Raw genomic sequence first — 72,089 nt, forward strand, 5'->3', positions numbered from 1 at the left:
TTACATTTCCAAGGGGGTGCGAATGTCATCCACAATAAATGGTACCTAGGTATCCTGGTCCTGAACGCATTGTAGCCTACTCAATAATACAAAGAGGCCCTTAAGCCATTGTATAAGATATTGATGGTCTGGTTACTGTATCTACTGTTCTAAGGCCAGGTTACAACAGCACAGAAAGCCCTGTTAACCCATTATAGTAACCTGAAAATGACAGCCAAGGACTTTGAGCAGTAGCATCGCGTGGGTAAAAAATAAAAATATCACTGGGGGAGCCAAGCCAGAAAAAAAAGCCATATTACAACCGGTGTTGTGATAATTGTGTTGTTTGCTCTATAACCTGTTAGGCCTATATATCACGGAGGCAAAGCATATGAACTAAGGCCGAGACATTAAGACAGTGGCAGAATAAATTCATCCACACCTTTGTTTCATCACAAAACTGGAGAGCAACCTCTGTCCGGTGAAGTCCACAAAGCATATTGCATGTAACATGGCCTACAGCAGTGTCAAGCAAGTTAGTGTATCCAAAAGGGATTTGGACTTGTGGTTTTACATACTTCTCTGTACTGGCCAGTGATTATAACAGCGATTCTGATCCAATCATTAATGTATCCGAAATACTAAACTATTGATTCATAACCACGGAGAGCTACCGCAAGATGCAAAGAAAACAGGCGCTGCCTCCATTAATCCAGCATAATTTCAACATGCTTAGTCTAATACAGTGACAACTAAAAGATATCAAAATCAATTTAGTCCAATCAATGTAAGCTAACTATGAGGCTGTCCATGAAACTGATTTATGAGTGCAAAAATGTTGATTCACCCTACTTGTAGAGAAACGCCAATGCCATCCTCTTTCATGTTGCCTAAACGGTCTATGACTGTCATACAGCACACACTGTTTGTTGTCCTAGGCTACCTGGCTAAAATGCTTGCTCGCTAGCCTAACTTCCTTTCATGTGCAACTAGTTAGCTAGTTAACATTAGCCTTCTACATCTAACTACCTGTTGAACTTCCATCCTCTCAAGCCAGGGGCACAATGTATACATTATTGATTGGATCAGAATTGTTGTTATAATCATTGGCCAGTACAGAGAATTATGTAAAACCACAAGTACAAATCCTTTTTAGCTAGCTAGTCACCGGAGGACAACACAAAATGCAACAATTCAAGTTTTTTTTGTCAATGACGTTTGGCTTCTAAAGTGATGCCATTGCTGTGAAGCCAAATCCACAGTGGCTTCCCTTGACACTTTGGTGCGCCAGAACCATTCACAGCACAGCTGAGATGGGCTACACAGACAGACAGGAGGGCGCTGTTTCGTTCACTTGGATGCTTTCTCCGGCGAGATACATTGTCTCTTGCGATTTGAAGGATATTTATGAAAGAGATGAAATAAATTATTTTGTGTGTTTTTTTCCTTGGTAGATTTTTGTGGAAACCAGGCTTCCCTTGGCATCCATGAATACATGCCACTGACAGATATATCCCCCCACCACTCTGTTAGCGGTACAACCACAGCACTATGTCTGGAATGCCTGGACTTCCACGCAGCTCTATTTCTTGTCAGAGGGTCATGCATGCAGCCTGCATCCACTCTCAGGTTTCCTAAGCCATCTCTCCATCTAGCTCTCCCTCTCCAAAGCCATCTCTCACGTCTCTCTCCCTTTCACTTCATGTTTAGCCGTGTCTGCTGCTGTCACTACCCATGCCACAACATGTTGTTTCTGCTGGAGCTCTACCAAAATATTTACCTCTACAGAGCCAAACAGAAATGTATTATTGGACTACGTGGAAATATATTCTACATCAAGTAACAAATGGAAGTTGCAAAATTAGATTTCAAACATAAAAAAATAAAAAATAAAATACACCTTATGGAACTGTGAAGCAACACAAATGTAGGCACAGACGCATACATGTTCACATGGATCTTGTGTTGTAGATATGTGGTAGTAGAGTAGGGGCCTGAGGGCACACACTTAATTAGTTGTGAAATCTGTTTAGAATGCATTATAAAAAAACATTACATAACTGCCTTCATTTTTTTGGACCCCAGGAACAGTAGCTGCTGCCTTGTCAGGAAATAATGGGGATCCTTAATAAATACAAATACAGACCTGCATGCCCCCATTGGATACTAAGGACACTGGACCATAGTCAAGTAGGAAGATAAGGTTCCAGTATACACCATGCATCCTCCATGTCTCAGTAATCTCTCAGGTACCAAACTTACTGTGCATGCTTGTTTTTAACCAGTATTTCATTTATCACAAATCCAGTGGTTTGAAACACTGATCAGGCTCCTTTAGTATCACTAATTGGTTAAGAAACATGAATGAATGAATGAATGAATGAATGTGGCTCAGACGTAGTCCAGTCCACAAGCAGACACTTTACTAACTTATAACTGTTTGTTCAGTTGACATCCATTTGTAGATTGTTTATACATCTTCCATGATGCACCTGAAGCTTTCCAGGAAACTAATACATCTTGTCATGAGAGGTTTGGGGAAACAACAGGGTTTAATGGAGTCAATGACGTTATCAAAGAGTCTGTCACCCCAGAGCAGAGGTAATAGCCAACAATACTATCAAATCAATCCACCGTATAGCAATACGACAATCTATTTATATCCATGAAAGCTTTACATAAAACCAAATCAACTCACAGTAAGGCTAACGATACGTTCATGTATATGACAATTTATAGGCCTAAACATGATCACATGTTGCACGATACTTTGTTGTTCGGCACTTTGTTTTACATCAAGGTCCTATAAATATATCCTATACGGTTGATAAACAGACATGTTCTCTTCCTTCCGTTCTTCCTGTCTCGTATGAGAAGGCTGTGACATGGGGCATTTCCTGGTGTGAGGTGTGGTCCTTTGGGCCCACAATATCTACCATAATAAGAGTCCCCGTTGTGCTTGTGTGTACGGTTATTTCCATTCTACGCTCCATGGCTATACCCATACAACAAAATGTTATACTGTATATTATATAATTCATACAAAATATACAGACATTTTTCACAAAAAAGTCAAGAGGATAATGAAGAATTGTTCTTAGTTTGTTGAGTCCTGACTATCCTGAGGCACAAGGCCATATCTGCTATGTATGTCATGTTAATGTAATCTTCAGCTGACAGATTGAAGTGCCAGCTTGTGGCTACAGTAGAGATCAGACCAGCTGGTCTCTGTCCATTACATGTAATAACTAACATACAGTAAGAAGTTGATGTGGACATTGCTTAACTGTAATTAGTGATAGAAAACGAAGGACTGGATTCCATTTCAGGGGCAAAGTCAGGTCAAGTGCAAACGGCATGGGCAAAACAAAAACCAATCCCCACATGGAATATAAAAACTTTACTCCTAATAGCAAGATTAAAAATAAAAAGGCCAACCAGTGTGTGTGACCGTCGGTGATGCCTCCATCCCACCCTCATGTTTAGCTCACCCAGTCAAACCCGTTTTACTGATTGCTCAGCAAAGCATTGCAGTAGCCTTTGAACACTACTGATTGGCTGGGTCGGGCTGGGCCCCATGCACGTGAGTAGACTCCACCATCTTCCCTCTACCCCTACCTCCTCACAGAATACACGAGTGAGAGAATCCGCTGCCTGTCTCTCTAACAAAACACACTGGGGCCTGAGTCCGACCCACTCAGTTTAGACATCACCAGGCAGCTAGCTACAGCCTGTTGGGCTTGAGACTACTTTAGTAATGGATCTCGAAGGCAATACATGAAACTACTGAACACAAGTTCAGTAGCATTACATTGCCCTAGAACCATGTTTTAATGGCGTCAGACCGAGGCTCTGTTTCTGTCCTCATGCTCTTAAACCTTAGTGCTGCTTTTGATAACGTCGATCACCACATTCTTTTGGAGAGATTGGAAACCCAAATTGGTCACCACGGACAAGTTCTGGCCTGGTTTAGATCTTATCTGTCAGAAAGATATCAGTTTGCCACTGTAGACGGTTTGTCCTCTGACAAACCAACTGTAAATTTCAGTGTTCGTCAAGGCTCCGTTTTAGAACCACTATTGTTTTCACTATATATTGTACCTCTTGGTGATGTCAATCGGAAACATAATGTTAACTTTCACTGCTATGCAGATGACACACAGCTGTACATTTCGATGAAGCATGGTGAAGTCCCAAAATTGCCCTCCCTGGAAGCCTGTGTTTCAGACATAAGGAAGTGGATGGCGGCAAATGTTCTACTTTAAAACTCAGACAAAACAAGGATGCTAGTTCTAGGTCACAAGACAAAGAGATCTTCTGTTGAACCTGACAATTAATCTTGATGGTTGTAGTCATCTCAAATAAAACTGTGAAGGACCTCTGTGTTACTCTGGACCCTGATCTCTCTTTTGACAAACATATCAAGACTGTTTCAAGGACAGCTTTTTTCCATCTACGTAACATTGCAAAAATAAGAAACTTTCTGTCCAAAAATGAATCCATGCTTTTGTCACTTCTAGATTAGACTACTGCAATGCTCTACTTTCCGGCTACCCGGATAAAACACTAAATAAACTTCAGTTAGTGCTAAATAGGGCTGCTAGAATCTTGACTAGAACCAAAAAATGTGATCATATTACTCAAGTGCTGGCCTCTGTACACTGGCTTCCTGTTAAGGCTAGGGCTGATCAAGGTATTACTGCTAACCTACAAAGCATTAAATGGGCTTGCTCCTACCCATCTTTCCGATTTGGTCCTGCCGTACATACCTACATGTACAGTACAGTCACAAGACGCAGGCCTCATTAGGGTCCCTAGAATTTCTAAGCAAACAGCTGGAGGCAGGGCTTTCTCCTATAGAGCTCAATTTTAATGGAACGGTCTGCCGATCCATGTGAGAGACGCAGACTCAGTCTCAACCTTTAAGTCTTTATTGAAGACTCATCTCTTCAGTAGGTCCTATGATTGAGTGTAGTCTGGCCCAAGAGTGTGAAGGTGAAAGGAAAGGCACTGGAGCAATGAACCGCCCTTGCTGTCTCTGCCTGGCTGGTTCCCCTCTCTACATTGGGATTCTCTGCCTCTAACCCTTTTACAGGGGCTGAGTCACTGGCTTACTGGTGCTCTTCCATGGCGTCCCTAGGAGGGGTGCTTCACTTGAGTGGATTGAGTAACTGACGTGATCTTCCTGTCCGGGTTGGTGCCCCCCCCCCAGGGGTCGTGCCCTGGGATAGATCGTCGTGGGCTATACTCAGCCTTGTCTCAGGATCGTAAGTGTGTGGTTGAAGATATCCCTCTAGTGGTGTGGGGCCTGTGCTTTGGCAAAGTGGGAGGGGTTATATCCTGCCTGTTTGGCCCTGTCCTGGTATTATTGGACGTGACCAGTGTCTCCCGACCCCTCCTGTCTCAGCCTCCAGTATTTATGCTACAATAGTTTGTGTGTCGGGGGGGGGGCTAGGGTCAGTCTGTTATATCTGGAGTATTTCTCCAGTCTTATCAGGTGTCCTGTGTGAATTGAAGTATGCTCTCTCTAATTATCTCTCTCTCTCCCTCCGAGACCTGAGCCCTAGGACCATGCCTCAGGACTACCTGGCCTGATGACTCCTTGCTGTCCCCAGTCCACCTGGTCATGCTGCTGCTCTGGCTTAAGAACTGTTCGGCCTACGGCTGTGGAACCATGACCTGTTCACCGGACGTGCGACCTTGTCCCAGACCTGCTGTTTCCCACTCTCTAGATACAGCAAGAGCGGTAGAGACACTCAATGATTGGCTATGAAAAGCCAACTGACATTTACTCCTGAGGTGCTGACCTGTTGCACCCTCTACAACCACTGTGATTATTATTTTTGACCCCACTGGTCATCTATGAACATTTGAACATCTTGGCCATGTTCTGTTATAATCTCCACCTGGCACAGCCAGAAGAGGACTAGCCACCCCTCAAGCCTGGGTCCTCTCTAGGGAGTTTTTCATAGCCACCGTGCTTCTACACCTGCACCTGTTTTAGACTGAGTTTCAATACAGTACTTTGTGACATCAGCTGATGTAAGAAGGGCTTTATAAATGAATGTGATTGATTGATGTTTCTGCTAATTGTAAGATAGAAGTTATGATATGGATATGCAGTAGACTAATTTAATATGGTACTGTTTCTTGTTGCAGTGTTTCCCTCCAACCCCTGTTGACTCTGTCTGAATCTGTCTCAGACATAAAACACACAGCTGTTAGGTCTCTGGTTTTGTTAATGATCTCGCTGTATACAGGATCTGATACATGGGTGTGACCAGAGCTGTCAGCACACCGTGTTCTGTATGGGGTTGTCCAAGGCCTCCCTGTCTGCTGCACACTCACACATAAAATCATGCTCAGATCTAACACTTTAAAATACCATAAAAAAGACCCATACATGCCTGAATATGGACGTCACATGACTATTTATACAAAGTTTCACATTCTCACCCCTAGATGGCAGTAGGGTCTCATTGGAGCCTGATTCCCATTAGGGGCATGGTTAACAGGAGTGTGAGTGGGCTTTCAGGGCCTAAACCAGTTATTGTTAATCCCACTTCAAGTCATCCCACGTTTTACTGTCTAGGATCTTAGTCAACCAACAGTGCTTAACTTATTCTCAAGACACAAGCAAATCTCAACCAGTTTGGTGTCAAAAGCACTAATATTCAGAATACCCAATTTATAGGATCTACAAATAGATATCTACAGTATATCCTTCAAAATAAGTTCACTATTGGACAATAGGAGGCATCATCAGCATCATGAGATGACTTTCTGAAAGAAACCTAGCCACTGCAGCAGATGTACAGTCAGTCTTTACTGTATTTTACCTCCAGTGTTGGCCAGGTCACAGTGGTATCCTCCATTGGTTGTAGAGCAGTTATTCCAGAGGTCTGAGCTGCTAGTGGACCCTGTCGTCCAGGCCTAGAGGATAAACAACACAGAGCTGCTATTAACGAGAACACTGCCTAATAGAAAGCCTTACACATATCAGAGATGTCAATGCTTTAAAACTCTTCTTTTTTTTTACTGTTTTGATTCATTTTCATAAATGAGAACCAATTATTGATAATGAGCTTTACTTACGCTGACAATTGTTGACACAAATAGGAGGACTAGGGCTGCAATGTGCAGGAGGACGATTCCCAGTAGTAGGAGCAGCATCTTGTCAGAAGGAGCTAAATGACAAAAGAAAGAGGCGCAGTCAGTTTCTGAAGGTCTCGCTCCAGTTCTGTGGGACATGGGTGTGTCACTGCAGGATTTTCAATACCCTGCTTTCAACACAGAACAGCGCCTTCTCTGAAACTTGATCTGCACAGTGGAATGGCTATTGGAGAGAGGAGTTCTAAAAGGAGAAAGTGTTTATATCCAGCTGATATTCAACTTGTAATACACATGAAGTAAAGTTTAGCTGAACATTTTGTTCATGTTTAAAATGTAAGTCACTTATGTATGTCCACTAGAAATGAACAAGTGTATACCTACAATATTTTTTGTGTAGCATGGCATTAATCACACCCTTAGTAAGTTTCCCTGCTTTCCTTTATGAGAAAAATAATTTAAAAAGGCAGGTTGTTGTTTCCTCCATGTAGCATGATAAACAAATCAATCTAGGTTAGAACAGGCCACTTTTCACACAGCACCGCAGATCCAGTTGGAACTAAAACATGTTGTAATGACAATTGTAATGAGGAAAGCCCGCTTCGTTTTGGAGTTCCGTTCGTGCCATATATTCCATGCGCATGTGATTATTTAATCTACCGAAAAAGTTCACAGTTGGAAGCAAAGACAACTTACTTAGTGCGACTGCAGAGTGACTATAATTCCACAAAAATCGTTTTCCGACGAAAAGCGCGCAAAGCAAGTTTCCCCGAGTCCAACAACTGTTCCAATTTCTTCTGAATAGATTGATATGAAGGGCAGCGCTGCAGTTATAAAGTATCTCATTATGGAAGAACAACGCCCATCGGTGCGTCGCTACGTCAGGGAGTGCCCCTCTGTGATAGGATTTCCGATACATCGTTTGGAAGTCAAGTACATAATTACACAGCAGGAAAGCAGTCTGGAAGTTACTCACTCACTGTGCTTGGAAGTTATTTCATGACACATTGTTTGCTTGGATACATGGATACCATGAACACATAACGACCTTTTGTCGTCGAGGATAATGTATTATTAATATCTCTCTGGATGGAATTCCTTAGAATAATTTCACCTAAATGTTATGGAACTATCATTTAAATGTATATAGTTCACGCACATGATTAAATTGATAACTCCAGTCAATAATGATATGTGATATATTGAATAGGCTTAAATCAAATCCAAATGTTAACACTGATGAGCTACATAGATATATATTTTTAATGTCAAATATTAGTTATTGTTGGCCTTTGAACTTTATTACAACTTTGATACACCTCATCATTTATCTCATGTTGAAATTGAGAGAGGTCGGGTGGATGTAACCTAGCTTACTGTACAGTACAGTGAGGTATGTTGGAAGTGCTCCAAAGTGATTAAATACTGGGAAATGAGGCACACAAACATTGTTGGTTCCCAGAATGGGAACAAGCCTCTCTCTCGCTGCTAGCCCACAGTGTGGTCCGCTCTGTGATTGACTCACCCCATCACACAGCATGGGTGAAAGTGTGGACGAGTGGGTATGACCCAGCCGTACCGCAGAGCCTGTGAGATGTAGGCCTGCTGGAGAGGAGAGATGGGGCAGGGATAGCCCCAGATCCTATCTTCTGTTTGACATGACTCATTCAACTGGGAGCCCATAGGGCTCTGGTCAAAAGTAGTGCACGATGTAGGAATTAGGTTGCCATTTGAGATACAGGCAGGATCTGGGGTTATCCTCTGTTTGACATGAATCATTCAGCTTGGAGCAGGGAGTGTGTTCTAACCTCCGTAGGCATGGATTCTACTCCTCTGTGTACAGGGAAGGTTACAGGTGCAGATACTGATAACAGGGTAATAAAGTAATGGGTGTTGCAATGATCGGAATTCAGAGAGCCTCATTTTGGTGTGAAGAGCAGTGGGGAGTCAAAACAAAACTTTAGCAGCCTTATTCCTGTACACAGATTACACTCAATTCCCTGGACTGGAGATTCTCCATTCAGGAGGAGATTCTCCATTCAGCAGGAGTAGAAACCGGACTAAAACCTCTCTCTAAAACAACCAGTAGCACACTACAGCACTGAGACCTACTGGATGCTGCTTCACCCTGAGTGACAGGCTGAATTCTGCAGTCATGTGAAATACATATTCTAGAAATTCTACCGTGTAAGGGTCTTTGTGGTCCAGATTAGACTGATAAAATATACACACTTCAGCACTCAATGGTCAGTCATTAGGCCTATAAGGAAGACGACACCACACAGTGTTTTAGCCCTGAATACAGAGTGTGTGTTGGGTGGACGTCATACATATAGCATGTGACAGACAGACACGTAATACACACTCAGTAGGTTTGTAGAGCAGCTCTACACACACACACACACACACACACACACACACACACACACACACACACACACACACACACACACACACACACACACACACACACACAGTGATATGGAGACATCATACTGCCCCAGAGGAGCCAAGGAGTGGTAGTCTGGTCCCAGATCAGTTTATTCAGCATATCAATGCCTTGCCAAACAGCACACATATCTGGGACCAGGATAATAGAATAGCTCACTACTGCCTGAAATGAAAAGCTGCTTAGCGCACCCTTCTAGCCCCATATATGCTAATGTTTGTAAAAGACTGACAAGAGTTAGTGTGTGGGTGGGTGGATGTGCCAACCGCTTGGGAGTGTTACATTACCCCATTTGTTTAACAGAGGCCCAGAGCCAACCCAGCTGGGAGACAGTTAACAAGTCAGGAGCTGATCAAAGTCTAGCATTGCGTCTCTGTCACAAACTAGCTCACAGTGATTGATCTACAGGTAACTGCCAAAATAAAGGAAACACCAACATAAAGTTTCTTAATAGGGCGTTGGGCCAGAACTTCTTCAATGCACCTTGGCATATAGTGCGTTATTGACGGACATTGAAGCAGTAGGTTCCAGACTTACAGTTGGTTATTGATGGACAGTGAAGCAGTGGGGTTCCAGACTTACAGTGGGTTATTGATGGACAGTGAAGCAGTAGGTTCCAGACCTAGAGAGGGTTATTGATGGACAGTGAAGCAGTAGGTTCCAGGTAGGATTCCTTCCTTGGAGGTCAGGAGTAAGGGACAAATGGTAACTACTGAGAACGTTGCTACTGATCAGGCGAGGGTTAGGTTGCTTGTTAGGTTACTCCCTACGTCCTGGGATGGCATCAGAGTGTGAAGTGCTCCTCTCTGTTGGACCTTAATAGTTAGTTAAACAGCTTCCGTCCCACCATCACCGTACCACCACCTCCCCTGGCCCCAATCTGCCCCTCTCCTCCGTCTCTCTGAAACAGCCCAGATGAGTCACAATGGACCGCTAAGGCCTGCCCAGCTATTTAAAGAGATAGAGATGCAGTCTCTCTCAAACGTACACCCACTTACAGGAAAAGTTCTAGGCACATGGTGTGTGTTAGGGTACAATGGCACACAGAAGAATCTGTGGCACATTTTGTGAGTATTTGTGTGTGTGTTTGAGGGTGTTGGGTGAATATTGTGTGGTCTGAGAAACATAATGTGTTGAATCTACTAGTTTAAAATCTCTGAGCTCTAGTCTGGAGGTCTCGTTGTCAGGTTTACATTACCTCCTGGTAGTCCTGTCATCAGGCTAACATTACCTCCTGGTAGTCTGATCATCAAGTTTACGTTACCTCCAGGTAGTCTGGTCATCAGGTTTACATTACATCCAGGTAGTCTGTTCATCAGGTTTACATTGCCTCCGGTGTGGTCATCGAGTTTACATTACCTCCTGGTAGTCTGGTCATCAGGTTTACATTACCTACTGGTAGTCTGGTCATCAGGTTTACATTACCTCCAGGTAGTCTGGTCATCAGGTTTACATTACCTCCAGGTAGTCTGGTCATCAGGTTTACATTACCTCCTCAGACAAACAAAGCACGAGGTGATAGTACTCATTTCATTTCATGCATTTAAAAAAAAATACATTTGTACTGGTCCCCCGTGGGAATCGAACCCACAACACTGGTGTTGCACACACCATGCTGGCGTTGCAAACACCATGCTCTACCAACTGAGCCACAGGGAAGACTTTTGACCAGTGTAGTCTACTATATAGGGAATAGAGTGCCATTTCGGACACAGCCACTGAAATATGCTCATTTGTGACTCGGTTTTATATGAAAATACCATTGACCTACAGAATCATTATCCTGTAAATTATATCAACACCCTGGAGGTGAGGGTTGTGGCATAAAGCTATGTCTTTCTATTAGGATACAGTGGTAACTATAGCAACTCTAGAGAGATGAGGTGTTTGTGCTTCTTATGAAGATAATCTGATAATCTGAGATCAGAATCAGTTTGCGGTGGTGTGAGGAACTGCTGTGCTCTCCTCGCCTGACTGTCTATTTTCTCCTTCTTCCCGCTTTTCCTCATCTTCCTCTAACTACCACACTTCCTGTTGTCTCCTTAGAGACAGAAATCTAAATAAACAACAGTGAATTAAAAGAAATGCAGAGCAGAATTCTCGAATCATCCCACGCTATGATTCAGCAGGAAAGAGCACAGTCTGCTAACTCTGTTCCCCGTCACCCCTTCACCCCACCCACCAACAACAGATCAATCATATAGATCGTCCAGGCATTCCTCTCAATTTCACTGTGTAATCTTCAGACTCAAGGCTCCATGAGTTGGCCATCTCTCTTTAACCCAGTGTGATTCAAAATGTTGCTAAAGACCCCTGAAAGTCAGTTTGCAGTTACACATCTTATCATACCACTTTGTTTGATGAAACTGAGTAATGTGGGGTATTTACCACCACAGAACGAAGCTGGCACTAAGACCGCTCTCAACCAACTCTATAAGGCCATAAGCAAAGAAGAAAATGCTCACCCAGAAGCGGCGCTCCTAGTGGCTGGGGACTTTAATGCAGGCAAACTTAAATCAGTTTTACCAAATTTTTACCAGCATGTCACATGTACAACCAGAGAATAAAAATCCTAGGCCACCTCTACTCCACACACAGAGATGCATACAAAGCTCTCCCCACCTTCCATTTGGCAAATCTGACCATAATTCTATCCTCCTGATTCCTGCTTACAAGCAAAAACTAAAGCAGGAAGTATCAGTGACTCGCTCAATAAGGAACTGGTCAGATGACGCGGATGCTACACTACAGGACTGTTTGGCTTGCACAGACTGGAATATGTTCCGGGATTCATCCAATGGCACTGAGGAGTACACCACCTCAGTCATTGGCTTCATCCCCACAGTGACTGTACGTACATATCCCAAAAAGAAGCCATGGAGTACAGGCAACATCCGCATCGAGCTAAAGGCCAGAGCTGCTGCTTTCAAGGAGTCGGAGACTAATCTGGACGCTTATAAGAAATCCCGCTATGACCTCAGACGAACCATCAAACAAGCAAAGCGTCAATACAGAATTAAGATTGAATCCTACCACACCAGCTCTGATGCTCATCGGATGTGGCAGGGCTTGAAAACTTTTACGGATTACAAAGGGAAATCCAGATGAGGGCTGCCCAGTGATGCGAGCCTACCAGATGAGCTAAATGCCTTTTATGCTCGCTTCGAGGCAAGCAAAACCGAAGCATGCACGAGAGCACTAGCTGTTCTGGATGACTGTGTGATAACACTCTCGGTAGCCGATGTGAACAAAACCTTTATTAAATAAATCAACATTCACTAAGCCGCTGGGCCTGACGGATTACCAAGACATGTACTTAAAGCATGCACTGACCATCTGTCAAGTGTCCTCACTGACATTTTCAACCTCTCCCTGACCAAGTCTGTAATACCTACATGTTTCAAGCAGACCACCATAGTCCCTGTGCCCAAGGAAGCGAAGGTAACCTGCCTAAATGATTACCGCCCAGTGGCTCTCATGTCGGTAGCCATGAAGTGCATTGAAAGGCTGGTCATGGCTCAAATCAACAGCACCCTCCCGGAAACCCTAGACCCACTCCAATTCGTATACCGAAGCAACAGATCCACAGATGACGCAATCTCAATCTTACTCCACACTGCCCTTTCTCACCTGGACAAAAGGAACGCCTATGTGCGAATGCTGTTCATTGAATACAGCTCAGCGTTCAACACCATAGTACCCAAGCAGCTCATCACTAAGATAAGTACTCTGGGACTAAACACCTCCCTCTGCAACTGGATCCTGGACTTCCTGACTGGCTGCCTCCAAGTGGTAAGAGTAGGCAACAACACGTCTACCACACTGATCCTTAACACTGGGGCCCCTCAGGGGTGATTACTTAATCCCTCCTGTATTCCCCGTGGCCAAACACGACTCCAACACCATCATTAAGTTTGCTGACGACACAACAGTGGTAGGCCTGAACACCGACAACGATGAGACGGCCTATAGGGTGGAGGTCAGAGAACTGGCAGTGTAGTGCCAGGACAACAACCTCTCCCTCAATGTGAGCAAGACTAAGGAGCTGATCATGGACAACAGGAAAAGGCGGGCCGAATAGGCTCCCATTACCATCGACGGGGCTGTAGTGGAGCGAGAGTTTCAAGTTCTTTGGTGTCCACATCACCAACGAACTATGATGGTCCTAACATACCAAGACAGTCATGAAGGTGGCAGGAAAAAACCTTTTCCCCCTCAGGAGACTGAAAAGATTTGGCATGGGTCCCCAGATCCTAAAAAGGTTCTACAGTTTCACCATTGAGAGCATCCTGACCGGTTGCATCACCGCCTTGTAAGGCAACTGCTCAGCATCTGATCGTAAGGTGCTACAGAGGGTAGGGTGAACGGCCCAGTACATCACTGGGGCCAAGCTTCCTGCCATCCAGGACCTATATAATAGGCGGTGTCAGAGGAAAGTCCATAAAATTGTCAGAGACTCTAGTCACCCAAGTAATAGACTGGTTTCTCTGCTACCACACGACAAGCGGTACTGGAGCACCAAGTCCAGGACCAAAAGGCTTCTCAACAGCTTCTACCCCCAAGCCACAAGACTGCTGAACAATTAATACAATCGCCACCGGACAATTTACATTGACACCCCCCTTACTTTTGTACGATACACTGCTGCTACTCGCTTTTTATTATCTATGCATAGTCACTTCACCCCCACCTACATGTACAAATCACCTCAACTAACCTGTACTCCAGCACACTGACTCGGTACCGTTGCCCCCTGTATCTAGCCTCGTTATTGTTATTCTTATTGTGTTACATTTTATTTTTACATTTTATTTTAGTCTACTTTGTAAATATTTTCTTAACTCTTCTTGAACTACACTGTTGGTTAAGGGCATGTGACAAATACAGTTTGATTTGATTAGTAATGCATTAGGCGTAAATAATTGCGCTAATGTCAGTTATGATAGGAAACCATTCATAGAAATACATCTTATCTTGGCTGCCTCAAGCTTCCTCTCTCTTCACTCTAACGGTCAGGATTGCACAACCGCAGTAACTGATGTTGGGCCGCTTTCTTTCTTCTCATTACCAAAAGAGAAAGCTGATATTTCTCCACGAGAACTAGGATTAATACGAAACTATCAAAAATAAATGTATTACATAATCCCCAGGACAGAGATACATTTCAACTCTTCCTATTATTTCATGAAACAAGTCATGCTAAATACTTATTAGGGTTCGACTTCTCACCATCGCACAGTTATGGTAGTAACAATCCACTACTACTCTATTCTCACCATCACACTCCTTCCCCTTCTCATTGTCATAATGTACACTAGCCTAGTATTAGTGGTGAGACGAATATCTGACTAGACAGAGAAGAAGAGATTGGCCAGGGAACAAGTCCCCTGACAAGACAGAGAAGAAGAGATTGGCCAGGGACCAAGTGCCCTGACAATATAGAGAAGAAGATATTGGCCAGAGACGAAGTCCCCTGAGAAAACAATTGTTTCCATGGATGTTAGGGTTCACTGTTAGGGTTCACTTTTAGGGTTCACTGTTAAAAGACCAGTCTGTTGTTTAGCATGACGTGGAAACTGGACACAGCTAGTTTGTGCTGGCATCCTCCCGCAGGCCTTTGTACCAGCTGTGGCAGATTTGGTGCTATTTGGACCTGGTAGTACTATGGGATCAGAGATGAGCTAATCTCAGTTACTCACAACTAAAATGTTGTGTAATTTGTCTGTCCAGAAGAGTTTGGAGATGGTTTTATGTTACACTCATTGAATATTGTGCATCACTGTCATAATGTTGTGATATGACACTGATATGACAATGTTGTGATATAGAACACCACCTTGGATTTGTTTGTGAAATAAGCTGGTAACATTATCATAACCAGAATCATACTTGGATTCATTCAGAGGTATTGCCCTATGATGTCATGTAATATCATTGCATTTTCTAGTATGTTTTTCAACTGACTGATCTATACACATAGATTTGATTAAAATAGTGTCATTGCCTAAGGAAAATTCCTTGAATGTGGACAGTAAGGAGTGTAAATGAAAGTGAAAAATGTATAGTAATGCATTAATATCGATAGAGTTCAATAATATCAACAAGTAAATTGTTTAGTTTAACTAGACTCACATATGGAAAATCTAATTTCAGAAAAAAACCTATAAATAATAATTATATACAGTGGCTTGCGAAAGTATTCACCCCCCTTTGTTCATATATTTTTGCCTTACTACCTGGAATTAAAAAATAGTTTTGGGGGGGTTTGTATAATTTGAATTACACAATATGATTACCAATTTGAAGATGCAAAATTATACTTTTTTTGTGAAACCAACAAAAAATAAGACAAAAAAGCAGAAAACTTGAGCGTGCATAACTATTCAACCCCACAAAGTCAATACTTTATAGAAGCACCTTTTGCAGCAATTACAGCTGCAAGTCTCTTGGGGTATGTCTCTATAAGCTTGGCACATCTAGCATCTAACATCTCCGTCCCAGTCTCAAATCTCTGGAAGACAGAAACAAGTTTCCCTCAAGAATTTCCCTGTATTTAGCACCATCCATCATTCCTTCAATTCTGACCAGTTTCCCAGTCCCTGCTGATGAAAAACATCCCCACAGCATGATGCTGCCACCACCACCATGCTTCACTGTGAGGATGGAATTCTCGGGGTGATGAGAGGTGTTGGGTTTGCGGCAGACATAGCGTTTTCCTTGATGGCTAAAATGCTACATTTTAGTCTCATCTGACCAGAGTACCTTCTTCCATATGTTTGGGGAGTCTCCCACATGCCTTTTGGCGAACACCAAATGTGTTTTCTTATTTTTTTGTTTAAGCAATGGCTTTTTTTCTGGCCACACTTCCATAACGCCCAGGTCTGTGGAGTGTACGGCTTAAAGTGGTCCTATGGACAGATACTCCAATCTCCGCTGTTGAGCTTTGCAGCTCCTTCAGGGTGATCTTTGGTATCTTTGTTGCCTCTGATTAATGCCCTCCTTGCCTGGTTCGTTAGTTTTGGTGGGCCTCCCTCTCTTGGCAGGTTTGTTGTGGTGCCATATTCTTTCCATTTTTTGATAATAGATTTAATGTTGCTCCATGGGATGTAAAAAGTTTCTGATATTTTTTTAGAACCCAACCCTGATCTGTACTTCTCCACAACTTTGTCCCTGACCTGTTTGGAGAGCTCCTTGGTCTTCAAATCAAATCAAATCAAATTTTATTGGTCACATACACATGGTTAGCAGATGTTAATGCGAGTTTAGCGAAATGCTTGTGCTTCTAGTTCTGATGGTGCAGTAATATCTAACAAGTAATCTAACAATTTCACAACAACTACCTTATACATACAAGTGTAAAGGAATGAATAAGAATATGTACATATAAATATATGGATGAGTGATGGCCGAACGGCACAGGCAAGATGCAGTAGATGGTATAGTGTACAGTATATGCATATGAGTAATGTAGGGTATGTAAACATTATATAAAGTGGCATTGTTTAAAGTGACTAGTGATACATTTATTACATCAGATTTTGTATTATTAAAGTGGCTAGAGATTGAGTCAGTATGTTGGCAGCAGCCACTCAATGTTAGTGATGGCTGTTTAACAGTCTGATGGCCTTGAGATAGAAGCTGTTTTTCAGTCTCTCGGTCCCAGCTTTGATGCACCTGTACTGACCTAGCCTTCTGAATGACATCGGGGGGAACAGGCAGTGGCTCGGGTGGTTGTGTCCTTGATGATCTTTTTGGCCTTCCTGTGACATCGGGTGCTGTAGGTGTCCTGGAGGGCAGGTAGTCTGGTGTGCCTTACGGTTGTGGGCGGAGCAGTTGCCGTGCCAGGCAGTGACACAGCCCGACAGGTTGCTCTCGATTGTGCATCTGTAAAAGTTTGTGAGTGTTTTTGGTGACAAGCCAAATTTCTTCAGCCTCCTGAGGTTGAAGAATTGCTTTTCTGCCTTCTTCACCACGCTGTCTGTGTGGGTGGACCATTTCAGTTTGTCCATGATGTGTACGCCGAGGAACTTAAAATGTTCCACCTTTTCCACTACTGACCCGTCGATGTGGATAGGGGGATGCTCACTCTGCTGTTTCCTGAAGTCCACAATCATCCCCTTTGTTTTGTTGACATTGAGTGAGAGGTTATTTTCCTGATACCACACTCCAATGGCCGTCACCACCTCCCTGTAGGCCTTCTCGTCATTGTTGGCAATCAAGCCTACTACTGTAGTGTAGTCTGCAAATTTGATGATTGAGTTAGAGGCGTGCATGGCCAGGCAGTCATGGGTGAACAGGGAGTACAGGAGAGGGCTGAGAACGCACCCTTGTGGGGCCCCAGTGTTGAGGATCAGCGTGGTGGAGATGTTGTTTCCTAACCTCACCACCTGGGGGGCGGCCCGCCAGAAAGTCCAGGACCCAGTTGCACAGGGCGGGGTCGAGACCCAGGGTCTCGAGCTTAATTACGAGTTTGGAAGGTACAATGGTGTTAAATGCTGAGCTGTAATCCATGAATAGCATTCCTACATAGGTATTCCTCTTGTCCAGATGGGTTAGGGCAGTGTTCAGTGCGATTGCGACTGTGTCGTCTGTGGACCTATTGGGGTGGTAAACAAATTGGAGTGGGTCTAGGGTTTCAGGTAGGGTGGAGGTGATGTGATCCTTGACTAGTCTCTCAAAGAACTTCATAATGATGGAAGTGAGTGCTATGGGGCGATAGTCATTTAGCTCAGTTACCTTAGCTTTCTTGGGAACAGGAAAAATGGTCGCCCTCTTGAAACATGTGGGAACTGCAGACTGGGATAAGGATTGATTGAATATGTCCGTAAACACACCTGCCGGCTTAACTGCACATGCACTGAGGACACGGCTAGGGATGCCGTCTGGGCCGACAGCGTTGCGAGGGTTAACACGTTTAAATGTTTTACTCACGTAGGCTGCGGTGAAGGAGAGCTCGCAGGTTTTGGTAGCGGGCTGTGTCAGTGGCACTGTTTTGTCCTCAAAGCGAGCAAAGAAGTTGTTCAGTTTGTCTGGGAGCAAGACATCGGTGTCCGCGACTGGGCTGGTTTTCTTTTTGTAATCCGTGATTGACTGTTGACCCTGCCACATACATCTCGTGTCTGAGCCATTGAATTGAGACTCTACAGACCTGAGCACGGGCGTTTCCTGTTTTAGTTTCTGTCTATAGGCTGGGAGCAACAAAATGGAGTCGTGGTCAGATTTGCCGAAAGGAGAGCGAGGGAGGTGTCACGTCCTGACCATAGAAAGCTGTTATTTTCTATGGTAGAGTAGGTCAGGGCGTGACAGGGGGGTTTTCTAGTTTCGTTTTTCTATGTTATGTTCTAGTTTTGTATTTCTATGTTGAGTTTTGTTTGGGATGATCTCCATTTAGAGGCAGCTGGTCATCGTTGTCTCTAATTGGAGATCTTTCTTAAGTAGGTGTTTTTCCCACCTGGGTTTGTGGGAGATTGAGTGTGAGTAAGTATATGTTGTAACTCTTTGTCACAGTTTGTTGTTTTTGTTCTTTCAGTTTATTTGTATGTATTGCATAGTTTCACAGTTGAATAAAAAAAATGTGGAACGATACACATGCTGCGCTTTGGTCCGCTCCTTCATCCTACAACAACCGTGACATGAGGGCTTTGTATGCGTCGCAGAAGTTAGAGTAGCAATGATCCAGAATTTTGCCAGTCCGCGTTGCGCATTCGATATGCTGATAAAATTTAGGGAGCCTTATTTTCAGATTAGCCTTGTTAAAATCTCCAGCTACAATAAATGCAGCATCAGGATATGTGGTTTCCAGTTTACATAGAGTCGAATTAAGTTCTTTCAGGGCGGTCGAGGTGTCTGCTTTGGGTGGGATATACACGGCTGTGATTATAATCAAAGATAATTCTCTTTGTAGATAATGCGGTCGGCATTTGATTGTAAGGAATTCTATGTCAGGTGAACAAATGGACTTGAGTTCCTGTATGTTGTTATTATCACACCACGACTCGATAATAATAAGGCATACACCCCCGCCTTTCTTCTTACCAGAGAGATGTTTGTTTCTGTCATCGCGATGCGTGAAGAAACTCTGGAAGGCAAACCTTGCTCGAATTTCATCTACCTTGTTGTCAAGAGACTGGACTTTGGCAAATAGTATACTCGGGAGTGGTGAGCGATGTGCCCTTCTACTGAGCCTGACCAGAAGACCGCTCTGTCTGCCCCATCTGCGATACCATTGTTTTTGGTCGCCTACTGGGATCCGATCCATTTTCCTGGGTGGTGGTCCAAACAGAGGATCCACTTCGAGAAAGTCGTATTCCTGGTCTAATGTTGGTAAGTTAACGTTACTCTTATATCCAATAGTTCTTCCCGGCTGTACATGGTGTCGCTTGCTTGGTGGTGCCCCTTGCTTTGTGGAGTTGCAGACTCTGAGGCCTTTCAGAACAGGTGTATATATACAGAGATCATGTGACATATCATGTGACACTTAGATTGCACACAGTTGGACTTTATTGAACTAATTATGTGACTTCTAAAGGTGATTGGTTGCACCAGATCTTATTTAGGGGCTTCATAGCAAAGGGGTTGAAGTGCCTGTTGTCATTCAACGAGAGAAGACTCGACCTCATACACATTTTTTCACATGCGAAATACTACACCAATCATACTAATCAGATACAAAATTGCCCGACTTAGATCTCCTAGGCAAAGAGGTCAAAATTAGTGACAGATTTCTTAAGTTATCTTTGATTAATTGTGACTATATTGAGTTCTTATTGAGGTATTTTTTTATGCGAGAACACTCGTTTGGTTCGTCAGCCTATGTAAAGCGTCTGTGTGTAGCTGGTGAGATGAGTCAGGCGCAGGACAGCAGATATGAGTAATGAAAGCAATTTTACTCAAATATATCACAATACATGTCGTATGAATTTCATTTATTTATTTCACCTTTATTTAACCAGGTAGGCAAGTTGAGAACAAGTTCTCATTTACAATTGCGACCTGGCCAAGATAGAGCAAGCAGTTTGACACATACAACACAGAGTTAGACATGGAGTAAAACAAACATACAGTCAATAATATAGTAGAAAAATAAGTATAAATATATAAGTATAAATACAAGGCCACAAATAAGGACCGCAATACAACAAACAATTACTCACAAACAAACATGGGGGAGCAGAGGGTTAAATAATGAACAAGTAATTGGGGAATTGAAACCAGGTGTGTAAGACAAAGACAAAACAAATGGAAAATGAAAAGTGGATCGACGATGGCTAGAAGGCCGGTGACGTCGACCGCCGAATGCCGCCCGAACAAGGAGAGGGACCGACTTCGGCGGAAGTCGTGACAGCCTATCTGAAGCATGCTGACGCCTTCCCCCGGACAGGGGCTGTGTGGGGGGGTAAACACCCACTGGAGGTTGGGAACGCTAGAGCCCAGTGTGTGTGTGTGTGTGTGTGTGTGTGTGTGTGTGTGTGTGTGTGTGTGTGTGTGTGTGTGTGTGTGTGTGTGTGTGTGTGTGTGAGAGAGTGAATGAGTGAGTATGAGTGTGTGTGTCAAACGGGCAGCTCTGTACACACACTGGATAACATAAACTAAAGATATGAAACGCAGCACACCTGAAACATTTAACACAAAAACAAGCTTGTGCATGCACTCACACACACACACACACACACACACACACACACACACACACACACACCCCCCACACACACACACACACACACACAGCCAGTGGTGTAAAGAACTTAAGTAAAATTACTTGAAAGTACTACTTAAGTTGTTGTTGGGGTATCTGTACTTTACAATTTATATTTTTTACAACTTTTATTTTTAGTTCATTATCATTCCTAAAGAAAATAATGTACTTTTTACTCCGTACATTTCCCCTGACTCCCAAAACTACTCGTTACATTTTGAATTCTTAGCAGGACAGGGAAATTGTCTAATTCACACACTTATCAAGAGAACATCCCTGGTCATCTCTACTGCCTCTGATCTAGCGGACTCACTTAACACATGCTTGTAAATTATGTCTGAGTGTTGGAGTGTGCCCCTGGCTATTCATAAATAAAAAATTAAAAAATAAAATGGTGCGGTCTGCTTTGCTTAATATAATGACTTTTAAGTGATTTATACTTTTACTTTTACTACTTAAAACCATATAAAATATTTAAAACCAAATACTTTTAGAGTTTTACTCAAGTAGGATTTTACTAAGTGACTTTCACTTTTTCTTGAGTCATTTTCTATTAAGTTATCTTTATTTTTACTCAAGTATGACCATTGGGTACTTTTTCCACCACTGCACACACACACACACACACACACACACACACACACACACACACACACACACACACACACACACACACACACACACACACACACACACACACACACACACACACACACACACACACACACACACACACACACACACACACACACACACTTAAAACAACAGGAATTTCTTCAGCGATAACTCTTTGTTTATCTCTTCATAGGTCATCCCACTTGAAGGTATTTCCGTAGTGAAACTCTGCTTTAGTTTTGGTGGTGCTGATTGTGATGTTGTCATACTTCGCTTTAACATGGAGTGAAAGAAGTAGGATTTATGTGGAGTCACAAACAGATTTTCCCATCTGGTAAGCCTCACAGCTTAGACCCAGGCCTGCTTACCAGATCTTTCATTGGACAACAGGATGTTAAGCCCTCCCTGTCTATTGGCTCTGACCTCAGAGATGGATGTCTAGAAAATACATAATGGAAGACACAACAGATATTTGGATATGAAAAAGGAAGAAGGATGGAAGGATGGAGAAAGAAAAAGAGATGTGTGGGACCCAACTCAAATCTCAAGAAAATTAGGAAAAGGAATGATTTAGTGAGTGTTGCTGTTATAAAAGCCTCCACTCTTCTAGGAAAGCTTTCCACTAGATGTTAGAACATTGCTGCAGGGACTTGCTTCCATTCAGCCACAAGAACACTAGTGAGGTCAGGCACTGATGTTGGGTGATTAAGCCTGGCTCCCAGTCTGCGTTCCAATTCATCCCAAAGGTGTTTGATGGGGTTGAGGTCAGGGCTCTGTGCAGTCAAGTTCTTCCACACCGATCTCGACAAATCACTTGTATGGACCTCACTTTGTGCACGGGGGCATTGTCATGCTGAAATAGGAAAGTGCCTTCCCAAACTGTTGCCACAATTTTGGAAGCACAGAATCATCTAGAATGTCATTGTATGCTGTAGTGTTAAGATTTCCCTTCACTGGAACTAAGGGGCCTAGCCCGAAACTTGAAAAACAGCCCCAGACCATTAGTCCTCTTCCACCAAGCTTTACAGTTGGCACTATGCATTCGGGCAGGTAGCGTTCTCCTGGCATCCGCTAACCTCAGATTCATCTGTTGGAATGCCAGATGGTGAAGCGTGATTCATCACAGCAGAGAATGCCTTTCCACTTTCCTAGAGTCCAATGGCGGCGTGATTTACACCACTACAGCCAATGCTTGGCCTTGCGCATGGTGAACTGAAGCTTGTATGCGGCTGCTCAGCCATGGAAACCCATTTCATAAAAGCTCCCGACGAACAGTTATTGTGCTGATGTTGCTTCCAGAGTCAGTTTGGAACTCGGTAGTGAGTGTTGCAACCGAGGACAGACAATTTTTACACGCTACGTGCTTCAGCACTCGGCGGTCCTGTTCTGTGAGCTTGTGTGGCGTACCACTTCACGGCTGTCGTTGTTGCCCCTAGACGTTTTCACTTCATAATAACAGCATTTACAGTTGATTGGAGCAGCTCTAGCAGGGCATACATTTGACGAACTGACTTGTTGGAAAGAATGCCTTTTATGACTGTGCCATGTTGAAAGTCACTGAGATCTTCAGTTAGGCAATTCTACTGCCATTGCTTGTATATGGAGATTACATGGCTGTGTGCTGAATTTTATACACCTGTCAGCAAGGGGTGTTGCTGAAATAGTCAAATCCACTAATTTAAAGGGGTGTCCACATACTTATGAATAAATAGTGTATATCAGAAATAAATGACAAGTCCTTGTGTCAGCATTGATAGTGTCAAGTTTAACTGACAGTAAGTGCATTCATGGGAAGATAGCTGGGTGGGACAACCACATATCAGAGTCATAGTAAGTATATTTTTATTTAATAAAGAGATTAGCAGCAAAGTCAGTGTTAGTAGGAAAAGACAAGATCAATAAACATTCCAAAACTTGAAAAACAAAATTGATGAACATCAATAAAATATATATTTTTTGGAATGTTTACTTAAGAGTATAATACATTGGCGGATCCCTCCTGATGACCTGGATGGAATTATTGATCTTTCCTTAACCTGTAGGTAGTCCCACCCAGTTGCCCACTCCAAAATGGTGAAAGTCTCCAATGGCGCTGCCCATGCTAAATCAAGCTCTTGGCCATTAGAGTCCTCTATCATTCTCTATGGCCGAGCCAAGCCCTCCTGAGCGATACTGCTCTCATTCCTCAGTGTAGGAAGAACCAGGCCAGAGCACTATAGCTCAGATGGGCTTGCCTGGAATCACTCTAGAAAGGACAATGTGAAAAGCAGAGCCAGAACAGTACAGTTCAGGTCAGTACAATAGTGTAGAAACAATAGTGTATATGAATTAACCCAATCCTTATGTGGTGCTCATTCCTATGGGATCCAGGACTTTTCCTTGGCTGTGTGCAATGCTCTTGACCAGGAAAGCCTCTGGGCCTTAGTTAGTGTATACAGTATTGTGTCATGGCCAAAGTGAAGCTCACCACTCTTAGTGTATACAGTGCTGTGTGATCGCTTTAGGTGTATCCCACCACCCTTAGTTATACTATGTGAAAGCTTTAGGTGTATCCCACCAGGTGTGGGGTGCTGGGGAAGCTCTTCCTCATGCCCATGCACTTCTCCTGATCCAGGAACAGGGAGTTAGCCTTGATGGACAGGTCATGCTCCAGGGCAGCCTTGGTCTTGACCAACATCTGCAGGGTGTTTTCTGCCTCCATCAGCCTCTCACGCAGCTTGAGGATGGTGTCCTCTATCTCCTTCACTTCTCCCACCAGTCTGGAGATTGGGATGGAAACAGGGACGGGGAACAGGGACAGAGACAAGGACAGACAAGACAGTCAGATTGAAGAAGTGGTAAATAGAGGAGAAGGGAGGGTAAGTGTAAAACTTACTGGCTATAAAACCCAGGGTAAGTGTAAAACATACTGGCTATAAAATACCTAGACATGCCCGAGCCCTACCTGTGGTGTGGGTTGTCCCTGCAGAGCTCCACGTTAGGCCAACGTGCTCTCTCATCCAGCCTGGTCTGGGCCACCATCAGGGGGCACTCCTTGTCCCTCAGGGTCTGGAAGATCTCCTGGAGGGTCTGCAAAGAGAAACAGGAGAAAGGGATGTTGAGATGATCCAGGGAGTAAGGAAACAGAGGAATTTGTGTTGTTTAGGAGGAGAGCAGTTCTAGCAGTTGATATGGTTGTATTTTTATTTATTTAAGCTTTATTTAACTAGGCAAGCCAGTTAAAAACAAATTCTAATTTGCAATGATGGCCTAGTCTGGCCAAACCCGGACGACGCTGGGCCAATTTTGCGCCTCCCTATGGGACTCCCAATCATGGCCGGTTGTGATAGAGCTTGGATTCGAAACAGGGTGTCTGTAGTGACGCCTCTAGCACTGAGACTCAGTGCCTTAGACCGGTGCGCCACTCGGGAGCCCCCAGTGTAATCTGGTTATAATCTGGTTGCAATTTGGTTGTAATCTGGTTGTAATCAGGTTATAATCTGGTTGTAATCTGGTTGTAATCTGGTTGTATGCTCTGGATGTCTTTGCAACCAGTTTTTCTCGCTGGGTAAGGGTTTGAGGTAAAGAGTTCTAGGAAACTCAAATAAACTTGTTGATTTGTTGATTTACACCACACGATCAGGTGATGTGACATTTCTAGTCACCATGGATAAAAGCAAAATCAACCCCAACTAACTTTAAATCAAATCAGAAGAACACTGTACTGTATACAATACCCTCCTCCTTCTCATCCCACCATCACATTATCATGTAATCTCATTCCCATGAATCACTCCACCACTCCTCAGAACCATCCCTGTCTGACTGACTGGCTGGCTGACTGGCTTTATTATAGACTGAGTGCCTCACATCATAGCTGATGTCAATGAATAAGACCAGAGAACTGCTGAGGTGGATAGAGCCCAGCAACCTCCAATTAGCCATTTAACAACAATGGGCTCCAGTGTCCAATACTCCACTACCCAGGGTATGTTTCAGTGGAAAGTGCTGAACACAGGCAATGCAGAGATATCTATTTTTGGTGTCCATCTTTTGACAAGACTATTAGCTTAGCAGTAAACAGAGTTTGGTAAGTTACTTTGCATGCCTGGCTTCCATAACAAGATGACAGTGCATATAAGGCCTAGACCAGTGGAGAGGGTGATCATTCCACAACACTTACATGGTCTTCGTCTGCATGTCTCTGCCCATTAAACACTGATTGTTAGCCTCAAGTAAAAGGGCATGAAATGAGTTTACCTTTTCTCCTCATTCATTAAACAGCAAAAGCAATTTGATAATAATAAACATTTGTTCTCTATTGTCATAAAAGATGTCACAAAAATGTAATAAACTCTTCAATAGTTTGAGACAAATCATAGACAGCAGCCAAAACTCAGCAATAATCAACTATGGTATGCAGGCAGTTTAGGATGCCTTCCTTACTACCCCCTGGACCTGATGTTGAAGAACAATGATGTATAACAAGAAACAACCAAACTGCATCTCAATGAGTTGAATGGAACTGAATAGAAAAGGAACTAAAACATGAGAGATGAACCTGATGGTCATTGGTCTAGGGAACCATTAGTCACCTTAGCCAGGTGTGTCTGCAGTCTGTTCTTGGCGTTGGTGGTCTCTGACATACAGTTGGTGAAGGCCACGTTGACCGTGTTGAACTGGTTCCACATCTCGTTGGACGTGGCGTTCAGCAGGATCTCGATCTCGTCACGCAGCTTGTGGGACACCGATAACTGGCACTGGGAGTGAAGGATGTTGTCGTCTGTGAACTTTGACCACGAGTCGGGCAGGGAGAGGCTGGTCAAGAAGGAGAAGAATTACAATAAGGCCACAGTGGTGAGGACTGGAAGGTCCTATGCCAGGAGACACACAGGCGTAGTGGTTACATTTGGGATTGGGCGCTTTATATTCTGAGAACATTTAACACACCTCTGTCGATAGATAGATATCCTATTCCATCCACAAAGCTGTAAAACATTAATATCTAAACTTGTGAATGGGTAGGGCCTCTGACTCTAGAAGGCTTCAGTCTCTCAACCCCTCTGCCCAAAACTAGTGTGTGGGTACTACTCACAAAGGGTCAAGTCTCTCGACCCCTCTGCCCTAAACTAGTGGTTGGGTACTACTCACGAAGGGTCCAGTCTCTCGATCCCTCTGTAGTAGCTGATCCCATCTGACGCATTCCTGAGATGGTGACACTTCTTATCTATCCTCTGAGCTGTCACCTTTCGCTGATGTCTCTCTCCAGCTCATGCTGAACTGCTCAGTTTGACCTGAGAGAAGTATAGATGTAGGCTCTTAATTTCACCTAAATTGTCATAGTAAAATAATCCTGCAGCAAAAGGATTTGAATGTTTAGGGTTCTAGTCAAGCAGATCTGCTTTAGCCGACATCCGCATATCAGTTGTTTTGACGGTGTCGGAGATGTAACTGTATTAGACCAGTCAAATCCACAAGTGGCTCCTGTCATTATACCTAAAGTGGACATTGCCACTCATTAACACGAGCGGGGCGGCTGTGGCTTCATGACAATGATCAAGAGCAGCTGCTCACAGATTTGACGCTCCAACACAGTTCCACCTCTAGCACCACTAAAACATCTGCTATGCGGCTGTCTGCTTTCTCTGGTTAAACTTGATCTGACTGAATCTAGGCATTAGTCCCTCATTTTGCTTGATCGGTGGTTAGGCTATTACCTGCACTATTCACTGTTTTTGTAATTGTTTCAGTAACTTACTGTATTAAAGGGATCACTTTGGGATTTTGGCAAAGTTTTCATACATCCACAGAATCAGATGAACTCGTGGATACCATGTTTCTGTGTCCAGTATGAATAAAGTTAGAGGTAGCTTTGTGAGCCAATGCTAACTAGCATTAGCACAATGAATAGAAGTCTATGGGTATCTGCTAGCATGCTGTGTGTGTTAGGAATTGTTGTTTCTCACTCATTAACATACAGTTGAAGTCGGAAGTTTACATACACTTAGGTTGGAGTCATTAAAACTAGTTTTTCAACCACTCCACACATTTCTTGTTAACAAACTGTAGTTTTTGCAAGTTGGTTAGGACATCTACTTTGTGCATGACAAGTAATTTTTCCAACAATTGTTCACAGACAGATTAGTTCACTTATAATTCACTGGATCACAATTCCAGTGGGTCAGAAGTTTATATACACTAAGTTGACTGCCTTTAAACAGCTTGGAAAATTCCAGAACATGATGTCATGGCTTTAGCAGCTTCAAGTAGGCTAATTGACATCATTTGAGTCAGTTGGAGGTGTACCTGTGGATGTATTCCAAGGCCTACCTTCAAACTCAGTGCCTCTTTGCTTGACATCATGAGAAAATCAAAAGAAAGCAGCCAAGACCTAGGGACATTTTTTTGTAGACCTCCACAAATCTGGTTCGTCCTTGGGAGCAAGGTACCATGTTCATCTGTACAAACAATAGTACGCAAGTATAAACACCGTGGGACCACGCAGCCGTCATACCGCTCAGGAAGGAGACGCGTTCTGTCTCTTAGAGATGAACGTACTTTGGTGCGAAAAGTGCGAATCAATCCCAGAACAACAGCAAAGGACCTTGTGAAGATGCTGGAGGAAACAGGTACAAAGGTATCTATGTCCACAGTAAAGCGAGTCCTATGTCGACATAACCTGAAAGGCCACTCAGCAAGGAAGAAACCACTGCTCCAAAACCGCCATAAAAAAGACAGACTACGGTTTGCAACTGCAGATGAGAACAAAGATCATACTTTTTGGAGAAATGTCCTCTGGTCTGATGAAACAAAAATGGCCATAATGGCCATAAAGACCATTGTTATGTTTGGAGGAAAAGGGGGATGCTTGCAAGCCAAAGAACACCCTCCCAAACATGAAGCATGGGGGTGGCAGCATCATGTTGTGGGGGTGCTCTGCTGCAGGAGGGACTGGTGCACTTCACAATTTAGATGGGATCATAAGGAAGGACAATTATTTGGTTGTATTGAAGCATCATCTCAAGACATCAGTCAGGAAGTTAACGTTTGGTTGCAAATGGGTCTTCCAAATGGACAATGACCCCAAGCAAACTTCCAAAGGTGTGGCAAAATGGCTTAAGGATAACCAAGTCAAGGTATTGGAGTGGCCATCACAAAGCCCTGACCTCAATCCTATAGAAAATGTGTGGGCAGAACTGAAAAAGCGTGTGCGAGCAAGGAGGCCTACAAACCTGACTCAGTTACACCAGCTCTGTCAGGCGGAATGTGATCAAAATTCAAGGGAAGCTTGTGGAAGGCGACCCGCAACATTTGACCCAAGTTAAACAATTTAAAGGCAATGCTACAAATACCAATTAAGTGTATGTGAACTTCTGACCCCCTGGGAATGTGATGAAATAAATGAAAGCTGAAATAAATCATTCTCTCTACTATTATTCTGACATCACTTTTTATAGCTACTGTTTACAGGCCTCCTGGGCCATATACAGCGTTCCTCACTGAGTTCCCTGAATTCCTATCGGACGTTGTAGTCATGGCAGATAATGTTCTAATTTTTGGTGACTTTAATATTCACATGGAAAAGTCCACAGAACTACTCCAAAAGGCTTTCGAAGTCATCATCGACTCAATGGGTTTTGTCCAACATGTCTCCGGACCTACTCACTGCCACAGTCATACTCTGGACCTAGTTCTGTCCTGTGGAATAAATGTTGTGGATCTTAATGTTTTTCCTCATAATCCTGGACTATCAGACCACCATTTTATTACGTTTGCAATCGCAACAAATAATCTGTGCAGACGCCAACCAAGGAACATCAAAAGTCATGCTATAAATTCCCGGACAACCCAAAGATTCCTAGATGCCCTTCCAAACTCCCTCCGCCAACCCAAAGACGTCAGAGTACAAAAATCAGTTAACAACGTAACTGAGGAACTCAATTTAAGCTTGGACAATACCCTAGATGCAGTCGCCCCCTAAAAACCAAAAACATTTGTCATAAGAAACTAGCTCCCTGATATACAGAAAATATCTGAGCTCTGAAGCAAGCTTCCAGAAAATTGCATCGGAAATGGCGCCACACCAAACTGGAAGTCTTCCGACTAGCTTGGAAATACAGTACCGTGCAGTATCGAAGAGCCCTCACTGCTGCTCGATCATCCAATTTTTCCAACTTAATTTAGGAAAATAAAAACAATCCAAAATGGATTTTTGATACTGTCGCAAAGCTAACTAAAAATCAGCATTCACCAAGAGAGGATGGCTTTCACTTCAGCAGTGATAAATTCATGAACTTCTTTGAGGAGTAGATCATGATCATTACAAAGCAAATTACTGACTCCTCTTTTTATCTGCGTATTCCTCCAAAGCTCAGTTGTCCTGAGTCTGCACAACTGCCAGGACCTAGGATCAAGGGAGACACTCAAGTGTTTTAGTACTATATCTCTTGACACAATGATGAAAATAATCATGGCCTCTAAAACTTCAAGCTGCATACTAGACCCTATTCCAACTAAACTACTGAAAGAGCTGCTTCCTGTGCTTGGCCCTCCTATGTAGAACATAATAAACAGCTCTCTATCCACCGGATGTGTACCAAACTCACTAAAAGTGGCAGAATAAAGCCTCTCTTGAAAAAGCCAAACCTTGACACATAAAATTTTAAAAACTATCGGCCTATATCGAATCTCCCATTCCTCTCAAAAATGTTAGGAAAAGCTGTTGCACAGGAACTCACTGCCTTCCTGAAGACAAACAATGTATACGAAAAGCTCGATCACCATATTCTTTTGGAGAGATTTGAAACCCAAATTGGTCACCATGGACAAGTTCTGGCCTGGTTTAGATCTTATCTGTCGGAAAGATATCAGTTTGTCTCTGTGTATGGTTTGTCCTCTGACAAATCAACTGTAAATGTCGGTGTTCCTCAAGGTTCTGTTTTAGGACCACTATTGTTTTCACTATATATTTTACCTCTTGGTGATGTCATTCGGAAACATAATGTTAACTTTCACTGCTATGCAGATGGCACACAGCTGTACATTTCGATGAAACATGGTGAAGCCCCAAAATTGCCCTCGCTGGAAGCTTGTGTTTCAGAGGACAAAACAGAGATGCTTGTTCTAGGACGCAAGAAACAAAGAGATCTTCTGTTGAATCTGACAGTTCATCTTGATGGTTGTACAGTCGTCTCAAATAAAACTGTGAAGGACCTCGGCGTTACTCTGCACCCTGATCTCTCTTTTGATGAACATATCAAGACTGTTTCAAGAACATATTTTTTTACCATCTACATAACGTGCAAAAATAAGAACACAAAAAAATAAAACACTAAATAAACTTCAGTTAGTGCTAAACACGGCTGCTAGAATCTTGACTAGAACCAAAAAATTTGTTCATATTACTCCAGTGTTAGCCTCTCTACACTGGCTTCCTGTTAAGGCAAGGGCTGATTTCAAGGTTTTACTGCTAACCTACAAAGCATTACATGGGCTTGCTCCTACCTATCTTTCTGATTTGGTCCTGCCGTACATACCTACACGTATGTTACGGTCACAAGACGCAGGCCTCCTAAATGTCCCTAGAATTTCTAAGCAAACTGTAATGGTTGTTGCAAGGAGAGGACCAAGGTGCAGCGTGGTACGTGTTCATCTTGCTTAGTAGTCCTGAACACTGAATCAAAAACAAAGTGGAACAAAGCTGAACAGCTCTGTCAGGTGAAAAACACAAGACAGAAAACAACTACCCACAAAAACCCTGTGGGAAAAGGCTACCTAAGTATGGTTCCCAATCAGCTCCGGACAGGCGGGCGACTCTGGCAGCTCCGGACAGGAGGTCGACTCTGGCAGCTCCGGACAGGCGGGCGACTCTGGAAGCTCCGGACAGGCGGGCGACGCTGGCAGCTCCGGACAGGCGGGCGACTCTGGTAGCTCCAGACAGGCGGGCGACTCTGGCACAGGACGCACCAGGCTAGGGAGACATGCAGGAGGCCTGGCTCTGGGAGCAGGCACAGGATTCACCAGGCTGGGGAGACATGCAGGAGGCCTGGCTCTGGGAGCAGGCACAGGACTCACCAGGCTGGGGAGACATGCAGGAGGCCTGGCTCTGGGAGCAGGCACAGGACTCACCAGGCTGGGGAGACATGCAGGAGGCCTGGCTCTGGGAGCAGGTACAGGACACACTGGGTCTTGGAGACGCACTGGAGGTCTGGAGCGCACCGCCTGCACAACCCGTTCTGGCTGAATTGTCACTGTAGCCCGGCACGGGCGGAGCGCAGGCACATGACGAACTGACCCCTCCCAGCACCCCGGAGTCACATTACGCAGAGCCGGCGCAGGATACCCTGGGCCGAAACTGCGCACTGGGGACCAGATGCACTGAGCTGGCTCAATCCGCCCTGGCTGGATGCCCACTCTAGCAGGACACTTGCGGGGGGCTGGTATCGACCGCACTGGACTGTACGTGCAGATGGGCGAGACCGTGCGCACTTCCGCATAGCACGGTGCTCTCCACGTCAACCGCCCCCCACGGTAAGCACGGGGAGTTGGCTCAGGTCTATTGCCTGACTCTGCCAATCTCCCCCTGTGCCCCCCCAAATTTTTTGGGGGGGGCTGCCTCTCAGGCTTCCTTGCCAGCCGTGTTCCAGCATAACGTTCGCTCCCTTTTCCTGCTGCCTCCGCTCTCCTGGCTGCCTCCACCTGTTCCCATGGGAGATGATCCCTTCCAGCCAGGATCTCCTCCCATGTGTAGGATCCCTTGCCATTCAGGATATCCTCCCATGTCCAGGAGTCCTTCTTACCACGCTGCTTGCTCCGTTTGTGGTGGGTAGTTCTGTAACAGTTGTTGCAAGGAGAGGACCAAGGTGCAGCGTCGTACGTGTTCATCATGTTTATTAGTTCTGAACACTGAATCAAAAACAAAGTGGAACAAAGCGCAACAGCTCTGTCAGGTGAAAAACACAAGACAGAAAACAACTACCCACAAAAACCCTGCGGGAAAAGGCTACCTAAGTATGGCTCCCAATCAGAGACAACAATAGACAGCTGTCCCTGATTGAGAGCCATACCAGGCCAAAACAAAGAAATACACAAAACATAGAAAACGGAACATAGAATGCCCACCCTAGTAACACCCTGGCAAACTGCATCTTCTTCACCACACTGTCTGTGTGGGTGGACCATTTCAGTTTGTCCATGATATGTACGCCGAGGAACTTAAATCTTTCCACCCTCTCCACTACTGTCCCGTCGATGTGGGTAGGGAGCTGCTCCCTCTGCTGTTTCCTGAAGTCCACAATCAACTCATTTTTTTTGTTGACGTTGAGTGTGAGGTTATTTTCCTGACACCACACTCCGAGGGCCCTCACCTCCTCCCTGTAGACCATCTCGTCGTTGTTGGTAATCAAGCCTACCACTGTAGTGTCGTCTGCAAACTTGATGATTGAGTTGGAGGAGTGCATGGCCACGCAGTCATAGGGTGAATAGGGAGTACAGGAGAGGGCTGAGAACACACCCTTGTGGGGCCACAGTGTTGAGGATCAGCGGGGTGGAGATGTTGTTACCTACCCTCACCACCTGGGGGCGGCCCGTCAGGAAGTCCAGGACCCAGTTGCACAGGGCGGGGTCGAGACCCAGGGTCACGAATTTAATGTCGAATTTCGAGGGTACTATGGTGTTAAATGCTGAGCTGAAGTCGATGGAACAGCATTCTTACATAGGTATTCCTCTTGTCCAGATGGGCTAGGGGAGTGTTCTGTGTGATTGCAATTGCGTCGTCTGTGGACTTATTGGGGCAGTAAGCAAATTGGAGTGGGTCTAGGGTGTCAGGTAGGGTGGAGGTGATATGGTCCTTGACTAGTCTCTCAAAGCACTTCATGATGACGGAAGTGAGTGGTACGGGGCGGTAGTCATTTAGCTCAGTTACCTTAGCTTTCTTGGGAACAGGAACAATGGTGGCCCTCTTGAAGCATGTGGGAACAGCAGACTGGGATAAGGATTGATTGAATATGTCCGTAAACACACCTGCCAGCTGGTCTGAGGATGCGGCTAGGGATGTCGTCTGGGCCTGGAGCTTTGCGAGGGTTAACACGTTTAAATGTTTTACTCACATTGGCTGCAGTGAAGGAGAGCCTGCAGGTTTTGGGAGCGGGCCGTGTCAGTGGCACTGTATTGTCCTCAAAGCGAGCAAAGAAGTTGTTCAGTTTGTCTGGGAGAAAGACATCGTGGTCCGCGACGGGGCTGGTTTTTCTTTTGTAGTCTGTGATTGACTGTAGACCCTGCCACATACCTCTCGTGTCTGAGCCGTTGAATTGCGACTCTACTTTGTCTCTATACTGACGCTTAGCTTGTTTGATTGCCTTGCGGAGGGAATAGCTACACTGTTTGTATTTGGTCATGTTTCCGGTCACCCTGCCCTGATTAAAAGCAATGGTTCTCGCTTTCAGTTTTGTGCGAATGCTGCCATCAATCCATGGTTTCTGGTTGTTGAATGTTTTAATATACACTGTGGGTAAAACATCACCGATGCACTTGCTAATAAACTCGCACCCCGAATAAGCGTATTCATCAATGTTGTTGTTCGACGCTTTGCGGAATATATCCCAGTCCACGTGATCGAAGCAATCTTGAAGCATGGAATCCGATTGGTCGGACCAGTGTTGAACAGACCAGAGCACAGGCGCTTCCTGTTTTAGTTTCTGTCTATAGGCTGGGAGCAACGAAATGGAATCGTGGTCAGCTTTTCCGAAAGGAGGGCGGGGGAGGGCCTTATATGCGTCGCAGAAGTTAGAATAACAATGATCCAAGGTTTTGCCAGCCCGGGTTGCGCAATCAATATGCTGATAGAATTTAGGGAGCCTTGTTTTCAGATTAGCCTTGTTAAAATCCCCAGCTACAGTAAATGCAGCCTCAGGATATGTTGTTTCCAGTTTACATAGAGTCAAATTAAGTTCTTTCAGGGCCGTCGATGTGTCTGCTTGGGGGGGAATATTCACGACTGTGATTATGATCGAAGAGAATTCTCTTGGTAGATAATGCGGTCGGCATTTGATTGTGAGGAATTCTAAGTCAGGTGAACAAAAGGACTTGAGTTCCTGTATGTTGTTATGATCACACCACGTCTCATTAATCATAAGGCATACACCCCCCCTTCTTCTTACCAGAGAGATGCTTGTTTCTGTTGGCGCGATGAGTGAAGTAACCAGCTGGCTGTACCGAATCCGATAACGTGTCTCGAGTGAGGCATGTTTCCGTGAAACAAAGAACGTTACAGTCTCTTATGTCTCTCTGGAAGGCAACCTTTGCTCGGATTTCGTCTACCTTGTTATCAAGAGACTGGACACTGGTGAGTAGTATGCTCGGGAGCGGTGGGCGATGTGCCCGTCTACGGAGCCTGACCAGAAGACCACTCCGTCTGCCCCTTCTGCGGCGCCGTTGTTTTGGGTCACCGGCTGGGATCCGATCCATTGTCCTGGGTTGTGGGCCAAACAGAGGATCCGCTTCGGGAAAGTCGTATTCCTGGTCGTAATGTTGGTGAGTTGACGTTGCTCTTATATCCAATAGTTCCTCCCGACTGTATGTAATAAAACCTAAGATTTCCTGTGGTAACAATGTAAGAAATAACACATAAAAAAACAAAATACTGCAGTTTCCTAGGAACGCGAAGCGATTCGGCCATCTCTGTCGGCGCCGGAAGTCTAGATATATCATAAGATATCTTGTTGTAATTACAATAATTCTTTAGACCAATGTATCCTTAATAACTACAACAACATTCCCAGTAACAGTTACAGAAACGTTTTACTTGTTATGACTTTGATATGTTTTTTTTATTAACCTTGGTTGAATGCACTGACTAAGTTGCTAAGAACAAGAGTGCGCACTAAGTGACCAAAATGTAAATGTAAAAACAAATAACAGTGCATGGGTATTTCCAGGAATATACTGTCAATTACATAACAGTAGCTTTTTGGGTACCTTAAAATGGATTACCGTAAAATGCATTTCAGTAACTTTTTGGCCAATTTCTGCTGGTAAGTTACTGTAAACTGTACTGGAAATGTTTTACAGTATGGCCAAAAGTAGGCTACATGAAAAGTGCAGTACTGTTAATATAACCATGAAAAAAAAGTGTTACAAAAATAGTAATTCAGACAGAGTGTTAAATTAACACTGAAATTGTGGTGTCTGAGGACCCATTTTGACACCGGAACAGTGATAAATTAACACACTGCTTAGTGTAAAGCCTTATTCAAATATTTCCCAGAGTGCTTTGCCTTTTGAGTAAATTGTAGAGTTACCACCCATGACTGTATTTGCTAGAGACATGGTTGTTGGATTCGTCCATGTTATGTCCTATGGACTTCACCAAGTGAGATCTGAAGTGAATATGTTATCATAAAAATAACATCTTTAAAACAATACACTTTTAGCCGTTTTTGTAATATTATCAGTAACTTACTTTATTAATTAAATGTATGATTCTGCATAAACTGAATACAGTAGATTACTGTAGAATGTACAGTAAAATACCATACATTTGTTTTACTGCACAATAAAGCCAGTTTTCATTGGCACTTTGAAGTCAACCCAGGTTGGGCTGGACTTGGTGAGCTAGCTCAAACTGCTTTTCCACTGCCTCCAGAAATGATAAATTATGTCATGTTGCTAGGTAGCCAATATGTGACTGCAGCTGGCTTCACTAATGTTGCTAGCTATGCTATAACTAATGTTACCCCATACTCCAGCCAATGCCAGCCAGAATCAGAGCCATTTATTTAGCTTGCTGATGTTAGCTAGCTAGCTAAACGGTTAGCACCATTGATAGCAGAACAGGCCGGCTTGCTAGCTTAATTCCTACCTTGATTGCCATGGCATTGGCTATTAGCTAGCTAGCTAACCAAGCAAACCAGACGGCAGGTTTGATATGATGTAGCTAGCTAGCTGGCTAGCTTTCAATAGAACCTGGCCAGTTAAAATTCCTGCTAGCTCCCATTTGCTAGCTAGCTAGCTTACTTGTTGCAACTCTGATTTGCTAGCTAACGTTAGGTAGCTGAACGTTCTCATAAATGTTTGTATAGCTTGTCCATGTCCTAGCTAACAGCAACAACCCAGACGAGCTAGCTAAATGTGTCGGCATCCAGCAGTGATCAGCTGGTGGTTGCATAGTAATGGCATCACCAGCCCGAATTCTAATCGAGCCAGCTCGAATTTGGCCCTAATTTTAAATGCCAGAGAAAACTGGGCTTGAGACTTTTCTGTAATTTCAACAGTAAAACACTGTAGAATGCACAGTAAAATGCCGTAAATGTGTTGAACAGTATCAATTATTGTGGATTGTTGTGGGCAGGTGAAAGAGTCTCTGACATATTAACATATTTCAACGCATGCCTTGTAAGAGGCTATATTTGTTGCACCGCTTAGTGAGTGTGCTGTATCAATTTAAGTGATACGTAGAGTAGTGGTTCCCGGACAATTAAAGGTATATAGGGAAAAGATCAGTGGCAGCAAGTCTCAACCCTGAGCGGCTAGCCATGCCCTTTTGATCAGTTTTGCCATATAGTCACTGTCAGTTTAGAAGCCTTTGTACAGAAGATATAAAACACCAAATATCAGTTGGTATGCTGTAACATATAATTAAATACTCAACCATTAAAGGATTGAGACTGCAAGTCACGACAGGTATAATGTTTTATTATGTTATAAGCATGTATGAGCCCTTGTAGTGTATTAACATATTATCTATATTCTATACCTTACTGTTTCCATGAGTAGGACTGTGGGTTAGAATGGTGCCTAGCTTTCAAACAGTGAAGGTCTATTTTACAGTAGTTCTGTGTCATACTCTAGGAGTGTAGACTCACGCTAGTTGAGCGATGGCTCTGTCCAGATGTCTCCTCTTCTTCTCCTGGCACGACTTAATGGTTTCCACTTCCTGGTTACATAATGAGCGAAACAGGAAACAGATCAATTAAGTAAATTCTGATCATTCGTCATATTCATGCTATGATTGTAGTGATGTGTTTTAACCTCATGACATCTTTCCCCACGCCGTCGTGAACCAGATCGACAGACATCCTCTTCTCTCTGTGATACAGGCATTCCTGGGACACCTGTTGATGGTCACACACTGTTAATGCTGTATTTCAAGTTTTATTAGTTGTACATACGTGATACACATTTAATACATCGTCCAACGAAGTGCTTCCTTGCAGGTTCCCTCTCGACAATGCAACAATAAAAAATAATACAAGATAAGAATAAGAACCAAGAAAAATGGCAGTAAAATAGAGTAATCAATTTTAACATTAGTACAATACAGGAAGGCGTGTATTATACTAATCTTATATCCAAGATGGCGTAGCAGTCGGACGTGTTTTTTTTGTCTAGTCCCGCCCTGTCCCGTGTATTTATCGTTTTCTTCGTATATATTCCATATGTATTTTAATCTAATTTTCCATCTACGAACTGAATTTACTCTCCTGCAACCCGACTCACCCAATGTGGTACGGATCTACTATTTTTATACTTTAGAACCGGAACCCCCATCAAAAGCTAGCCAGCTAACTAGCTACTAGCTAGTAGTCAGTTAGTCACTGCTAGCGGTCCTCACCGTTAACTCGGACGTCAGCCAGCCTCAGCCCGGTCAATTCCTGGTAGTCTGCACAGCGTGATATATACCCAGAGCATATCGGACTGCTTTTTCTCTACCACATCTCCGGATTCCTACCGCAAGCTCTGAACCTTTACACCGGATCATCGCAGCTAGCTAGCTGCTATCCGAGTAGCTACTCCTGGCTAACGTCTCTGTCCCGAAGCAAGCACCAGTTAGCCTGGAGTTAGCCTCGAGCTAGGCCCATCTCCCGGCTAGCCGAAGAGGTCCATCAACCAATTATTGGGCTACAAAACCTATTTTGCCAATTGGCCTGAACCCTTTTACTGATGACACGGAACCCCGCCGATCCATCACTACTGGTCTGCCGACGTAACCGTCCGAGGTGGTTTCAACAGGCTCTTCCGTTGCGACGTCACCGGAGGCCCATCTACTAGCCCCTGCACGCTAGCTGTCTGAATCGCCGTGTCTCCATCTCGCCTTTCGTAATAACGACTACTGAATTGGCTCCCTGACTCATCTATTGCTACTTTCTGGACCCTATGATCACTCGGCTACACATGCCTCTCCCTAATGTCAATATGCCTTGTCTATTGCTGTTTTGGTTATTGATTATTGTCTTATTTCACTGTAGAGCCCCTAGCCCTGCCCAATATGCCTTAGATAGCCCTTTTGTTCCACCCTCCATACATGCGGTGACCTCACCTGGCTTAACTGGTGCCTATAGAGACAAAACCTCTCTCATCATCACTCAATGCCTAGGTTTACCTCCACTGTACTCACATCCTACCATACCCTTGTCTGTACATTATGCCTTGAATCTATTCTTCCGCGCCCAGAAATCTGCCTCTTTTACTCTCTGTTCCGAATGCACTAGACGACCAGTTCTTATAGCCTTTAGCCGTAACCTTACCCTACTCCTCCTCTGATCCTCTGGTGATGTAGAGGCTAACCCAGGTCCTGCAGCTCCCAGCACCACTCCCATTCCCCAGGAGCTCTCATTTGTTGTCTTCTGTAACTGTAAAATCCTTGGTTTCATGCATGTTAACATTAGAAGCCTTCTCCCTAAATGTGTTTTATTCACTGCTTTTGCACACTCCGCCAACCCCGATGTCCTTGCCTTGTCTGAATCCTGGCTTAGGAAGGCCACCAAAAATCCTCACATTTCCATCCCTAATTATAACATTTTCAGACGAGATAAAACTGCCAAAGGGGGCAAAGTTGCAATCTACTGCAGAGATAGCCTGCAGAGTTCTGTCATACTATCCATGTCTGTGCCCAAACAATTCGAGCTTCTTTTAAAAATCCACCTTTCCAGAAACAAGTCTCTCAACATTGTTGCTTGTTATAGACCCCCTTCAGCCCCCAGCTGTGCCCTGGACACCATATGTGAATTGATTGCCCGCCATCTATCTTCAGAGTTCATACTGCTAGGTGACCTAAACTGGGACATGCTTAACACCCCGGCCATCCTACAATCTAAGCTAGATGCCCTCAATCTCACACAAATGACCAAGGAATCTACCAGATATAACATTACATCTATAACCATGGGCACCCTCATAGATATCATCCTGACCAACTTGCCCTCTAAATACACCTCTGCTGTCTTCATCCAGTGTCACAGTAGGATCCACAGTACCAGCCAAAAGTTTGGACACAGCTACTCATTCCAGGATTTGTCTTTATTTGACTATTTTCGACATTGTAGAATATTAGTGAAGACATCAACACTATGAAATGACACATGGAATCATGTAGTAACCAAAAAGTGTTAGTCAAATCAAAATATATTTTATAGTAGCCACCCTTTGCTTTGATGGCAGCTTTGCACGCTCTTGACATTCTCTCAACCAGCTTCATGAGGTAGTCACCTGGAATGCATTTCAATTAACAGGTGTTCCTTGTCGCTTTACTTTCATCAATCTGATGACTGTTATTTATTTATTCAACTAACTATGTTTAATTGTTACCCAATTAAATTAATCATGTAACATTGAACTAATTAGGATTTGGGGCACCACTGAAGAGGTTGTTTAAAGAGTCACCATCTCCCGAATTAAACTCTATAAGGTATATATCTATTTAATTGATAAACAGTCATCTTATTTGCTATCAGCATACCACCCTTCATCCCACTGCTGGCTTTCTTCTGAAGCTAAGCAGGGTTGGTCCTGGTCAGTTCCTTGAATGAGAGACCAGATGCTGCTGGAAGTGGTGTTGGAGGGTCAGTAGGAGGCACCCTTTCCTCTGGTCTAAAAATGTTTTCCCAATGCCCCAGGGCAGTGATTGGGGACATTGCAGGGTGTAGGGTGCTGTCATTCGGATGGGACATTAAACAGGTGTCCCGACTCTCTGTGGTCACTAAAATATCTTATAGAACTCATCATAAGAGTAGGGGGGTTAACCCTGGTGTCCTGGCTAAATTCCCAATCTGGCCTTCATACCATCATGGCCACCTAATCATTCCCAGCTTACAATTGGCTCATTCATCTCCTCTCCCCTGTAACTATTGCCCAGGTTGTTACTGTAAATGAGAATGTGTTCTCTGTCAACTTACCTGGTTAAATAAAAAAATATTAATCATTACCTCTTATCATCATCATTCTGACCAGTCGTAACCTTCTTGGATCTGCAAAAACCACAGCCTTGTTCAAAATTCAATACTTCACAAATTGGTTTAATAATTTATTTACTAGCTAACTCAATAATAACACAGAATAAACATGCACCCTTTACATGAGACACATGTCGCTAGTGGACTGACAAAATATGACGGCTTGTTACAACATAGATGGAGAGGGGGAGAGAGAGGAAAAGGCACATTTATTGTCGAGACATTTCAGAAATATTTTCACGGTAACGTTAATCACAATCACATGGAATAAGAAATCATGAATGTATTTACTTGTGGGTGCCCTTGTCCGTCGTGTAGTCCTGAACAGAGCTACAGAGTTCACTCTTTCATTCGCTCCTGGAGCTGCTTATTTGAAGATAATCCAGCCGTGCTGATGGTTCCAGTGGGGTGATGAGAGTAGGGTACGGTGATCACATTATGATCTATATCAGTGTCACATTAGGATCTATATCAGTGTCACAGTAGGATCTATGTCAGTGTCACAGTAGGATCTATTTCAGTGTCACAGTAGGATCTATTTCAGTGTCACATTAGGATCCATTTCAGTATCACATTAGGATCCATTTCAGTGTCACAGTAGGGTCTATGTCAGTGTCACAGTATGGTCTATGTCAGTGTCACAGTATGGTCTATATCAGTGTCACAGTAGGATCTATATCAGTGTCATAGTAGGATTTATTTCAGTGTCACAAGGAGGAATATGTAGGGCCGCGGTTGTGAATGATTTAGGTCCTTCCATTGTAGACACAATCATGTAGTTGCGTTACTGTAGCCTACCGGTGTGATGTAACAACCTCTGCCTTAACCAGGCTCAGTCTTTGACTGTTTTCATCCTAGGTGTGTGGCTTTGGCTAGGACTCACAATTACTATTTGTATTCTGGAGAACTATTCTCATCCAACAGTCAGCCCAATACAACTCTCCTCCTCTCCCTACTATAGAAAGTACCTCATGCTGGACTGTTGTCTTAGCGATTGGACTCCTCATTGTTTTGTCTTCCATGGCGTGAGCCTCTCACTGTTACTGTAATGTGATTGGCTCCTCTGGGGTTCTGTGTTTTCACTACAATAACACTGCATTACCGCATTGCTTTTCCACCAGCCTGACTCAGCCCTGAATAACTGCCAACATGATGACTAGCTGCCTTCTGTGCTCCACACCTGGGTTCAATCTCTATTCAAAATCTTTTAAATACATCGAGCATTTGCTTTAGCCTGCCTAGAGTGTCAGCTGGGCAGGGTTCGCAATTTTTTGGACTTCTCAATTGGTTATATTGCAACAGGCAAGATCAATTAAGTCCAGATAAAATATTTGTAACTTATTTTAAATAGTATTATTACCCAGCTCTGCTGCTCTTAATCAGAAAGATAAAAGCTATTCCCACTGAGTCACACTCCCCCAGTAATGTTGAACTATTGAGGCTTTTAAAGCCAGTGATTATGGCAGTGTATTTCCTCTACAGCATATTCCCAACCATTGTTTTGACTGGCACAGCATTTATCGCAATTCATTGCAGTGGAAAACTTGAACTGTAGAGCAAGTAAGAAAGTTTGTTTGTTATAAAAGATACAGGGTATCACATGTCTGTTGTGACTGGAATGACAAGGTAAATCATGCTGCTGTACCTGTATTTTGAAAGTGAAACTCAGAATTTGCATCAGGCAAACTAGGCATTTTGCATTATACATTTGCATTAGACAAACTAACATCATAGACATTTTAATTTTTTCATTTTTTTCATTTCACCTTTATTTAACCAGGTAGCCTAGTTGAGAACAAGTTCTCATTTACAACTGCGACCTGGCCAAGATAAAGCAAAGCAGTTAGACACAGACAACAACACAGAGTTACACAAGGAATAAACAAACATACAGTCAATAATACAGTAGAAAAAAGTCTATATACAGTGTGTGCAAATGAGGTAGGATAAGGGAGGTAAGGCAATTAATAGGCCATGGTGGCGAAGTAATTACAATATAGCAATTAAACACTGGAATGGTAGATGTGCAGAAGATGAATGTTCAAGTAGAGATACTGGGGTGCAAAGGAGAAAGACAAATAAATAAATACAGTATGGGTTGAGGTAGTTGGATGGGCTATTTACAGATGGGCTATGTACAGGTGCAGTGATCTGTGAGCTGCTCTGACAGCTGGTGCTTAAAGCTAGTGAGGGAGATATGAGGCTCCAGCTTCAGTGATTTTTGCTGTTCATTCCAGTCATTGGCAGCAGAGAACTGGAAGGAAAGGCGGCCAAATGAGGAATTGGCTTTGGGGGTGACCAGTGAGATATACCTGCTGGAGCGCGTGCTATGGGTGGGTGCTGCTATGGTGACAAGTGAGCTGAGATTAAGCGGGGCTTTACCTAGCAGAGAGTTGTAGTTGACCTGGAGCCAGTGGGTTTGGCGGCGAGTATGAAGCAAGGGCCAGCCAATGAGAGCGTATAGGTCGCAGTGGTGGGTACTATATGGGGATTTGGTGACAAAACGGACGGCACTGTAATAGACTGTATCCAATTCGTTGAGGAGAGTGTTGGAGGCTATTTTGTAAATGACATCGCCAAAGTCGAGGATCGGTAGGATGGTCAATTTTATGAGGGTATGTTTGGCAGCATGAGTGAAGGATACTTTGTTGCGAAATAGGAAGCCGATTCTAGATTTAATTTTGGATTGGAGATGCCTTATTTGAGTCTGGAAGGCGAGTTTACAGTCTAACCAGACACCTAGGTATTTGTAGTTGTCCACATATTCTAATGGGTCAGCGTGCTAGGATCAAGATAGTGTGCTACTCTGTGTCTTCTAGTCTTTCCTGACCTGCTCTTGGCTCACCTATAGCCCTCCTTTAAGGAAGGCTGTCCAGCGGGTTGCAGGTTAATACTATCTACTGTAGTTTAACTACAGTGGTTCTTAGGGGGCGGGGTCTCAAGGTCAACACATTCTGTTTACACAGTGTAACTACTATAGTCTGGTTAAACCAGGACTGAGCGCTACCCGGCCTCACCATAATGGTAAGCGCAGCGTTCAATCTGGTTCAACCAGACTAGGGTTACTATTGTCCCAAACAGGGAGGTTTAGATTTAGAACTGAATGAATGCCATTATATTGCTTCACTCCCGGCACATCTTGGCCTCCCCTCAGCAGCATCAATTAACAAGGAGCTAGGTTTAAAAAGGCCACCGCTGCTGCATGCTTCAGCCTCCCGTCCTGACGACCTGACCTCACTGTCTATAAATATGAAACATGAAATACATGAAAAGGATTCAGCCAATCAGCCCCCTATGAAATACCTCACGAGAATAGAGTTCTGTTCTGAACGTCCTCTGGAAAAGCACTGCCTCACCGCCGCTCTGTGCACTCCTAATAGGCCTCAACCTAGAACGTGAGTGGAACGTTATAGGGGCCTATGTATATTTAGAAATATATATATATATATATATATATATATATATATATATATATATATATATAAATACTCCAGCCCTGTGCACCACACCACGAGGGTCTGTTGTAAACTACTACAAACTAGGAATGTCTGAGGTGTGCAAACAGACTCCCAATCACTTAGAGCAGGGGTGTTAAACTCATTCCACAGAGGGCCGAGCGTCTGCGGTTTTGTTTTTTTCCTTTTAATTAAGACCCAGACAACCACGTTAGGGAAGTTCCTTACTAATTAGTGACCTTAATTCATCAATCAAGTACAAGTGTGGAGCAAAAACCCACAGACACTCGGCTCTCCTTGAATTGAGTTTTACATGTTACTAGAGCATTCATTTTAAAGGGGTTAACTTGTTTTAGAGTGGGAACAGAAGAGGTCATATAGAACAGAAGAGGTCATATAGAACAGATGAGGTCATGTTGAACAGATGAGATCATGTAGAACAGATGAGGTCATGTAGAACAGATGAGGTAATGTAGTACAGATATAGAACAGATTAGGTCACATAGAACAGATGTAGAACAGATGAGGTCATATAGAACAGATGGGGTCATATACAACAGATATCGAACAGATGAGGTCATATAGAACAGATGAGGTCATATAGAACAGATGAGGTCATATAGTACAGATATAGTATATATATATATTTATATATAGATATATATAAACCCCTACAACTCATCCAGAACGCCGCAGCCCGTCTGGTGTTCAACCTTCCCAAGTTCTCTCACGTCACCCCGCTCCTCCGCTCTCTCCACTGGCTTCCAGTTGAAGCTCGCATCCGCTACAAGACCATGGTGATTGCCTACGGAGCTGTGAAGGGAACGGCACCTCCATACCTTCAGGCTCTGATCAGGCCCTACACCCAAACAAGGGCACTGCGTTCATCCACCACTGGCCTGCTGGCCCCCCTACCTCTGAGGAAGCACAGTTCCCGCTCAGCCCAGTCAAAACTGTTCGCTGCTCTGGCACCCCAATGGTGGAACAAGCTCCCTCACGACGCCAGGACAGCGGAGTCAATCACCACCTTCCGGAGACATCTGAAACCCCACCTCTTTAAGGAATACCTAGGATAGGATAAAGTAATCCTTCTAACCCCCCCCCTAAAAGATTTAGATGCACTATTGTAAAGTGGTTGTTCCACTGGATATCATAAGGTGAATGCACCATTTTGTAAGTCGCTCTGGATAAGAGCGTCTGCTAAATGACTTAAATGTAAATGTAAATATAGAACAGATGAGGTCATATAGAACAGATGAGGTCATGTAGAACAGATGAGGTCATATGGAACAGATGAGGTCATATAGAACAGATGAGGTCATATAGAACAGATGATGTGGTGTCAGTGTGGTGTCAGGAAAATAACCTCACACTCAATGTCAACAAAACAAAACAAAACAAAGGAGATAATTGTGGACTTCAGGAAACAGCAGAGGGAGCAGTCCCCTATCTACATTGATGGGACAGTAGTGGAGAGGATGTAGAGTTTTAAGTTCCTCGGCATACACATCATGGACAAACTGAAATGGTCCACCCACACAGACAGCGTGATGAAGAAGGCGCAGCAGCGCCTCTTCAACCTCAGGAGGCTGAAGAAATTTTTACAGATGCACAATCGAGAGCATCCTGTCGGGCTGTATCACCGCCTGGTACAGCAGCTGCTCCGCCCATAACCGGAAGGCTCTCCAGAGGGTAGTGAGGTCTGCACAACGCATCACCGGGTGCAAACTACCTGCCCTCCAGGACACCTACACCACCCGATGTCACAGGAAGGCCAAAAAGATCAAGGACAACAACCACCCGAGTCACTGCCTGTTCACCCCGCTATCATTCAGAAGGCGAGGTCAGTACAGGTGCATCAAAGCGGGGACCGAGAGACTGAAAAACAGCTTCTATCTCAAGGCCATCAGACTGTTAAACAGCCATCACTAACATTGAGTGGCTGCTGCCATACTGACTCAACTCCAGCCACTTTAATAATGGAAATATTGATGTAATCAATTTATCACTAGCCACTATATACACTGCTAAAAAAAATAAAGGGAACACTTAAACAACACAATGTAACTCCAAGTCAATCACACTTCTGTGAAATAAACTGTCCACTTAGGAAGCAACACTGACTGACAATAAATTTCACATGCTGTTGTGCAAATGGAATAGACAACAGGTGGAAATTATAGGCAATTAGCAAGACACCCCCAATAAAGGAGTGGTTCTGCAGGTGGGGACCACAGACCACTTCTCAGTTCCTATGCTTCCTGGCTGATGTTTTGGTCACTTTTGAATGCTGGCGGTGCTTTCACTCTAGTGGTAGCATGAGACGGAGTCTACAACCCACACAAGTGGCTCAGGTAGTGCAGCTCATCCAGGATGGCACATCAATGCGAGCTGTGGCAAGAAGGTTTGCTGTGTCTGTCAGCGTAGTGTCCAGAGCATGGAGGCGCTACCAGGAGACAGGCCAGTACATCAGGAGACGTGGAGGAGGTCGTAGGAGGGCAACAACCCAGCAGCAGGACCGCTACCTCCGCCTTTGTGCAAGGAGGAGCAGGAGGAGCGCTGCCAGAGCCCTGCAAAATGACCTCCAGCAGGCCACAAATGTGCATGTGTCTGCTCAAACGGTCAGAAACAGACTCCATGAGGGTGGTATGAGGGCCCGACGTCCACAGGTGGGAGTTGTGCTTACAGCCCAACACGGTGCAGGACGTTTGGCATTTGCCAGAGAACACCAAGATTGGCAAATTCGCCACTGGCACCCTGTGCTCTTCACAGATGAAAGCAGGTTCACAATGAGCACATGTGACAGATGTGACAGAGTCTGGAGACGCCGTGGAGAATGTTCTGCTGCCTGCAACATCCTCCAGCATGACCGGTTTGGCGGTGGGTCAGTCATGGTGTGGGGTGGCATTTCTTTGGGGGGCCGCACAGCCCTCCATGTGCTCGCCAGAGATAGCCTGACTGCCATTAGGTACCGAGATGAGATCCTCAGACCCCTTGTGAGACCATATGCTGGTGCGGTTGGCCCTGGGTTCCTCCTAATGCAAGACAATGCTAGACCTCATGTGGCTGGAGTGTGTCAGCAGTTCCTGCAAGAGGAAGGCATTGATGCTATGGACTGGCCCGCCCGTTCCCCAGACCTGAATCCAATTGAGCACATCTGGGACATCATGTCTCGCTCCATCCACCAACGCCACGTTGCACCACAGACTGTCGAGGAGCTGGCGGATGCTTTAGTCCAGGTCTGGGAGGAGATCCCTCAGGAGACCATCCGCCACCTCATCAGGAGCATGCCCAGGCGTTGTAGGGAGGTCATCCAGGCACGTGGAGGCCACACACCCTACTGAGCCTCATTTTGACTTGTTTTATGGACATTACATAAAAGTTGGATCAGCCTGTAGTGTCGTTTTCCACTTTAATTTTGAGTGTGACTTCAAATCCAGACCTCCATGGGTTGATAAATTGGATTTCCATTGATTATTTTTGTGTGATTTTGTTGTCAGCACATTCAACTATGTAAAGAAAAAAGTATTTAATAAGATTATTTATTTCATTCAGATCTAGGATGTGTTGTTTAAGTGTTCCCTTTTTTTTGAGCAGTATATTATATAATGTTTACCTACCCTACATTACTCATCTCATATGTATATACTGTACGCTATACCATCTACTGCATCTTGCCATCTTGATGTAATTAAATGTGTCATGTCCTGACCATAGTAAGTTGTTATTTTCTATGGTAGAGTATGTCAGGGCGAGACAGGGGGTGTTTGTCTATGTTTTGTATTTCTATGTTCAGATTCTAGTTTTGTATTTCTATGTTGGTTTTGTTTGGTATGATCTCCAATTAGAGGCAGCTGGTTGTCGTTGTCTCTAATTGGAGGTCATATTTAAGCTGATGTTTTTCCCACCCGTTTTTGTGGGTGATTATCGTTTGAGTAGTGTTTACAGTGCCTTGCGAAAGTATTCGGGCCCCTTGAACTTTTCGACCTTTTGCCACATTTCAGGCTTCAAACATAAAGATATAAAACTGTAATTTTTTGTGAAGAATCAACAACAAGTGGGACACAATCATGAAGTGGAACGAAATTTATTGGATATTTCAAACTTTTTTAACAAATAAAAAACTGAAAAATTGGGCCTGCAAAATTATTCAGCCCCCTTAAGTTAACCTGTTAGGGCTAGGGGGCAGCATTTGCACGTCTGGATAAAAAAATGTACCCGATTTAATCTGGTTACTAATCCTACCCAGTAACTAGAATATGCATAAACTTATTATATATGGATAGAAAACACTCTAAAGTTTCTAAAACTGTTTGAATGGTGTCTGTGAGTATAACAGAACTCATTTGGCAGGCAAAACCCTGAGACATTTTCTGACAGGAAGTGGATACCTGATGTGTTGTATTACCTTTAAACCTATCCCATTGAAAAACACAGGGGCTGAGAAATATTTTGGCACTTCCTATTGCTTCCACTAGATGTCACCAGCCTTTACAAAGTGTTTTGAGTCTTCTGGAGGGAGATCTGACCGAACAAGAGCCATGGAACGATGATGTCCCATTAGACACCTGGCGCGAGTTCATGTTGGGTACCCTCGTTCCAATACGTTATAAAAGAGTATGCATTCGTCCACCTTGAATATTATTCATGTTCTGGTTAAAAAAGGCCCTAATGATTTATGCTATACAACGTTTGACATGTTTGAACGAACGTAAATATATTTTTTCCCCTCGTTCATGACGAGAAGTCCGGCTGGCTTAGATCATGTGCTAACAAGACGGAGATTTTTGGACATAAATGATGAGCTTTTTTGAACAAAACTACATTCGTTATGGACCTGTGATACCTGGAAGTGACATCTGATGAAGAGAATCAAAGGTAATGGATTATTTACATAGTATTTTCGATTTTAGATCTCCCCAACATGACGTCTAGTCTGTATCGCAACGCGTATTTTTCTGGGCGCAGTGCTCAGATTATTGCAAAGTGTGATTTCCCAGTAAGGTTATTTTTAAATCTGGCAAGTTGATTGCGTTCAAGAGATGTAAATCTATAATTCTTTAAATGACAATATAATATTTTACCAATGTTTTCTAATTTTAATTATTTAATTTGTGACGCTGACTTGACTGCCGGTTATTGGAGGGAAACGATTTCCTCAACATCAATGCCATAGTAAAACGCTGTTTTTGGATATAAATATGAACTTGATAGAACTAAAAATGCATGCATTGTCTAACATAATGTCCTAGGAGTGTCATCTGATGGAGATTGTAAAAGGTTAGTGCATCATTTTAGCTGGTTTTATGGTTTTGGTGACCCTGTCTTTGACTTGACAAAACATTACACACAACTCTTGTAAATGTACTGTCCTAACATACTCTAAATTTATGCTTTCGCCGTAAAACCTTTTTGAAATCGTAAAACGTGGTTAGATTAAGGAGATGTTTATCTTTCAAAGGGTGTAAAATAGTTGTATGTTTGAAAAATTTGAATTTTGACATTTATTTGGATTCAAATTTGCCGCTCTTGAAATGCACCTGCTGTTGATGGAGTGCACCACGGGTGGCACGCTAGCGTCCCACCTAGCCCATAGAGGTTAATACTTTGTAGCGCCACCTTTTGCTGCGATTACAGCTGTAAGTCGCTTGGGGTATGTCTCTATCAGTTTTGCACATCGAGAGACTGAAATTTTTGCCCATTCCTCCTTGCAAAACAGCTCGAGCTCAGTGAGGTTGGATGGAGAGCGTTTGTGAACAGCAGTTTTCAGTTCTTTCCACAGATTCTCGATTGGATTCAGGTCTGGACTTTGACTTGGCCATTCTAACACCTGGATATGTTTATTTGTGAACCATTCCATTGTAGATTTTGCTTTATGTTTTGTATCATTGTCTTGTTGGAAGACAAATCACCGTCCCAGTCTCAGGTCTTTTGCAGACTCCATCAGGTTTTCTTCCAGAATGGTCCTGTATTTGGCTCCATCCATCTTCCCATCAATTTTAACCATCTTCCCTGCCCCTGCTGAAGAAAAGCAGGCCCAAACCATGATGCTGCCACCACCATGTTTGACAGTGGGGATGTTGTGTTCAGGGTGATGAGCTGTGTTGCTTTTACGCCAAACATAACGTTTTGCATTGTTGCCAAAAAGTTCAATTTTGGTTTCATCTGACCAGAGCACCTTCTTTCACATGTTTGGTGTGTCTCCCAGGTGGCTAGTGGCAAACTTTAAATTACACTTTTTATGGATATCTTTAAGAAATGGCTTTCTTCTTGCCACTCTTCCATAAAGGCCAGATTTGTGCAGTATACGACTGATTGTTGTCCTATGGACAGAGTCTCCCACCTCAGCTGTAGATCTCTGCAGTTCATCCAGAGTGATCATAGGCCTCTTGGCTGCATCTCTGATCAGTCTTCTCCTTGTATGAGCTGAAGGTTTAGAGGGACGGCCGGGTCTTCGTAGATTTGCAGTGGTCTGATACTCCTTCCATTTCAATATTATCGCTTGCACAGTGCTCCTTTGGATGTTTAAAGCTTGGGAAATCTTTTTGTATCCAAATCCGGCTTTAAACTTCTCCACAACAGTATCTCGGACCTGCCTGGTGTGTTCCTTGTTCTTCATGATGCTCTCTGCGCTTTAAACGGACCTCTGAGACTATCACTGAGCAGGTGCATTTATACGGAGACTTGATTACACACAGGTGGATTCTATTTATCATCATTCGTCATTTAGGTCAACATTGGATCATTCAAAGATCCTCACTGAACTTCTGGAGAGAGTTTGCTGCACTGAAAGTAAAGGGGCTGAATAATTTTGCACTGACAATTTTTCAGTTTTTTATTTGTTAAAAAAGTTTGAAATATCCAATAAATTTTGTTCCACTTCATAATTGTGTCCCACTTGTTGTTGATTCTTCACAAGAAATTACAGTTTTATGTCTTTATGTTTGAAGCCTGAAATGTGGCAAAAGGTCGAAAAGTTCAAGGGGGCCGAATACTTTCGCAAGGCACTGTATTTCTCTCTGCGTCACGGTTTGTTGTTTTGTGTATTCAAGAGTTTAGTGTTTGCATTTTGTTTCACGATAATAAATAATGTGGAACTACGAACACGCTGCATTTTGGTCCGATCCTTTGAACAGCCGTGACAGAATCACCCAGCAAAAAAGGACCAAGCAGCGTGGTAAGAAGTATCTGGAGGAATGGACTTGGGAGGAGATTTTGGATGGTAAAGGACCCTGGAGGCAGCCTGGGGAGTATCGTCGCCCGAGGGAGGAAGACGAAGCAGCAAAAAGGGAGTGACGATACTACGAGGCTTTATATGCACTGAGAGGCAAGGCTGAGAGGCAGCACACGGGGAGTTTGGCGACGTCAGGGAGGAGACCTGATCTAACTTCCCGTGCTTATCGGAGAGAGCCGTGGAGTGAACCGGAGCCTGTCAAGGAGTCAAGCACGGAGCTCGACGCAAGATTCCGGAGAGAGGTACTTGCATCGAGAGCACTGCTTAGCGGGCGTGCTGAAGAGAGAGTGGATGAACAAGCAATGGGTTATGGTGTGATGCGCACTATATCGGCCATACGCACTCACAGCCCGGTGCAGTCGGTGCAAGCTCCTCACCGGGGTAGGGCGAAGATGGTCATTCAGCCAGGAAGGAGTAGGCCTGCTCAGCATGCCTGGTCTCCAGTTCGCCTCCATAGTCCGGTACATCCTGTGCCTCCTTCCCCCACTCGCCCTGAGGTGCGTGTTACCAGTCTGGCGCCACCTAGGCAAGTTCCACGCATCAGACTTCCAGTCCGCATGCCAAGTCCAGAGTGTCCTGTTCCTGCTCCCCGCACTTGCCCTGAGGTGCGTGTTACCAGTCTGGCGCCACCTAGGCCAGTCCCACGCATCAGATCTCCAGTGCGCATGCCCAGTCCGGAGTGTCCTGTTCCTGCTCCCTGCACTCGTACTGAGGTGGCGGTTACCAGTCTGGCGCCACCCATGCCAGTACCACGCATCAGGATTCCAGTGCACATTCCCAGTCCAGAGCTTCCGGCGACAGTTCCCCGTCCAGAGCTTCCGGCAACAGTTCCCCACCCAGAGCTTCCGGCGACAGTTCCCCGTCCAGAGCTTCCGGCGACAGTTCCCCGTCCAGAGCTTCCGGCGACACTTCTCAGTCCAGAGCTTCCGGCGACAGTTCCCCGTCCAGAGCTTCCGGCGACAGTTCCCCTTCCAGAGCTTCCGGTGATGTTTTTCAGTCCGGAACATACTGAGACGGCCTACAGTCCGGAACCTACTGAGACGGCCTACAGTCCGGAACCTACTGAGACGGACTACAGTCCGGCACCTACTGAGACGGCCTACAGTCCGGAACCTACTGAGACGGCCTACAGTCCGGAACCTACTGAGACGGCCTACAGTCCGGAACCTACTGAGACGGCCTACAGTCCGGAACCTACTGTGACGGCCTACAGTCCGGATCCTACTGAGACTGATCTTAGCCCGGAAACTCCAGCGATGCTCCCTAGTCTGGAGCCTCCAGCGACGCTCCTCAGTCCGGAGCCTCCAGCAACGCTCATCAGTCCGGAGCCTCCAGCGACGCCTCCCAGTCCGGAGCCTCCAGCGACGCCTCCCAGTCCGGAGCCTCCAGCGACGCCTCCCAGTCCGGAGCCTCCAGCGACGCCTCCCAGTCCGGAGCCTCCAGCGACGCCTCCCAGTCCGGAGCCTCCAGCGACGCCTCCCAGTCCGGAGCCTCCAGCGACGCTCCGCAGTCCGGAGCCTCCAGCGACGCTCCGCAGTCCGGAGCCTCCAGCGACGCTCCGCAGTCCGGAGCCTCCAGCGGCGGTCCGCAGCCTGCAGCCCGGATCCTCCAGCGGCGTTCTGTAGGCCAGAACCTCCATCGGTGGTCTGCAGCACAGAGCTTCTTGTAATGATTTACAGTCCGATTTGTCCCACCTGTTTTTGTGGGTGATTATCTTTTGAGTAGTGTTTATTTCTCTCTGCATCACGGTTTGCTGTTTTGTGTATTCAAGTATTTAGTGTTTGCATTTTGTTTCACGGTAATAAAATATGTGGAACTACGAACACGCTGCATTTTGGTCCGATCCTTTGAACAGCCGTGACAAAATGCATCACTAGCCACTTTAAACAATGCCGCTTTATATGTTTTCATACCCTACATTACTCATCTCATATGTATATACTGTACTCTAAACCATCTACTGCATCTTGAATATGCCGTTCAGCCATCACTCATTTACATATTTTTATGTACATATTCATATTCATTCCTTTACACTTGTGTGTATAAGGTAGTTGTTGTGAAATTGTTAGGTTATATTACTTGTTAGATATTACTGCATGGTCGGAACTAGAAGCACAAGCATTTCGCTACACTTGCATTAACACCTGCTAACCATGTGTATGTGACAAATAAATTGGATTGGATGTACTATAGAACAGATGTAGAACAGATCAGGTTATATAGAACAGATGAGGTCATATAGAAGAGATGGGGTCATATACAACAGATACAGAACAGATGTTGTCATATAGAACAGATAAAGAACAGATGAGGTCATATAGAACAGATAAGGTCATATAGACAGATGAGGTCATATAGGACAAGTCCATAAGTCCAAATGAAAAATTAAAACACATTCTTGGGCTCAACATCAGCAAATCATTTGATTTGATTTGATGTCATATAGTACAGATATAGAACAGATGAGGTCATATAGAACAGATGTAGAACAGATCAGGTTATATAGAACAGATGAGGTTATATAGAACAGATGGGGTCATATACAACAGATATAGAACAGATGAGGTCATATAGAACAGATAAAGAACAGATGAGGTCATATAGAACAGATATAGAACAGATAAGGTCATATAGGACAAGTCCATAAGTCCAAATGAAAAATTAAGCCACATTCTTGAGCTCAACATCAACAATCACAACACTGTCTGTATCCCCATGTGGACCATCTCAGTAATATTATCTCTCTGTCTCTTAGGTTCAGTACCAGTTTTTGCAGTACTGGGACTATGAGAATGAAACTAGACACGTAAACCGATTTAGTATCCAGATAAATCCTGAAATAGAATCATAACACAACGTGCTGGAGGGAACCAGGGAGGCCTGAGCGGTGTGTGCAGGAGAGAGCCAGGGAGGCCTGAGCGGGTGTGGTGGAGGGAGCCAGGGAGGCCTGAGCAGGGCTTGGTGGAGGGAGCCAGGGAGGCCTGAGTGGGTCGTGGTGGAGGGAGCCAGGGAGGCCTGAGAGGGGCGTGGTGGAGGGAGCCAGGGAGGCCCGAGCGGGGCGTGGTGGAGGGAGCCAGGGAGGCCTGAGCGGGTGTGGTGGAGGGAGCCAGGGAGGCCTGAGCAGGGCTTGGTGGAGGGAGCCAGGGAGGCCTGAGTGGGTCGTGGTGGAGGGAGCCAGGGAGGCCTGAGAGGGGCGTGGTGGAGGGAGCCAGGGAGGCCCGAGCGGGGCGTGGTGGAGGGAGCCAGGGAGGCCTGAGCAGGGTGTGGTGGAGGGAGCCAGGGAGGCCTGAGCAGGGTGTGGTGGAGGAAGCCAGGGAGGCCTGAGCAGGGTGTGGTGGAGGGAGCCAGGGAGACCTGAGAGGGGCGGGGTGGAGGGAGCCAGGGAGACTTGAGCGGGGTGTGGTGGAGGGAGCCAGGGAGGCCTAAGTGGTGTGTGCTGGAGAGAGCCAGGGAAGCCTGAGCTGGGCGTGGTGGAGGGAGCCAGGGAGGCCTGAGCTGGGCGTGGTGGAGGGAGCCAGGGAGGCCTGAGCTGGACGTGGTGGAGGGAGCCAGGGAGGCCTTACTGGATTTGTTTCACTGGGCCCTGCCAGTACCTGATGAGTCTGAGACCTGATACTTGGCATCGTGTGGCATTTGGAGAGAGGAGAGATGGACCAGCACGGATCTTAAACCAGCACTCTTGGGTGACGGCAGTCACGGCACGCAGGGGCTTGGATTTCAGAGTTCCGTTGGTCTGCCAGTGCGTGTGACAGTGTGAGAGTAACCTGGGGTGACTGGGACTACACAAACACATTGGGGAAAGGAGTTGGACAGTCTCACATGCACACAAAACACTGTCTCAGATTAAGCCTTGCCAAACCCTTCACCCCTCCATCCTACACCCCAAAACATGTCACACGCTTATCAGGTAAGAATAGACTGGGGTAGAATCAGGATGTCTGATTCATTATCTAAACACTGTTGAGCTCCATTGAAAACACACTCAGGTCTGTTGTCTCTCTGACTGCTATGTTTTCACTCCTCTCTCCGTTGTGTAGCTTCAAACTGGTGTTTCCTGCTTGGCTATATGAATGGCTGACTATCAGAGCTTCCTCAGACCAACGCCTACATATCAATTGGCCTGGACCCTCCCACTGCCACCATTGTAAGGAAATCAATCTACTCTCATGAATTGTGCATGGGGCTGCCTTTAAAGAGTGCTGTCACACCTGGAGGGAGAACAGGAAGTGAGCTGGTAAATCTGATGACACTATCAGAGCTCCCCTGCCAAGCAGATGGTGTGGCCCTGCAGGGGAAGTAAGAGGACCTCTCTGGGCTCATCTGAGGATATAAGCTGTGTCTTAAATGACACCCTATTCCCTATGTACACAGCAAAATCAACACAGTGTTAAATGTAACACTGTTACAGGTACTATAAAGGTCCACACTTTTCAGTGTTAAGCTTTAACTGCAGTGGGCTAAATCACGGTCACAGAGTGATTCTTGGTGGTCTTACACAAATCTTTTTTGAAACAAAAGTGTACACCTCACGCACATGGTTATGGGCTTACAAAAAAGATGACACCATTGTCATATATATAGAGTTGAAATGTATTAAATTTTGAGTTTGCATCCTGGTATTACACTTTATATACATCACAGAAGACTGAAATATAACAAATATAACAACCTTTGACGTAGAAAATATTGTTTATTTAACTAGGCAAGTCAGGTAAGAACAAATTCTTATTTACAATGACGGCCTACCGGAGAACAGTGGGTTAACTGCCTTGTTCAGGGGCAGAACGACAGATTTTTACCTTGTCAGCTCAGGGATTTGATCTAGCAACCTTTCGGTTACTGGCCTAACACTCTAACCACTAGGCTACTTGCCACCCCACTATTGTATAAGAGCATCAGAAACAACTTACTCATATGAAGAAAGATACTGTATCCTGTACTATACTGTAAGAGCCTTAGTCTGACTTTGTTCTGTAAACAGAGGGACAATCATTTCCCTTGGGTATATTTTCTCAGTAAGCTGTAACCATCAGGGATGGTCTGCCCACTAGCAACAGCCCAGCTATATTGTGAAATGACCTTGATTTGATAAGTGGGTGATGGTATTTGGTGACCACAGTCCTCTGGTATGGTTATGTTTTAACTGCTGGTCTACTGCAGAGGGTTTTGTGAGAACTTATTATTAAGAGACATACAAGGAATGTTGTAAATCTTGTCTCTGTGGTCTCCATTGTCTATCAGGTCGGTTACAAACACAATATCCATATTTCCCATGTCTCTTCATGATGCTAAACACAAGAGAGACATCTGTGTTATGTGAGACACTATGGCACGTGTATGTCTGTGTGACTTCATGGCAGTTCATGTGTGGTTGCATCTTAGTGTTTTTGCCTCCAGTGATGTTGGTGTCTTTTGGAGGGCCTGGAGGAAAAAGCCTTGGAGGCTAAAAGTTGGTGGTTCTACTATATTACACAGCGGGACATAACAGGGTGCTCGGCTCTACATCAGATCAGAGGAAGTACGGAGCAGAGCAGGCAGACAGCAGACAGACAGACAGCAGACAGACAGCAGCGTATGTTTTTGTGACAGTTTCAACACATACATTAAACAAAAGTATAAGTGTTATTGATTTATTTTTAAATACATTTCACATACATGCCACTTTTCCATACAAATCAAATCAAACTTTATTTGTCACATGTGCCGAATATAACAAGTGTAGCCGTTACTGTGAAATGCTTACTTACAAGCCCTTAACCAACAATGCAGTTCAAGAAAGAGTTAAGAAAATATTTACCAAATAAACTAAAGTAAAAAAATAATAAGGTACACAATAAAATAACAATAGTGAGGCTATATACAGGGGGTACCGGTACTAAGTCAATGTGCTGGGGTACAGGTTAGTCGAGGTAATTTGTACTTGTAGGTAGGGGTAAAGTGACTATGCATAGATAATAAACAGTGAGTAGCAGCAGTGTAAAAACAAAGTCCATGGCCATTTGATTAATTGTTCAGCAGTCTTATGGCTTGAGGGTTGAAGCTGTTATTAAGGAGCCTTTTGGACATAGACTTGACGCTCTGGTACCACTTGCCGTGCAGTAGCAGAGAGAACAGTCTATGACTTGGGTGACAGGAGTTGTTGGCAATTTTTTGGGGCTTTCCTCTGACACCGCCTAGTAATACCATACAGTCTTACATGACAAAAATATATTCCAACAAACACGCCACACACCGTATGGTGTTTGTTTATACTGTATGGTCCACAGTCCGCTTCATATACGTCACACCATTTTTCCCATCTTACCAGAGAGACTGGTAGTATTATGACTTGAGATGTTAGACTAAAGTGGTACATTTAATTGTATTCTATAACTGCCTTAAAGATGTCCTTACTTCCATGTATTGTGTGTCTGGTGCAGGCCTTAGGATACCTCTCCCTAACCCCACTGTTAAATCTTTCATTGCCCCTTTAATATGACAGAAATGGTTTGTGTTATTGGGTGGTGGCCCAGGGAAGATAGGATAATCAACTCCAGGTCTTGGCACCTGCCTGGTCTCTAGGACGTGCAAATCATTATCCTCCTACTTCCTTCCTTCCTCCTCAGGAAGAGGACATCACTCACACCCAAATCTTTCCCCATTCATTTGAAGTCAGTCAGCCAGACACTGAGGTAGATCTGACTGTTAGAGATGGTTTAAGGGAGAAGAAGACAGAGAGAGGTAATAGCCACCAGGCACATCAACAGACACCTTTTCTTTTGATAAATTAATTGTGAACATATTACTGCCACACCAGCGGTCATGACTGCAGTCAAATTCCACGTGACTCTTTAGTCACGGTATCTATGCTTCTCCAAGCTCTGATGCTGATGATGGTCATTAGTAGCCTACCAAATATTCTAACTGCCTGGTAATCAGCTCTCTATTGTCCCTCTAATCACTCTGACATCAATGCAAATGTATTCAAAAATCTATTTACACACTTCATGAGAGCCCATGAACCCATGAGCACAACATTTCTGTAGGCTACGCAATTGTGTGAGAAAACAACAGAGTTTTGATGGCCTCTATTAAAAAGAGGAGGATCCCATCAGGTTTCTATAGGCTAGGCCTACTATATTTATTTCTCAACTGTCTTAATATTACGTTTTTTTCGGTCGCTAGGACCCATTTCTCAAGACTTAGATCACTTTTTCAAAACTCTTCACACAGTTCTCCTAACCAAATTTCAGCTTGGCACAGCAGTTAATTTCACATCCAAAATGCACTAAAACTACCAAAACACTTCATACATGTCTCAAATCAACTCATTCTTCCATAACACTAGCAAAGGTTGTCACCCAACAAGCACACTTTGTCACTCATAAAACAATGACCTAAAAAACACTACCAACAGGTAGCATTACACAATGTTTTCTTTTGTAAATTGTCTTTACAAAAACAAGAATGACACCTCTCTACTGTTTAGAGTTCGCTGCAGTATATGTTACAGGAATAAATCAGACATGATGCAAAATGCTTTATATTGTTTTATGACATTTTTTTGGCATTGAGTGATTCCAAAATACAATAATTTGTATATACACCATCTACCGATACAGATACAGTAGCAATGCTAGTCAACCCTGTGTATTGCATTTGGCCACAGGTTCTCATCCACATCACATCTTGTGTCATATTGTGCAATACACCTATGAAATAATCTTTTGGCATGCCTGGTTCATCCCTGGCAATCTTCTTCCTCTGTCAGCCACTTCTCTATCTCTGGCTGGGTCCATGTTTACATTACAGTACAGCATTATTCCTAAGATGTCCCCTTTTGTCTAGATGGTAATGAAATTGAAAGACTAACACCTGGTTAGGTGTTCAGCTGCAATGGGAATCAGCTGTGGTTGGTCTAATTGTTTTGACAGTATTTCATTTTTGGATTTGGAATATATTTCAATACGTTATTACTGTAGAAATGTAGCAAATTGCTGTCTTATTCATTTTGGGTTTTGTTAGATTTTGAACTCAAGTTTAACAGTTTTGACAAGAGTATGTAAACATGTTTGGTGGTGGTTGTGTCTGAGTGAGAAACGACTTCATGAAATTTGAAAGATGTAGTCATTGAATGCATTTTATGCCAAAGCAATGACAAATGTTCCAAAGTTTAGCCCACATAGACTGCTGTTGTGCTCACTGTGTGAAGAGTTTTGAAAAAGTGACCTAAGTATTGAGAAATGGGTCCTAGCAATTGTAAAAAAAATTAAGCACATCGCTTCTCTTTACAACAGGAGTATAGCCTGCCTGACTGGCATGAAAATGAACCATGGGAAAAACGTCCTCCATTCGCAATTTAAGTGCATAGATGAAATGCATTTTTTTCTATGCCCCTGTTCCAAGATAGGTGCATGATAATGGTCCATTCTAAATCCAAACTAATATCACATATATATTATTTAGTATATGTAAAGACAACATTAAATTAAGAATAGTCTGGTGGGTGACAATATTAGCCTATCACTTGTGAAAGATGTATTATCACTTGTGAATGATACCCAGAGTGTGCAGTAAGGCAAGAAACAGCGCATGCCTTTTTTGAGCTATTTATTTTTTTCAAATCATAGTTACACACCTTATGTAGTCTAGACCATAGGCCTATACAGTGCATTCGTAAAGTATTCAGACCCCTTGACTTATTCTGCTACGTGGAGTAGAACAGGGGAACCTAAGAGCAGACTCAGACGAAGAGACTGGGATGAAGTAACCAAGGTATTTATTGAAACACAGAGGGGAGATGGAGTGCAGGTCAGGGGAAGCTCGGGCAGGTTGCTGGAAACCAGGTGCGGAGGCTGAGGCTGGGCCGGGAGGGGTTTCGACAGGGTAAGCAGGTTCTGAGGGGAATCCAAGGGAGTAGTAGAGTGGGGAATCCAGGACAGAGTAGCAGGATGACGAGACGTGGGACAGGAGACAGGGACCAGAGTCAGAGCGGGCAGAGATTACGATATGGCAGCGTGGAAGTGTCAGGGCTGAGTATTTGTAGAGGTCTTGATTATCGAACAGATTGCAGCTGTTGGGGATCTGCTCTGACTCCAGCACACCTGTCTCCTCCCACACAATCTCACACACACAGAGAGAGAGAGAGAGGGAGAGGGAGAGAGTACTGGGGGAGTGGTGACAGGTCAAGGAGACACAGGATGAGCAGAAGAGGGTGTTGCAGGAGCAGATGTGACAGTGGCGCCCAACCAGGCTTATCTGGGTGTGCGGTATAGAAATCCCGTAAGAGGATGGGGTCCAGAATGTGACGGCGAGGCACCAAGCAGCGCTCCTCAGGCCCGTATCCTTCCCCAGTCCACCAGGTACTGCCAGCCACGACCCCGACGGTGCACATCAAGAAGCCGTTTGACAGTATAGGCAGGATGGTCATTGATGAACCGAGGGGGTATAGGAGCTGCTGCAGGAAGAGACAGGGGACTGGAGCAGACAGGTTTAAAGAAACAATCTTTGTCCAGTTCGAGGTGAGTAATCGTTGTTCTGATGTCCATAAGCTCTTTCGGTCATAAGAGACGGTAGCAGCAACATTATGTACAACATAAGTTACAAAAAATGAGAAAAAACACACATAATAGCACAGTTGGCTAGGAGCCCGTAAAACAGCAGCCATCCCCTCGGCGCCATTATTATGTAGTGGCTTATTATCAGTGGCTTTTAGGCTATGCGTGGAAGCTTGGAGATGCTAAACGTGCTCAAGTTAATTAACGATCAATTACCGTGAGACAAAATGTCATGACCACCACAGCCTTAGTCCTACCAGCCCTACACCTACCTACCCCAGCCCTAGTCCTACCAGCCACAGCCCTACTCCTACCAGCCACAGCCCTAGGTCTACCAGCCCTAGTCCTACCAGCCCCAGCCCTACTACTACCAGCCCACGCCCTAGTCCTACCAGCCACAGCCCTAGTACTACGAGCCTCAGCCCTACTACTACCAGCCCCAGCCCTTCTCCTACCAGCCCCAGCCCTAGTCCTACCAGCCCCAGCGCTACTCCTACCGGCCACAGCCCTAGTCCTACCACCCCCAACCCTAGTCCTACCAGCCACAGCCCTAGTTCTACCAGCCACAGTGCTAGTCCTTCCAGCCACAGCCCTAGTCCTACCAGCCACAGTGCTAGTCCTACCAGCCACAGCCCTTGCCCTACCAGCCACAGCGCTAGTCCTACCAGTCACAGCCCTAGTCCTACCAGCCACAGCCTTAGTCCTACCAGCCACAGCGCTAGTCCTACCAGCCACAGCCCTAGACCTACCAGCCACAGCCCTAGTCCTACCAGCCACAGCCCTAGTCCTACCAGCCACAGCGCTAGTCCTACCAGCCACAGCCCTAATCCTACCAGCCACAGCCCTAGTCCTACCAGTCACAGCCCTAGTCCTACCAGCCACAGTGCTAGTCCTACCAGCCACAGCCCTTGCCCTACCAGCCACAGCGCTAGTCCTACCAGTCACAGCCCTAGTCCTACCAGTCACAGCCCTAGTCCTACCAGCCCCAGCACTACTCCTACCAGCCACAGCCCTAGTCCTACCAGTCACAGCCCTAGTCCTACCAGCCACAGCCTTAGACCTACCAGCCACAGCGCTAGTCCTACCAGCCACAGCCCTAGACCTACCAGCCACAGCCCTAGTCCTACCAGCCACAGCCCTAGTCTACCAGCCACAGCCCTAATCCTACCAGCCACAGCCCTAGTCCTACCAGTCACAGCCCTAGTCCTACCAGCCACAGTGCTAGTCCTACCAGCCACAGCCCTTGCCCTACCAGCCACAGCGCTAGTCCTACCAGTCACAGCCCTAGTCCTACCAGCCACAGCCTTAGTCCTACCAGCCACAGCACTAGTCCTACCAGCCACAGCCCTAGACCTACCAGCCACAGCCCTAGTCCTACCAGCCACAGCCCTAGTCCTACCAGCCACAGCCCTAATCCTACCAGCCACAGCCCTAGTCCTACCAGTCACAGCCCTAGTCCTACCAGCCCCAGCACTACTCCTACCAGCCACAGCCCTAGTCCTACCAGCCACAGCCCTAGTCCTACCAGCCACAACCCTAGTCCAACCAGCCACAGCCCTAGTCCAACCAGCCACAGTGCTAGTCCTACCAGCCACAGCCCTAGTCCTACCAGCCACAGCGCTAGTCCTACCAGCCACAGCCCTAGTCATACCATCCACAGCCCTAGTCCTACCAGCCACAGCGCTAGTCCTACCAGCCACAGCCCTACATCTGGAATGGTGCTTATTCAGCGGTTTCATTCCAGATGCCATTACTGCGTGCAATCACACATTTTGTTTTTCTATCCTCGTGGGATTAATTTCCATTAAAAATCCTATTTCTCTAACCTTACCCTAACCCTAATTCTAAGTCTAACCCTAATTGTAATACTAATCCTAAACTTTGTCCACATGGGGATGTTGGACATTTTCCCTTGTGGACACACACACAAACACACCACCTTCTTGCGTGTGGGTGGGCTTCTTCTTCACCCTCCCATAACCCTAATCGTCCTAAATGAACTCCAGCTCACTGATCACTCCATGAAGCATAAACTTTCATTCTTAAGTGAGGCATGGTGCATAATGCATTCATCAGTTTCCCCATCCCTCCCCCACTCCCTCCCTCACCCTCCCTCCTCACTGAAATGGCAGCGCATCGCTTAGAGCTGGATGATTCTGAAGATGGGCGAGGTAAGGGAGCAAAGGTGAAAGGGGAAGAAGATGAATGAGAGGGGAGGTAGGGAGGCAGGGTGGCTTAAGCTGGATCTAGTGCAGGGCTGTGTGTAGGGAGGCACATGTGGACCAGGGTCAGGGTGGATTGACTGTGTCCCCCTAGCCAAGTTCTCTCCCCGGCAGTGACCAGGCTCCCAAAGTGGAGTGGGACGTGGAACACGAGGATATGAATGCAGAGCTTTGTCCAGCACATGGTCATCACATTCCACTGGAGCCACTGTGTGTGTGGACTCAGAGCGCAGCAGAGCGGAGGAGAGGAGAGGGCTGGAGTGTACTTGCCAGGCTGGGCACAGAGCCACAATGTAGCACCAGGGATCCAGCCAGGGTCTCTCCGGTCATCTGTCCCCAAAACACATACTGTAGCAACATCACAGGCCTCTCTCTGACATAGTCGTTCTGTCCCTGAACAAGGCAGTTAACCCACTGTTCTTAGGCCGTCATTGAAAATAAGAATTTGTTCTTAACTGACTTGCCTAGTTATATAGTTCTCAAAATAGTTCTCAAAGAGAAGTGAATTTAACGTTGTGGAAAAGTGAATTCAGCACTATGGTAAAGTTTTGTTGATAAGGGCCCAATCGGAACAGCTATCTTGGAGTCAAAGGCCATACTGCATTATTGTTGATATTTACAGGGTGCCATACTGAGAAACATGAACCCTGCTTGCCTCTTTGGGTCTGAAGCGCTCACAATTAATGTGATTTTGAATAGGACAGCGCACCCATAGGTCAGTATGTGGTAGTACATCGCAGTGCTGTTGAATGATGTGTGGTGTGGTGGGTTACAGTGTAGAGTAATAAAGTTCTTAATGTTTTAATCCCAGCCTGGGTCCGGACCAGCTATGGAAGAAATTAGTCATTGCTTAGCAGAGCGCTAAAAAGACAGAGGATTGGCTCTGGCTCTCTCTGCCAGTCTTCTGATGTAGCTACATATATCCGAAGAGTGGAATTCAGAACGAAGGAGTGATACAGTGGTCAACTTCAGTGTGTTTTATCTCTTGGATGGCTATGTGAAAACATGCTTTCCCCATATCAAACTATTTAGTTGTCTTACAGACACCTCCACATTTTACCCACACTCTCTTTTTGTATGATGTTTTGTGGAAATACAATAAAATAATATTTAATATATCCCTTCAATATTAAACACACTTTTGTATGAGTTGATATAATGGCTGTGGTCATTTCTGGACAAACAAGCAGTTTTATGATGCCCTGTGCTTGACTCAGTAGGATCAAACCATGCATGGGGGTGGTCGTGGAACACAGACATTTTACCTCAAATTTATGAAAACTGCTTTGTGACGGCACATCATGAAGGAACGAGGCAGGGCAAGTGAAAGACTGAGTCCCAAATGGCACCCTATTCCCTTTATAGTGCACATATACAGTACCAGTCAAAAGTTCGGACACACCTAATCATTCAAGGGTTTTTCATTTTTTTTAAATATTTTCTACATTGTAGAATAATGGTGAAGACATCAGAACTATGAAATAACACATATGGAATCATGTAGTAAGCAATAAATTGTTAAACAAATCAAAATATATTTTATTTTTCATATTCTTCAAAGTAGCCACCCTTTGCCTTGATGACAGCTTTGCACACTCTTGGAATTCTCTCAACCAGCTTCATCAGATAGTCACCTGGAATGCATTTCAATTAACAGGTGTGCCTTGTTAATTTGTGGAATTTCTTTCTTTCATAATGTGATTGAGCCAATCAGTTGTGTTGTGACAAGGTAGGGGAGGTATTCAGAAGATAGCCCTATTTGATAAAAGTACAAGTCCATAGTATGGCAAGAACAGCTCAAATAAGCAAAGATAAATGACAGTCCATCATTATATTAAGACATGAAGATCAGTCAATGCGGAAAATGTCAAGAACTTTGCAGTCACAAAAACCATCAAGCGCTATGATGAAACTAGCTCTTATGAGGACCGCCACTGGAAAGGAAGACCCAGAGTTACCTCTACTGCAGAGGAAAAGTTCATTAGAGTTAACTGCACCTCAGATTGCAGCCCAAATAAATACTTCACAGAGTTAAAGTAACACACATCTCAACATCAACTGTTCAGAGGAAACTGTGTGTATCAGGGCCTCATGGTCGAATTGCTGCAAAGAAATCACTACTAAAGGACACCAATAACAAGAGGAGACTTGCTTGGGCCCAGAGATACGAGTAATGGACATTAGACTGATGGAAATCTGTCCTTTGGTCTGATGAGTACAAATTTGAGATTTATATATTTTTGAGACCCTAAGTAGGTGAAGGGATGATCTCCGCATGTGTGGTTCCCACCGTGAAGCATGGAGGAGGAGGTGTGATGGTGTGGGGGTGCTTTGCTGGTGAAACTGTCAGTGATTGGTTACACTTAACAAGCATGGCTACCACAACATTCTGCAGCGATATGCCATCCCAACTGGTTTGTGCTTAGTGGGACTATCATTTGTTTTTCAACAGGACAATGACCCAAAAACACACCTACAGGCTGTGTAAGGGCTATATGACCAAGAAGGAGAGTGATGGAGTGCTGCATCAGATGACCTGGCCTCCACTATCTTCCAACCTCAACCCAATTAAGATGGACAAAGGGTGGACACTTTAAAGAATCTAAAATACAAAATATATTTTCATTTGTTTAATACTTTTTTGGTTACTACATGATTCCATATGTGTTATTTCATAGTTTTGATGTCTTCACTATTACTGTACAATGTAGAAAATAGTAAAAACCCTTGAATGAGCAGGTGTGTCCAAACTTTTGACTGGTACTATAGATTTACAGTATTTGACATATAGTGTGTGCCCAATGGGCACTGGTCAAAAGTAGTACACTAAAAAGGGAATAGGGTGCATTTGGCATAGGGACAATGAGTCAAGGTTCTAGAAGCCCCTGATCTGATGTTTGTATTGTGACTCATAATCATGGAAGTCATCGTCATTCAGAAGAATATCTTCCGACTTCGTCATGAGGAAATACTATTATTTTTTCTCCAGAAGGGCGAGGGACTGGTTCAACATGTGTTGTGGTGGATCGCAGGTTGTCCATGACCAAACAGACAAATACAGAGAGGAAGGAAAGGGGTAAATCGCTCTCTCTGCCTCCCTCTCTCTCTCTGTCTATGCCTCTCTCTCTATGCCTCTCTCTCTCTGTCTCATGCTCTCTGTCTCTCTCTCTGTCTCTCTCTCTCGCTCTGCTCCCCCATTTCAATTGCTTGTTAAGTGTTCAATTTGCTAATTTCCCTCTATCCACTTTAAAGCCAGAGAGAGTCAGCCCATGTCCAACATACATTGAGGTGGCTATCAGAAGTTGGGCTGGACTGGGGCTGTTTGGCTGCTGCTGTCGGGACTGGACTGGTGCTGTATGGCTGCTGCTACTGGGGCTGGACTGGGGCTGCCAGGGTGGACTGGGGCTGCCAGGATGGACTGGGGATGTTGGGGCTGGACTGGGGCTGTATGGCTGCTGCTGTCGGGGTGGGACTGGGGCTGTATGGCTGCTGCTGTCGGGCCTGGACTGGGGCTGTATGGCTGCTGCTACTGGGGCTGGACTGGGGCTGTATGGCTGCTGCTACTGGGGCTGTATGGCTGTTGCTGTTGGGGCTGGACTGGGGATGTCGGGGCTGGACTGGGGCTGTATGGTGTCTGCTGTCGGGGCTGGACTGGGACTGTATGGCTGCTGCTACTGGGGCTGAGATTTGAGATCTCACATGTGGTGAAGTTTGAGGTTATGTATGAATACTATGTTTACCCTCATACTGAGTTGATAGACAAAGTTTTTAGTACAATAGCTGCTACTTTGTTTTGTGACCTTCCCAACGTTATGCAGAGAAAGATGGGCTTAAAGTAACATTTTCAATTGTACTTTTCCTGTATCAGGATAGGCCCTACGGTGTGTAATAGTCTGTAAAAAAGCTATTTTGTGTGAAGCGTAACGAATTTTGTGACTTTGGCTCTCTGCATTCCTCTCTCACAGATCACTCTGTATCCAAGCAAAAGGCCAACCCAATATCCAGTATAAACATTGAGGCGGAAAAAGAGGAATGCAGAAACATTCCTTTTTTGTTCGCCAACATTTTCCGACCCCTGCCCCCTCTCTCTCTGTCCCAAATGCCGATGTCTGGTTGGGGAGAGCTCCTCACAAGCTTTCAAATTGTTCTCCCTAACTCAGCCAAATTGTACTGAAGTAGAATAGGGCTATTCTTCTCTTTCATGAAGGAAGGCAAGAGCGGAACTGCAAAGCAGCCATCTGCACAGCATTACAACCCAACAGAAATAAACAGAGTAGGATGGTCAGCCATTTTGCAAAAGTCAAGTTTTAATGACCTTCCCTCCTTTTTGTGGATGTAGGTTGAGCTGATCGGAAAGTCATTCAGGTTGTTGGTATGCCGAGAGTTGCCAGGATGTAAGGGCGATGGTATGTGGCAAAGAGGGGCACTCAGCCCCTTATTTAGGTATTGAACAGATATCCAAGTAAAGAGCATTAATACCAACTTATTTTAGAGGAATTCCCAACAGCCAACACAGCACTTTACTTTTCACCCACCCTCCTCCCCACGATACTATTCCTGATCATAGTGATGGTGTGTGTGTGTACATGTCAGGTACTTGGGCCATGTCAGTAGTAGTGACATGCCCTTGTGTTTTAGTGGACCCTAGTGGCTTCAGAGCAGGCCCTAAAGGTGTGTGTGGACATGCCTTTGTGTGTTAGCTAGACCCAGGCAGGCTGTTGGCCCCTGGTGGCTTCGGAGCGGGCCCTCATAGTATGTGTGTTAGTTAGCCCCAGGCAGGTTGTTGGCCCCTGGTTGCCTTGTGGTAGCTAGGGCCTCATGGTGTGTGGACAGTCTAAAGGATGCAACAGCTGGGAATGCACCTTGACACTGACAGACCTCACTAGGAGGCAAGGTCACCACTTAATTCGGAGACAGTGATGCAGGGTGACCAACGGACACTGTGAACCCCAATGTTATGTCATTACTCAAAACTTTTCAGGAAACCCAATGCACTTAGTATATCTGAGTACAGTTACTTAAAGTGATTTCCAGGGATCTTCCAACCTGGGAAATTTCGCAGAATTTTGCAATCCTACCTGCAAGTCACATAATACTGTTTTGTAAAGTGATGTGTAATTCCTATTGGAATCCAGCCAAGGTTAGGATAACCAACAGTTCATTTTAGGAACAACCATTTCAGTAATGGGTGCAAAACAATTCTGCAGTGTTGAAGGTCCCCAAGAACACAGTGGCCTCCGTCAATCTTAAATGGAAGAAGTTTGTAACCACCAATACTCTTCCAGGTGGCTGGCTGCCTGGCCGAACTGAGCAATCTGCGGAAAGGGCTTTGGTCAGGGAGGTGACCAAGAAGCCGATGGTCAGTCTGACAGAGCTCTAGAGTTCCTCTGTGGAGATGGGAGAACCTTCCAGAAGGACAACCATCTCTGCAGCACTCCACCAATCAGGCCTTTCTGGTAAAGTGGCCAGACGGAAGCCACTCCTTGGTAAAAGGCACATAACATCCCACTTGGAGTTTGCCAAGACGCACCTAAGATTCTCAGACCACGAGAAACAAGATTCTCTGGTCTGATGAATCCAAGATTGATCTCTTTGGCTTGAATGCCAAGCGTCATTTCTATAGGAAACCTGGCACCATCCCTACGGTGAAGCACGGTGTTGGCATCATCATGCTGTGGGGATTTTTTGGGAGACTAGTCAGGATCGAGGGAAAGAGGAATGGAGCAAAGTACAGAGAGATACTTGATGAAAACCTCCAGAGCGCTCTGCACCTCAGACTGGGGCGAAGGTTCACCTTCCAACAGGACAACGACCCTAAGCACACAGCCAAGACAATGCAGGAGTGGTATCGGGACAAGTCTCTGAATGTCCTTGAGTGGCCCAGCCAGAGCCCGGACGTGAACCCGATCGAAAATCTCTAGATAGACCTGCAAATAGCTGTGTAGCGACGCTCCCCATCCAACCTGACAGAGCTTGAAAGGATTTACAGAGAAGAATGGGAGAAACTCCCCAAATACAGATATGCCAAGCTTGTAGCACCATACCCAAGAAGACTCGAGACTGTAATAGCTGCCAAAGGTGCTTCAACAAAGTACTGAGTAAAGAGTCTGAATTCTTAGGTAAATGTGATATTTCAGTGTTATATTTTTAACAAAATTGCTAAAATTCTAAAATCCTGTTTTTGCTTTGTCATTATGGTGTATTGTATGTAGATTGTTCAGGGGAAAAAAACTATGTGATACATTTTAGAATAAGGCTGAACAAAATGTGGAAATGTGGAAAAAGTCTAGGGGTCGGAATAAATTCCCGAAGGCACTGTATATATGTTGAAGAAGGTGGGGCTTATGTTTTGTATTCATTTGTTTGTTTGTCAATTAGGGTGTGCAGGGTGAATACTTGATTTGTCGTACGGTAATTTGGCAAAAAGCCTATTTGACATTTACTCAGTAAATTGTTTTCACTGAGGAAATGTATGAATCTGCTGTTAATGATAATGCAGAGGATTTTCCTAAGGTTGCTGTTGACGCATATCCCACAGTAGTTATTGGTGTCAACTTTGTCTCCACTTTTGTGGATTGGGGTGATCAGTCCTTGGTTCCACATGTTTGGGAAGATGCCAAAGCTAAGGATAGTGTAAAAGAGTTTAAGTACAGCTGATTGGAATTAGTGGTCTGTATATTTTATCATTTATTTTAGGATATCATCAACCCTTTTTGGGTTGGAGGTTTTGAATTTTGTCCTGTAGTTCATTCAATGTAATTGGAGAATCCAGTGGGCTCTTGTAGTCTATAATAGTTGATTTTAAGATTTGTATTTGATCATGTACGTGTTTTTGCTGTTTTCTTTGTTGTAGGGCCAAAAAGACAGGAGACGTGGTTTATCCATACAGCAACATTTTCGTGTTGTTGTTGTTTGTTTTGTTTATTCCAATTTTCCCAGAAGTGGTTAGATTCTATGGATTCTTCAATTATATTGAGCTGATTTCTGACGTGATTTTCCTTCTCTACTGCCAAGTTTACACCTTCACTATTATAGTGAAATGTTTTGTCCAGGAAGTTGTCTAAAAGGGATAGAATTTGTTGTTGCCTAATAGTTTTTTGGTAGGTTTCTACACTACTTTCCTTCTCTCTCTCTCTCGCCCTCTATCCGCCCCTACCCCTTGCTCTCTCTCTGCCCCTCCCCCTTGCTCTCTCTCTGTTGTTTCCCCCCTCTTCTCTCTTGCTGAATTCAATTTCAATTCAAGGGGCTTTATAGGCCTGGGAAACATACGTTTACATTGCCAAAGCAAATGAAATGGATAATTAACAAAAGTGAAATAAACAATAAAAATGTACACAAAACATTACAATCACAAAAGTTACAAAATAATAAAAACAAATCAAATATCATATTATGTCTGTATACAGTGTTGTAACGATGTGCAAATAGTCTCTCCGAGTAGAGGACTCACATGGGAACCTGAGGAGGCACTTTCCGCCTCTTTCCCAGTGCATGCAGCGCCCCGGGCATCACGTGCCCACAGTACAGTGTGCCACAGTTGCCAGGGAGAACAGGGTGCGGTATCACCTCGGACTGGGTTTCACTCTCCTGGCTCAGGATGTTAGAACCACAGAAACAACAGTTTACCTCTAATCTCCCACCCTACACAGGGCAGCTGTAGCATCCTATAGCCTAGGCCTATCAAAGTGAAGGCTTCCACTCCATTGTTGGGGTCAGCTGCTGCTATGCTGGGTGCTTTCTGTATGGTTAAGTCTGTGCATATTTGTAAACTACAGCTGGTGCACGAAATCTGAGGAAGTCTCTAGATTTTGCTCACCTGAAGTAGAGTATATTGTGATAAATTGCAGGCCACACTACTTGCCGAGAGTTTTCAGCTATACTTTTCATGGCTGTTTATTTACTACCACAGACAGATGCTGGCACTAAGACCGCACTCAGTCAGCTGTATAAGGAAATAAGTAAACAGGAAACCACTCACCCAGAGGCGGCGCTCCTAGTGGCCGAAGACTTTAATGAAGGGAAACTTAAATCAGTTCTACCAAATTTCTATCAACATGTTAAATGTGCAACCAGAGGGAAAAAAAATCTAGATCACTTGTACTCCACACACAGAGACGCGTACAAAGCTCTCCCTCACCCTCCATTTGGTAAATCCGACCACAACTCTATCCTCCTGATTCCTGCTTACAAGCAAAAATGAAAGCAGGAAGTACCAGTGACTCAGCCTATAAAAAAGTGATCAGATGAAGCAGATGCTAAACTACAGGACTGTTTTGCTATCACAGACTGGAACATGTTCCGGGATTCTTCCGATGGCACTGAGGAGTACACCATATCAGTCACTTGGTTTATCAATAAGTGCATCGAGGTCGTCGTCCCAACTGTGACTGTACGTACATAACCCAACCAGAAGCCATGGATTACAGGCAACATTCGCACTGAGCTAAAGGGCAGAGCTGCCGCTTTCAAGGTGAGGGACTCTAACCTGGAAGCTTACAAGAAATCTTGCTCTGCCCTGCGACGAACCATCAAACAGGCAAAGCGTCAATACAGGGCTAAGATTGAATCATACTACACCAGCTCCGA

The 72,089-nt window shown here is 44.6% G+C and overlaps 1 protein-coding gene and 1 pseudogene across 1 annotated transcript in view; both read right to left on the bottom strand.

Annotated features, from left to right (window-relative positions):
- The window catches only part of LOC106610551 (peripheral myelin protein 22), a 14,191-nt gene extending 6,140 nt beyond the window's left edge, over positions 1-8,051 (bottom strand). The window contains exons 1-3 of the mRNA XM_014209941.2: positions 7,786-8,051; positions 7,075-7,166; positions 6,819-6,912 (exon numbers count right to left, since the gene is read on the bottom strand). Of these exons, the coding sequence (XP_014065416.2) occupies positions 6,819-6,912; positions 7,075-7,166; positions 7,786-8,008 (409 nt within the window). The 5' untranslated portion in view covers positions 8,009-8,051. The remainder of the gene's footprint in view (positions 1-6,818; positions 6,913-7,074; positions 7,167-7,785) is intronic.
- Positions 8,052-24,201: 16,150 nt separating this feature from the next.
- Positions 24,202-55,888, bottom strand: LOC106610474 (tektin-3-like; annotated as a pseudogene).
- Between the last annotated feature and the right edge of the window lie 16,201 nt (positions 55,889-72,089).

Source organism: Salmo salar, chromosome ssa01 (genome assembly GCF_905237065.1).
Source record: "Salmo salar chromosome ssa01, Ssal_v3.1, whole genome shotgun sequence".
Classification (NCBI taxonomy): domain Eukaryota; kingdom Metazoa; phylum Chordata; class Actinopteri; order Salmoniformes; family Salmonidae; genus Salmo; species Salmo salar.